At 35.3% G+C, this 60,948-nt stretch overlaps 7 protein-coding genes and 1 pseudogene across 8 annotated transcripts in view; 1 reads left to right on the top strand and 7 right to left on the bottom strand.

Annotated features, from left to right (window-relative positions):
• Positions 1–4,549: 4,549 nt before the first annotated feature.
• LOC114714095 (protein HAIKU1-like) lies at positions 4,550–6,771 on the top strand. The gene has a single exon (XM_028898784.1). It carries the CDS (start codon positions 5,303–5,305, stop codon positions 6,281–6,283), a length of 981 nt encoding a protein of 326 aa, XP_028754617.1. The 5' UTR covers positions 4,550–5,302; the 3' UTR covers positions 6,284–6,771.
• Positions 6,772–10,038: 3,267 nt separating this feature from the next.
• LOC114714096 (abscisic acid receptor PYR1-like) lies at positions 10,039–10,863 on the bottom strand. The gene has a single exon (XM_028898785.1). The coding sequence runs from the start codon at positions 10,861–10,863 to the stop codon at positions 10,231–10,233; it is 633 nt and encodes a 210-aa protein (XP_028754618.1). The 3' UTR covers positions 10,039–10,230.
• A 1,288-nt stretch (positions 10,864–12,151) lies between these two features.
• On the bottom strand, positions 12,152–13,024 carry LOC114714065 (uncharacterized). The gene is made up of 4 exons (XM_028898753.1): positions 12,953–13,024; positions 12,685–12,834; positions 12,410–12,595; positions 12,152–12,331 (listed from the first exon to the last, which is right to left on the bottom strand). Exons 1-4 carry the CDS (start codon positions 13,022–13,024, stop codon positions 12,152–12,154), a joined length of 588 nt encoding a protein of 195 aa, XP_028754586.1.
• A 1,366-nt stretch (positions 13,025–14,390) lies between these two features.
• Positions 14,391–33,161, bottom strand: LOC114714043 (mitochondrial carnitine/acylcarnitine carrier-like protein). 2 transcript variants are annotated; one of them, XM_028898736.1, is made up of 4 exons: positions 33,156–33,161; positions 17,790–17,852; positions 15,500–15,891; positions 14,391–15,073 (listed from the first exon to the last, which is right to left on the bottom strand). In XM_028898736.1, the coding sequence occupies exons 3-4, from the start codon at positions 15,889–15,891 to the stop codon at positions 14,572–14,574; spliced, it is 894 nt and encodes a 297-aa protein (XP_028754569.1). In that variant the 5' UTR covers positions 17,790–17,852; positions 33,156–33,161; the 3' UTR covers positions 14,391–14,571. The 2 variants fall into 2 exon arrangements, with proteins under 2 accessions (XP_028754569.1, XP_028754570.1); XM_028898737.1 differs by lacking the exon at positions 33,156–33,161 and adding an exon at positions 17,568–17,574 and having other exon boundaries at positions 17,790–18,018.
• Positions 20,869–26,008, bottom strand: LOC114714040 (phosphoenolpyruvate carboxykinase (ATP)). The gene is made up of 13 exons (XM_028898734.1): positions 25,995–26,008; positions 25,627–25,902; positions 24,957–25,135; positions 24,421–24,574; positions 24,243–24,327; positions 23,517–23,617; positions 23,017–23,315; positions 22,648–22,821; positions 22,487–22,552; positions 21,870–22,048; positions 21,604–21,773; positions 21,344–21,512; positions 20,869–21,232 (listed from the first exon to the last, which is right to left on the bottom strand). The coding sequence occupies exons 2-13, from the start codon at positions 25,890–25,892 to the stop codon at positions 21,089–21,091; spliced, it is 1,986 nt and encodes a 661-aa protein (XP_028754567.1). The 5' UTR covers positions 25,893–25,902; positions 25,995–26,008; the 3' UTR covers positions 20,869–21,088.
• An 8,084-nt stretch (positions 33,162–41,245) lies between the features above and the next one.
• Positions 41,246–46,152, bottom strand: LOC114714042 (tRNA-dihydrouridine(20) synthase [NAD(P)+]-like). Its single transcript, XM_028898735.1, has 9 exons — positions 46,051–46,152; positions 45,832–45,937; positions 44,484–44,622; positions 44,214–44,322; positions 43,996–44,132; positions 43,338–43,474; positions 42,132–42,238; positions 41,677–41,804; positions 41,246–41,452 (listed from the first exon to the last, which is right to left on the bottom strand). The coding sequence occupies exons 1-9, from the start codon at positions 46,093–46,095 to the stop codon at positions 41,380–41,382; spliced, it is 981 nt and encodes a 326-aa protein (XP_028754568.1). The 5' UTR covers positions 46,096–46,152; the 3' UTR covers positions 41,246–41,379.
• Positions 46,153–50,014: 3,862 nt separating this feature from the next.
• LOC114714039 (E3 ubiquitin-protein ligase WAVH1-like) lies at positions 50,015–52,602 on the bottom strand (annotated as a pseudogene).
• Positions 52,603–58,005: 5,403 nt separating this feature from the next.
• LOC114714090 (auxin-responsive protein IAA9) overlaps positions 58,006–60,948 on the bottom strand; it is a 3,870-nt gene continuing 927 nt past the window's right edge. Inside the window, exons 2-7 of the mRNA XM_028898780.1 lie at positions 60,528–60,930; positions 60,267–60,445; positions 59,908–60,134; positions 59,631–59,772; positions 58,903–58,964; positions 58,006–58,357 (exon numbers count right to left, since the gene is read on the bottom strand). Coding sequence (XP_028754613.1) covers positions 58,320–58,357; positions 58,903–58,964; positions 59,631–59,772; positions 59,908–60,134; positions 60,267–60,445; positions 60,528–60,911 — 1,032 coding nt within the window. The 5' untranslated portion in view covers positions 60,912–60,930 and the 3' untranslated portion in view covers positions 58,006–58,319. The remainder of the gene's footprint in view (positions 58,358–58,902; positions 58,965–59,630; positions 59,773–59,907; positions 60,135–60,266; positions 60,446–60,527; positions 60,931–60,948) is intronic.

The raw sequence follows: 60,948 nt of genomic DNA, 5'->3' as shown, positions 1-60,948 counted from the left end.
TATGACTAAACTTCTTACACTATAGACTCTTTGAAAGAGTTTTAATGCTATCCTTAAGGCTCTTCTCATGCCCATATAACTTTTTAATGTCTAAAGGAGGAGTAGTTTGTGGTTATTGCATACACACGCAAATAATAGTTCATCATAAGCTAACGTCATACATGAGCTTCTCATCTATCACTCATGCATCTTACAAATCGATTTCTGAAAGTAACAGTTCTCTCGCAATGAAAATGCATTAGATGGTCTTAACTTTTGAGGCAATTATATTTGCTTTGCGATTGATTTGATACCAAATGACCCAAAATAGACCTTAGCTGTATAGGCCATGACAAAAGTTACTACCTCTGATCCTTAATATAAGACCTTATTTGATTTTTATTTTGGTCTTAAATATAAGACCCCAATCTGCTTTGTCTCTCATATTTATGTATTTTTTTTAAGATAGTCATTCTAATCATGATAGTTTTAGCAAATACACTTGATTAGTAAGCATATTTTAGGAAAGACAACACTTATTCATTACAAATAACTAATTTAACTTATTTTCTTAATCTCCTCAAATTAGTCAACTAGCTCTGATAATTAGGACCAGAGGTATTATTATGTAGAAACTATTTACGGCTAGCTCTATTCATGACTTAAGTGAACTGTGTGTCTCTTAAAGTAGGTTTTATGTATTTATAGATGTCTAACCAATCTTTCTATTGTATTTTATATGGGTACGTAATTAAAAATTCTTGCTTTATTGATGCTGCATCTTTGCACTGCTTCCTATTATAGAGGCAGCTCGAAGACTCTATCCGAGCGAGACAATTATTTGTCTTCGATGCCATAAGCCTACTCATCATCACCACATGAGCACCTTTTATAAGCCAACATAGCATCTAAATATCAGTTAATTTGTGCAAAGCACTAGTTGACAGCGAGAAAATCCCAATTGATTGTTGAAAGCGAGAGATATTTAACGTACTTAATTAGTTGGCAATCTTTTGAAAAAAGAAAAGAAATCAAGAGTCACAGATCACAAATTCGGATGATGGACAATAATTTAGGAACCAGACGAGACAAACCGTAAAGGACACGACCATTCACCCAAATTTAGAAACCGATAGCTAAAATTTGATCATGGGTCAGAAATTCATGCCAAAAGACAGCGATATTTGTTATTCTTAATTACCTACCCGAAACTAAATTTAGAAACATCTCTTCTTGCCTCGTGTATTGCAAATCTAAAATTTAATGATGTATATAAGTCATTCAAACCGAAACCTGAATCCTAAGCATCCTATCAAGCTTCTTCCACCAACCTTCTCATCATAGCCATCTTCCATGCTCTAATATAGGAGCTGGGATTTGGATTTGGTGATTGCTTGGGATTCACGTAACTCCATATCATCTTCTTCATCACCATCACCATGAGTCTCAATTGTCTGGCATGCACCCTAATCCCAAGGACAGACTCCCACAGGGAGCATAATCTCAATGAACGCGCCACCAAACTGCGAGCCCTGATCGCGAGAAGCTGGTCGGGGGCAATGATTCCGGAGGACGACAACCCCCAGAAATGTCATGATCAGCAAAAGAAGGTTAAAGGTCCTTTGGCCAAGATCAAGGCCGATCATCGCCGGATTCATAGCGCCAGCGACGTGGGCTTTCCTGGCAGCCTCGAGCCGAGGTTAGTCCGGAGCTGTGGAGTTAGAAGAAATTGGAGTTTTGAGGATTTGACGACTCAAGATATGGACAATAGGATGGAAATCCATTGAAGTACGAAATTTACCATTCATTGCTAGCTCCACATCGTTCAGACAATATAATGGCAAAGAAAACAGACATGAAAGTCTTATATTTGACGACATTATTGAGTTTTTCCAGCTGCGTATATGCGCGATCTGTGTTGGTCTGATTGTCGGGGTTGGTGATGAAGCAGAGATAGATGGGTACGTGGTGGAATATTATTGGATGGGGAAATAAAGTGTAAATTGAATTAAGTTGATAGGGATTTATTTTTATAAGAACAAAAGAGATTGGGGTTTACACTGTAACCTGGTATTATTTCAAGAGAGCCTGATACATATTATATCAAGGCGCTCGCTTTTTTTTTTTTCCTCCCATCATTTAATTTATATCTATTAGATTCTTTCATTTTGTTTCTTAAAGTGTTCTTCAATGAACTGTTTTTGATTTCGTAATGCGAATCAAAATGCTGCGCATCTTTTGTTTGTTTGGCAGAGGAAGCTAATGAACGGATAATATTAATTACGAAGGCATGGATGTAACCGGACTCCTTGTCACGGGTTAATCATATTTCAAAAAAAAAATTATGCCCTCACGACCTGACGTTAATGCATAAGTCAATCCCCAGCCGATTTTATCTAATTATTCCGATGTCACATGAGATCACCCTCGGGGTGGTGGCGCAGTTGGCTAGCGCGTAGGTCTCATAGCTTCTGAGTGATCCTGAGGTCGAGAGTTCGAGCCTCTCTCACCCCAAGACCTTTTGGTTACTTGATTCATGAGAACAGTGCAATGCCGACCTGTTTGTTCTTTGACACGTCATCTAATTTTGTCATCTCTCTGTTAAAGTAGCAGTCTACGGCTAATGGCATTGTGTTGCTGGCAAAAAAAAAACAAAAAAGTCTATGGCATTGTGTTGAGATGAGATGACCAATTTACCCTGCCAACTCCAAATGTCTCTTCATTTCCACCGCCAAATTTTGAAGCAACAACTTAGATAGGCCCACAATTTAGGCACGCATTCCCGCATGAAGTATGACAATGTCTAAAGCTTCAAGTGAATTCCACGTTATTCTCTGGTTAGCGAGAAATTAGTTTTTAAGTAAATTAAAAATATTAGTTAAATTAGTTAATATTATCTTCAGTTTTTAATATAAGAATTTGTTTGACTTTTATTTTGATAATGAATATAAGACTCTGATCTATTTTATATTTTATATTTATGATTTTTAAGGTAGTCTTTTTAATAATAATAATTTTAACCAATACATTTGATTTGTAAGGATGTTTTATGAAAGACAATACCTCTTTATTACAAATAACTAATTTAATTTATTTTTTTAATCTATTCAAATTGGTCAACTGGTTTTTATATTTAGGATCGGAGGTAGTAATATTTTTTTTAAAACACACTCTAATTATTTTCTTTAACTCCCTCCTTCCCTCTCTCTCCTACTTGATTATCGTTAAGGGAATATCAATAATATTAATTTGAAAAAAATCGATAAACATGTGAATTAAGTCTTATATATAAGACCTACAATAACTCTCTAATTAGGTTCTATATATTAGGTCCTATACTAAGCACAGGAAAATTATAAAATATGAAAAATTTCAATTATGAGCCATGAAATTCATAAATTGTAAAGTATGTCTTATAATCATCAGTGACATTATATTGCGTTCAGAGGGACTAGTCACTATGTATCATGTTTATAAAGAGAAAAACTGTCTTGCAGACAGACTAGCAAAAATGTCTCATAAGTTAAGTTAGATACCAACTGGTGCTTTCCTCGATCAACCTCCATCTCTCAATTTCTTTGAGTTGGAGAGTGATGAAGGAAGTTGATTGCTTTCTTGTGTGGTACGAGGTTGTTTCAGTGGACAATTGGACATTCAGTTTTAATAAAAAGGAAAAGTATGTACAATAAATTTCTTTGGCCCAACTGTATTATTTCCTTAAATGGTAAGAATGCTTATGGCGCTGACACAGGTCCGCGTTGTGTTAGGCCCAAAGTGTAATTAGGGTCCAAAGTTGGACTTCGTCATCTTCCAGAAACAAAAGACTAGTGAAGTAGCGACCGCGGACTCAACTCAGATCCACTTCTAGCTTCAAGAAGTCAAAAATATCATTCAAGAATTTCGAGCAGTACTATTTGATAATATTTATATTTATGATATTAAATAAAGAAATAATCTTGTGGGAGAAATGCAGCGACGAATAATGATTCTGTTATGTTTGACTTTGGAAAAATTACACTCAGGTCTCACAGAGCACAATTAATATAAAAAGGTCCCTCGAAATCGCGAAATGATTCTGAAGTCCTCAGGGACCTGTGTGTAATTAATTCTAATTGTGAAATTACGTAGTTATCCCTGTTAATTTGAATCTATTTATAACCTCAACAGTGACTGTTAACAACCCGAGAAGAGGTGGTTAACAACCTCAACAACGCTCCTGGCATTCCACAGAGTGAGTTGTCATGAACACTGCCAATGTTGTCAATCACATCTTCTCGGGTTGTTAACAGCGACTGTTGAGATTGTAAACGAATTGCTGCAATAAAATTAACAGGGGTAAGTAGGTAATTTCACAATTAGAATTAATTACACACAGGTCCCTGGAGACTTCAGAATCATTTCGCGATTTTGAAGACTTTTTTGATATTAATTATGCTCTGTGGAACCTGAGTGTAATTTTTCCTTGACTTTGGGCGTGACAGGCTCGCAATTTTAATTCGAATCAGCGTTTGCTTCCACACCAAAGCTTCGCAGTTCGTCGAGCTGTTTGTATTGGACGCACTACCTCTAGTTTCTTTCCAAAGTCCCACCCCATGGACCCCTCATAGCCACCTCCTAAAAGCCTAAAATCCTTTTCCATTTCCATTCATTTCTACTTTGACCAATTCTCTACTTGATGTCTTTACCACTTTAGGGTTTTCTTTTCTTCTCCTACTCTCTGTTCTGCCATATACGAGATCCAATTGGGCTTCCCATAAAATCCTCTCTCTTCTTAACTCATTGGTTCGGCGCTCAGATTCATTCGTTTCACGTTTTATCTTTCTCCCCTTTTTGAGCTTTTCTCACTGCAGGGAATTCCGGGTTTTGCTTCGCTTGGAGCCGTGCTGGGTATACGGCAGAACTTTGAAGGGGTTTCCTTGTGGCTTCCGAGTTCTTTTGGATTGGGTTAAGCTCGAATACGGGTATGTTTTCTGCTTCTAGCCTCGGATCTTGGGTTAATTTTGGGGCTGTTGGTGGGATGGATCTGTATGTTGCGTGTAGCTGTGGTAAAGGACAAAAGCGGAATTGAAATCGAAATCAGAAATCCTTTAGATTGAATTCAGGAATGATTAGCTTAGGGCTTTAGTTTGTTGAAGTGAGTGTGCATCAGAGTTCGAAGTTCTGCGGTTCTTTTGGTTGCTTCGAAAGATATCGATTTTTGAGGGTTAGAGCTCGGATTTCATAACTCTGGGGCATCTTCCGAAGTTTATGCATTGGTTTAACGTAGTGGAACAAGAAAACAAGTAGTAGTTTATTGTTGGTGCAGGTTTGGTTTTGTGTACAAATGGATAATTCCAAAAACAGGCAAAGTGATAATTTGGGCGTGAACAAAATGGGAAAAAATATAAGGAAGAGCCCACTACACCAGCCTAATTTTGGTAATAATGCTTCTAGACAACAGCCTCAGCCTCAGGTATACAATATAAGTAAGAACGATTTCCGAGACATTGTCCAGCAGCTTACTGGATCACCTTCACACTCACAGGAACCTCCTCCGAGGCCTCCTCACCATCCACCAAAACCACAGAGCAATCGGTTGCAGAAAATAAGGCCTCCCCCGTTAACACCCATCAACAGGCACCCCATGCCTCCGCCAATGCCAGTCCCTGCAGCCTCTCCCCCTGTTCCTTATAATAATAGCTTGCATAGGCCTGCTCAATTAGGGCAACCATCTCCAACTCCTATGCATCCATTAAATCCAGGGGACATGATTTGGTCTCACCCCACTGAGTCACCCATCTCTGCTTACATGCGCTACCTTCAAAGTTCAATGTTGGATCCAAGTCCAAAGGGTGGCCAAGCTCAACCTCAGCCACAGCCAAACCTTCAGTTCCAAGGGCCAGGCAATTTTCAGCCCCGACCACCATCATCTGCTTTGCTTCCTAATCCTTCTGTGCCTCTGCTCCCTTCTCCTAGGCTAAATGGTCCTATTCCACCCATGAATGCCGCTAATCCATCTATGCCGCCAAACATTCCCTCCCCGCAACCAAATGGTCCTCCACCTTTGCTTTCTCCAACCTCCCAGTTCCTCTTGCCATCTCCTCATGGTTTCTTCAATATGCTATCCCCACGGTCACCTTATCCGCTTTTATCACCTGGAATGCCGTTTCCATCTCCTCTTACACCCAACTTTCCATTCTCACCAATGGCACAGTCAGGGATTTTAGGCCCAGGGCCCCAACATCCACCTTCTCCAGGCCTTTCATTTCCATTGTCTCCTTCAGGTTTTTTCCCTGTCTCAAGTCCTCGGTGGAGAGATCATTAGTCTTTTCATATTGATGCTTCGTTGGGAAGTGCTCTTTTCCAACTGGACTAATCTTGATTCTCGCAAGAGCTTTTGTTCATTGCATGTAATGTACAATAAGTTTTATAAGGTCTTTCTGGCTTTTTCTCGTGTTCCCTTTTCATTTCTCTTTTTTTGATAACTAGAATGGATGCAACCCTTGTACTTTGACAAGTTTTACATTAGCTTATATATTGAAGAACAGACAACTCGATTGGACAATTGGACAAGGGCGACATGGGAGATCTGAACTGTAAAATGAAAGGAAGTAGGATTACGGACAATATTTTTCATGTAGAGTAGATAAAGTTCTTTTATGATATAATGGGGTTTCATATTTTGTCTTTTCTATGGAAGGCGTCTTTAGATGATATTGTGCGCATTAGTCATTACCATGTCATCTGTTCAAAACGATATTTGCTTTCGCAGCTGTACAAGTTTTTGTCGCAAGGATTTCCTTATTTGATTGAGAGGCTGGCTGGCTCGATTGATTTGTTTTTCTGCTTCAATTCGATTTTGCATATGCGCTTGTTTAATAAAAATGATTAATTCCTTTGGATGCGTCTCATAAGTCATAAGGCACTGGAACAATGCTGTGTTAGAACTTAGATTCGATAAATCATCATCAATAAGGATTTGAAAAAATTGCCAAGGGCTTGAATTCAACATTAGTGGCAATGAAGTCCCTTGAAAACAAAAGTCATTTACAAGAGCCGGTGGTCAAAAATTTGAAATGAAAAATAACCAAATGTCATAGTAACGTCTTTAAAACTGATGGTAATGTCAATAAAGAAATGTTACCATGATCTCTAAGTAAGTAATTCTGTCTTATAAAGGACGTTTTGATATAGGTATAGGCTTGGCACCGTTATTGTCAATAATACTTTGTTACAAAGAGAATATATTCAAGCTACAACGTGAATTGCAAATATTTTGACTTAGTGATTCAATTTATGATCACTCTGAATTCGTCATTCGCACTCTCACCTTGGTGTTTCTCCTTCGTATGTTTGGTTTCCTTTTTGAAAAGTGTACTCCTCCTTCAAAATGTCAAAAGTTTAATGATGTCTTGCTACGACCAACATATTAATGTTACATTACGTGTGCTCTCTTCATCACCCCGCCTACGTGTCATGCCCTTCACCATCCCTCTTCCCCTTAAAGCGCCAAGCTATTGATTTCCAATCAATCAGGCACATCAGGCAGCGTGCAACAAAGAGTGATCGCCATTCAAAGCAATCAGCAGGCATGTGGGTCAGCAAACACATGCATCATGAATACTCAGCAGAGCTTTTATCCTTATCGAAAGAGCTATCAACCCTTATAGAAGGTATTGGGTTTGAGTTTGTGTAAATTATTTTTGGAAGAGTTACCCTTTCATTTAGGATATAATTCCGATCAATGTTCAAATCAATCCAAGTTACAATTCGATGCAAAGCGAGGAATCTTACTAGGACTTGACATGCCGCGAATCCTGTTGAAAGAGAGGGGTGCCTTCGGGAACACAGACGCAGGTGGTGCATGGCTGTCGTGAGCTCGTGCCGTAAGTTGTTGGGTTAAGTCCCGCAACGAGCACAACCCTCGTGTTTAGTTGCCAATGTTGAGTTTGGAACCTTGAGCAGACTGCCGATGATAAGTCAAAGGAAGGTGAGGATGACGTAGAGTCATCATACTTTTTGTGTCCTGAGAGTTGAATATATTTTTGTTATGCCAAAAAAAAAGAAAGAAAAATACAGTTTTGAATATCACATGATTTGTTGAAAACCCCAAAAAAAGAAGAAGCAGCCAACATGGAAGGAGACAAGCAGACGTGGTGATGTTGATATACAGCATACGAACTTCCATTGCTAATCAAGAGATGCCCAACACTTGTTCGCATCATTTTATACGGACAAAAGTGCACATTTATTTATTTTCAGTTTTATATAAAGTTTCACTTTAATTTTTTAATTTTATTAAATATCTTGTCACTCCTTCAATCCTAATAATACCTACAAAAAAATTGATATCAGAATTTTAAATATTAACTGATTAGAGAACTGAAAATACATTTTTACCTTTTATACCTGAGGCCCTGCCCCACAACAGCAACACTCTCCCACCATACCTATAAGCAATTTGCTCACTAATGAATTGCTTCATCCCTCTCCAATGCCTTCCTAAAGCCACACATCCCTTATCTTATCCTTCCAACTCAGCCCCATTTAGATCATTCAACTCAACCTGCTATTACATACACCTCTCAACCCTCCTCATTCTTTTTGTGTGTGTGTTATAGCTTTATGCCTTACAGTTACAACATCTATGCTTTGCTTGACTCTTATATGCCCTTAGCTACGTTTAATTTCTACCTCAAATATAATCCACACATATAGTGGTACTAAGATCTATATTCAAACTTTTATGTAAATCTGATCTGACAAACTTCCGACCGGAGCACATTCTCTATGCTCTTCAATTAATGCATAGCAAGATTCTTGCTCTGTATGATATCTCCCACATGCGAAGCTGACATGCCTATAATCCCCAGGATTTCATCCCCATTCAATATTCTTTCACTGTGTTCTTTTTTTCAAATGCGACATTACATTATGTTTCAGTTAAAAAGGTCTGATCTGAAAAATGATTCATCATGTTTCATTGACAGAAGTATTCGACTTTTTTGTTTTCTTTAACAGTTTAATCTTTTTTTTTGGGGGGGGGGTGCGTAAGGATATATAGAGAGAGGGAATTAAAGTGAGAAAAAAGGGTCCAAAATGAAAGGAAGAGGCATGAAGCATTGATTCCAGATCTCCTGATTGCTACTCTGCATTACGCTTCATCGGTGGACGATGTGGTTCTTTTCAATCTCACTAATTGACAAAGCTAATTACCCGTTTGTTTAAGCAAAAAATACCTTTTTCTTTAAAATAATCAGTTGTAACAAATTTCAAGGTGTTTGCTTAAGATTTTAAAAATAATCGGAATCTAAACGTAGTCAGATATCTGATTATTTTGAGAAGCGAGTCTGATTGGCTTCTAAAACTAAGTCATATGTTAGAGAGAGAAGATAACTGAAAACTCGGAGATTTCTACGAAGATACTTCCTCTGTAGTTAATATAAGAGCTAGTTTGATATTCAATTTAGTTCTAAATATAAGATCACAGTCCACTTTGTCTCTAATATTTATCTATTTTTTCTAAGATAGTCCTTATAGTAGTTATATAAATGGTAATTCTAGCTAATATATATGATTAACAAGGATAATTTTAAAGAAGATAACACCTAATTATTTCTTTCAAATAACTAACTTAATAAATTTCTTTAATCTATTCAAATTAGCTAACTATTTCTTATATTAAGTACATGAGGTAGTGTTGCACAAGACCACATTTAACTCTGTGTTTGCTCTGCACCTTATAAAAAGGATTACACTATAGAGGGAGTAATAGTGAATTTATTTTTTATCTCAAACAAATATTATAAGATGAACAATACTTCTATGGGTTATATTTCTATAATTAGCAGACAAAAAGTATTGATTATTTTTCATCTTAAAATATAAGGAACGTTTTCATCTTATATCCGTATCATTTTCTTCACGAAACTACGTCTTTCAGCAGATAAAAAATGACACATACAGATTTAAGAAATTAGTTTAAAAATCGTGTTTGCATTAACTTTTTTGCCGGCGGGGCGTCTTCCATCCACAAGTCAAAATTTCTTGTACACATGCATTGACTGAATTACCCTCAACCTCACCTTTAATTGTTCCATCCAAATATACCCCAGTGAGATTACTCGTAAAACAAGAGGATGATCTTATGCACAGTTCGCGGTTAAAACGCGACTCCGCCAAAAACAGAAACAATACAAACAAAAATCTAAATAATATAGTAGTCTCGGGAATCCTGTTGCTCGTATTTTATTTGATTTGTGGGCTTTGACTCTACTTACCGCCGTCACCGCGACAGTTCATCCCTTCCGTGACGGACGCCAGCTTCTGCAAATTGAGCTTCACGACGGTATCGGCAAACAGACGCGTGTCCTCCCTCGTGTTACCTTCTGGTACATCTACTATGTAAGATTCCAGAATAACGGTCCAGATCTTCCCCTCACCCTCGAATCCGTGCACCGTCGTCACCGACCTGTAATTCCTCAGCCGGTGCTCCCCTCCGATAATTCTGAAACCCGTGACGTATCGGTCATCGTCCAGTATATCAAGCCTCTCCGTGCTGGTTTCTGCCGGTAAACCTGATATCACATTCACGTCTCTAGTGCAACCAACGGTCATTCTAAATCCTTCTTTGAGCGCGCAGCTCTTGATGAAGTGCTTATAAACCTGAGGCTTGTCGAAACGCCGCACCACTGACCACACCGTATCGGGCTGCGCGTGGATTCGCTGCGCCAGTAAGGATGAGCATTGGTCAGAACCCACCATATAGGTGTGGTGCTCCGTCACCGACCGCTTCAGCCCTTCGAACTCGTCGTTGGTCAAGCCGGATGGAGCAGTAAGGTGGTGTTGGGTCGGGTTATTGACTTCGGAGTCCGCTTTAGAGGTGAAGCTTTCGCCTTTCTCCATTGTTGACAGAGAGAGAGCGGGGAAGAAGCGATCGATGCGAGTCACACGGGAAGGAGATATTGAGGGATGAACAGGGGCAATTTTGGAAGAGGGGTACGTAAAAACCAGCGATCGATGCGTGCGATTTTTTTTCTTCTTTTGCCTTGGAGCGTCAAATGGTCCTGGGCTCCTGGCTAAGCTCATGCAAGCCACGAGCCAACTCCAGCTGATTTTGGAAATCACATCTAAAGAGATATTTAGATAAAAACTAAATCATAATTTTAAAAATGATTTTATGAAATTTAAAATAAATATGTGAGAGGAGTTTTATCCTGACTCATATGAAAATACATTTTCAAAGTGTTTCCAGCACTTTCCAAACAATCCTATCCGCAAAATTTACAGTTAAATATTTAAAAGTTTCAAATCATGAGCAACAGATAGGTAGTATAATATAATAACTCATTATTTAAAGGGAAAATGACAAAAAAAGCTGAAAATTACTATATCTTAAAATCAGGTTTGGTAATAACATTTTATTTGGTAATGATAACACTAAATTTGTAAATGACAACAAATTTTTGTTGATATTTTTTATTTGACATTTACAAATTTTCAGCCTTTTTTTTAGTCATTTTCCCTTATTCAAACGTATGGGGCACATTTAGTTATTTTTTTAAGGAAAAAACTTTAAAATCCTGAGTTTTGATGAGTAAGCAAAAATATTCAGAGATTCAGAATTTAACAATAACTATAGTTTCTTAAGGGATTTCGAAAGATGGTTCATGCCAGATGCAATTTATGGATTATACAGGCTACAAGATAATTAGGTAAAAGAGAATTCGTGTCTAGCTATTTTTTGAAAATATATTGTCGAAGTACAGAAATTTATTATTCAACTTTGATATATATATATTAAAAAAAAAAAACAGATTGGCTTGACATTTAATCGTCAAGATATTTGCGATTTATCTTTTAGTTAAATAAGATTGAGTTAGATTAATGGAATCCCTGTCCGGACACAAAGAAAGCAGGCAAACACCAAATATTAACAAAGAGTAATTGAGCTGCCAATTAGCCTAAGCCTCTTGTGTCTTTAAAAACGAAAGGAACGTCCCATTCAAAAGCACATAAATAACTCAAGAGTAAAGGCTGGGTGATGAGAAATCACGATAAAATAGAGCTTGGTGGTCTCAAAAGACCAGTAGGTGCATCATATGTAATGTCCAAAGAAATAAATGCAGAAAATATTTAAAGATGTTGAAGGGAAGGGAAGGGAAGGGAATGTGTCAACGGGGAAAGGATTAAGTTAGCAGCCTAAGAGCCTGAAATGTGGCCAAGTGGAAGGAGGCACTGATCTTTTCTTTCCTGCTTTGCTTTTCCTCTCACTCCTCTTTCCTCTGTTCTTTTCCTCTTTCTCCTTCACAGCACTCCCATTTTTCATCTCTTGCTGCTCCTCTCTCCTTGCCTTTTCCTGCATCCTTACACTCTTCGTTTCCCAACACATCAATTAGCAATCTGGGTTCTCTCAAAAAGAAGAACTAATCAAAGTTGACAGATAAATTACCTGTAAAGGATCAAGTGTGTTAAGATGGGTGTGGGGAATTTCTCTGTCTTGCGGGATGGTGAAGGTAGGGAAAGAGTAGAAAATCTCTGTCTTGGTGCTCTGGCTGGACGAAGATTCGCCTGATGTTTGTGTTGAAGCAAGCGACATCAGGTATGAACTGCTACTTGAATCTATCTCCAGGCATAGCTATAATCATCACATTCCAATCACAATCTTCAATTTTCTATATTACTTGACCTCAACGATTGATATGTGAGTTTTCAATTTAGTCTCACCTGGAAAAGTCTCTGTTCAAGAGAAGCCACTCGATCCAGCAATAATGTGTCCTTATAGTAACTCTGTTTTGCAGTAAAATCCGGAGGCATGCTTCGTTTCTCAGCGTATGCATTGGTCCCCGCTGTTTGTTTCCTTTCTAAGTATTTGATCTGCCATTGCACCACAATAATCAATGGAAAACCCAAAAAAAAAAAAAATGGTATTGATTGATGAAAGTAGAGGGAAATTCAGTAATATGTAGAGAAAAGGATCAAGGGAGAAGCTCACAATGAACTCCAGATGATCTACCCTAGAAATGAGAGGGAGGGAAGAGTTAGATGGTAGTGTGGCTTCTTCCATTACAATACAGGTTTGTTTGTGTTCAGATGAGAATGAGGTCATTATAACAATAATAATTCAGAAATTAGGTTTGGGATTAAAGCGTTATTATTTGATGAGAATGAGATGATTCAGAAAAAGGTAAGTATATGTTTCAGCTGCTGCAGTTACACTTTCCCTCGTGTTTTTTGGATCCATATGAGAGGACCTTACTGGTCAATCGCTAGTTTGTTAATTACGTGTCACACAGCTAGACTTCTGCAAATTACCATTGTAATGAAAAATGGCATATGGGTGGTGTCAATGATCGGCTTGGCTTTGATATTGAATCTGTTTTATAGGCTTGGTATTTGGTCTTGACTCTCTGATTGAGATCGATTTAGTTGGGTCAGCTTGAGTTTTATTTATAAAAATATATATTTTTTTGGAAAAAATTGAATATTTTTTATAAACCCATACGAAATTACATATTGCCTTGTGTTTAGAAAATATATTAATCTTTGTCAAACTATATTTTAATCATTAAAAAGTATTTTTTTTATATAGTTGTATAAAAAATTCTAAAAAAGATATGCACGATCAAGCCAGAGAATCCTAATCAAAATGTTACCCGAATCCATATCCGCGCATAGTTAAAATCATCTTTGTTAAAAGGAAAAACGGCATCACTACAAAGGTCACATTCATTAACAATGTTCTATTCAATAGCTTCAATGATGGACACAGAGTCAGAAGTCATGCAATCCCATCGCAAGCACAGCGTCGGAATCCAGCGTCATATCTATGCCTTTTTACTGTGTTCATGCAGAATTTAATGATTCGGAAAATGAATGATTCAGTATTTCTGATTCATGAAAGATAACAATCCCTCGCTCGGAGCACTTTGAGGGCATATCTACGTGGCAAGCATCCTTGTCAGTTTTATAATTTTACTTATGATCATTTATTATAGCTGTCTATCTATTAAGCAATTATGCCCATTCATTATCAGACCTTTTCACCTTTCTTTTTCTATTTTTTTGATCAATTTTGAACTATTCGTGGGGACGGGCGACTCAAAGCATCGTTTTTATGCGTGATATATTTCAAATAATGGTTTTTGTTTTACGTCACTGTTCGTGCCAAAGCAGCATGGTTAGATCCCAAATCTTCTGTGTTTTTTTTTAGAAAATCATGTTTGATCCAGATACTCGCAACACTTCAAATTTTTCTCTGCCACATATTTCCAACGCATGACCATTTATCCGTCTCTGAATGAAAATATGCCAATCCACTTCTAAATCAGCATCAGCATCTTGCACGCTTTCTGGCACTGACAGATCAACCAATCCAAGCCCCTTTATAAAATTTCAAGCATGAACATAGAACGAAGGTGTGGAGCCAGAAGTAAATATCACTGCTGATAAAAGAATGATTATTCCTCGAAGACTAAAGATTGAAGAACTGACAGAAGATGAACGGGTGGGGCTGTATTGCAATGAACATAAATATTATGGCTTTTGCCTTTTTGGGACCAGACTAAGAAAATGGGAGACCTGGGCACTAAATGGTATCCTCATAAGAACTGATCAGCCCAGAGCTGATCTTGTCATCTCAAAAGCCAAGAAGCAAGCGGCATTTGCAGGAACACTTCGCGCCATTGCAGGACCAAAACCCTTGTAGAGGCCTTTGAATCCCTCTGAAGCTTTAATCTTTCTAAAGGCATCCCATGAACCAGAATACCTGGGATTTTTGTGATCATCTACCTGAATCACACTCTTCACAACATCAGTTGGGTACACTAAGAACCAGAAGGAAGCTCCTCCCAAGCCTCCAGCAACTAGCAAAGAACCTCTACCAAGTCCAGAAGTATCCTTGCCTCCAGCAATAAATTGCTTTATTGCTTCATATACACCAAACATAACAGCATTTCCAGGTACTTCACGAGCTAATGTCGGAACCAAGCCCTTAAAAAGACCTCTCGCACCCCCTTCTGACCTGAGAACTTGCCGGGCCACATCCATGGGTCCCCCATACTTCACAGCCACAGTAGCTGCTCCAGAACCTGCCAGCGCACTTTGTGCTTGCAGCCTGATAGCATCAGGAAACGAACAGTTAACTGAAAGATCAATATATAAGTCCAATACTAATGTATCAACAGTAACAATGGCAGAGAAAATTAATCGAGACTACAAATTTTAGGCTAAAATTTAGCTTATTCTCATTACTCATTCTTCTGTTTCAGCCAACAATTAGAGACAAAATCAAGTCTGGTAAGGCCCTTTATAGTTCATATGTTATAACAAATGAAACAATAAGATGCATACATACATATGAACTTGGGACAGTGAATAAGTAATTATTGCGAAGCTCTCATAGAAATTACAGAGAAGTAGAGGGGGAAAACAAGCAGTCATTCAAAATAATAAGCTATATCAACACAGAAATTAATTAAAAAACACCTCAGGCAGAAAACGAAATAAAAAAGGCCGTGAACAGAATAACAGAATCAGTGACCTGCATTTGATTAGCTCAGTTGGGCACGCTAGAAAGGAAACAGCAACTCCAGCACCAGCACCACAAACAAACTGCTGATTTACTGTAAGAGGGGCACCGGGATGCGATCTCAACAATGCCTCCATTTGTCCCCTTACTGTGAACAGGACAGCATTGAAAGCTGCCACTGTTGCAAGTGGAGCGCCCATACCTTTGTACAAGCCCCTTGGGCCTTCAGCTGCTAATGTTTGCTTGACTGCATCCATGGCGCCAGCATACTTGGGAGGCTGGCCAAGGGCTGGTGCGGGCTGGCTTTGAAGCTTGACCTTTATGGTGTCAAATGGGTGTCCACATATCAATTGTGCTGCCCCTCCAACAGTTCCTGCAGTAAGGTCCTTAGCGACGTCTCCCATCTGCAAAATAAGGAGGAATAAAAAGGATTGAAATAACGTAATATGAAGCATGAATTTAAATTACCATATGATAAATTTAGGGTCCTTGAGAAAACCAAATTGAGCAAAGTAAGAAAGTCGGGTCTGAAATCAATAATGTTACAAACCATTCAACCAAATACAAATCCAGCAATGGAAAGGCCGACAAATAAAAAATTTCACTCAGTCAGCTGAAGAATGATTAACTAAAAAGCATCTAATATAAAGAACTATAACATTCTAAGTTATAGTTGATGCATCTACATTCCTTACAGAAGCAATGTTGGATTAATTAGTTATGTTTTAGCGGCTCAAATCCACCCTGTATCCTTTTGTTCTTCAACGGCCAAGAAACTGAACCGAGGAGCAATACAACAAAACAACTTAGAAGTAACACAATGGCAACAGCTGAAAGGAACTGTTCGATCCAGCCATATGTTTGAGATAAAACCAATTCACATAAGTCCTCCTTTCCGCATTCAGACGTTACAAACTTCTGAAGGGTAAGATAAGAAAACATCAACTGTCTCAACTCTCAAGTAGACAGCCCAGGCCATATTCTTTTTCATCCAAAAGGGATTGTAGCTACTGAAAAATGTTAAACAAAATTAAGCGGTCTATTGACATTTATACCTTATGCACTAATGCTACGTGATATGTTTATTGCAACATCACCACCCGATGATTACAATGACACTCACAGGCTTAGAACGTCTGAAGAGACAAAATTTCGAATATGCAATAGTTCCGGTTTACCATTTCTTTCAAATGAAATAGATGGAAAGCTATTACGGCACTTTACAAGTTCTGCTTGACAGAAGCATTGCAACATCGAACAGATGTTTTGTGAAAATCACCGGGACACTGTGACTCAATAATAAGGAAAAGGTGCAAGTCCAAGGAGAGATTTCAATCAAATTTAATAATTATTCTTAATAAGAAATTTAATCACTAAACGACTAGAATCAGGTGTATCAATGTTCTACTATCCGACTAGATGTATGCCATGGAAAATTCCCTCAAAATACCCTCCACGTATGCGCATGCCCATGGTCCACCTACTCTTTCAGAGTATAGCACAAGCATTGAAGAAAAGTATAATAGAACTTGAAAGTGAATATGAATAAATTTTAGTTCAACCTATGACAGGCGAAAGAAAATGACTCTATATCTTCGCTTCTTGCGTTAAAGATTAGGAAAGAAAACAGTGACAGAGAGCCTAACATTCAATTCCTCAGTATGTGTATTGAAACCGATACTACTATACATTTTAAAAATATTTTATTTAAAAAAAAAAAAAGTCGCACAGCTAGATACAAGCACCCGTTAATCACAGACACACAAAACAAGACAAATTAAAAAAAAAAAATTTATGTGCAATACAAGAGTGGCACTAAGCAATGGAACAAGCAAGTTCACTGATGGTCACCAGAAAAAAAGATCAATTCGGATATGGAGACCTGACACCAAAACTTCGTAATCTCAGATTCAAGATCCAAACACAACTTGCATAGGCTGTTTCCAATGCAGCAACTCAAGCCAAAACTCATATGGAGTATCAGGAATCAAATTATCGATGGCATTCGCAAATCAATAGTAATTAATTCTTTGAACTTTCAGCGTAGAAAAGAGACTTCGGACAGAAGCTGGAATCTTACCGTGCCCCTAGTTGTGTCCCAAAGAATCAGATGTAAAGCAGAATGAAAATGAATCAGATAGACGAATCTGAGATTAAACAAACAAGACACAGTAGAAAAACTATCTATCCACAATGTAAAGCCGTAACGAAGACTGTAGCTTTACTAAGCTCGAAATGTAAAGCTGGGAAATGGGTTCGTGAATCAAGATATAAAGAAACGGAAAAAAGGGGAAAACGAAACCTTTGCTAGGGATACAGAGCCACAAGCGATAAGTGTGGGGGGTAAGGAAGAGCGTGAGTGTGGCTGAGACGCAGCCCAGAGAGAGGGGGAGAGAGAGGCACACCCGTGAGAAACAGATACGACAGAGATTGTCAGAGAGGGGAGAAAGGGGGCAAGAAAATGGGAGCAAAAGCCAATCTCAGCCACTCTCTCGCCCTCCAGTCCTCACCAAACAAGCCAGACTTGAAAATTACATATATTTTGGCAGTGGTGGGTGGAGAATGGGATAGAGGGGCTCCTTCACTGCCACTCGCCAAGCGGCAGGCGCATGACATTTGAGTACGCACACAAGAATGAATTTGTTAGGATATACATTATTTACAAAATACAAACCATGATAAAGCTAATCAACAAAATACACACAAGATGATTTATTAAATTTTAGGAAAAATTCATATCTTCTGTTATTTTCTTAATATATTAATGCAGGGATTTTTAGGATTTCAATTCCAATTTTCTATATGAAATAACCTTTCCAGGTTGTCAGCATAAAGATAAAATTTTTAATTTTATAATCAATCTAATATTCAATTAAAAAAACAATATATATATATATATATATATATATATATATGGAGCAAGCGGCCTAATTTAAAAATCATAGGCAAACAAAGATGGATCTGAGTAGTATGAGTTCATATTCTTCAAACAAATATTTAGGGATTTGATTTTCTAACTTTTTAATATATGAAGCTTAATTAAATTCAATATTTGTCCTCTTTACCTCAAAGGATACTCCTAGTGTCTGAAAGGGGGGAAACAGTCACGCTACTTAAATAATGAATTACATTATAATCACATATATAACTTATGAAATGGCATATTATAGACTTCATATATCATTGTAATTATTTTTTACATTATTAAATTGAGATGAGAATTAATCTTTTGGGACAAAAATTAATTTGTTTTCTTAGTATGAGAAAGGGAGTAAAATGGACTAAAATATCGCACGGATTGCGTTAATCGTTTCCTTTCTAGTTTAAACCATAAATATGCGAATAATGGATCGTTATTGCGGTCAAATTTTAACAAATCGCTAAAAACTACAAGGGTAAGGACCGGAGTTATTGGGCCAGAAATCTAGATTTTAATGGCCATGATCAACGATTTTTTTGTTTAAAGATTAATCTGGATTTATTTTGGAACCAAAGAAAATAGAGAATACAATATTAATATATTATAAATGTACAACCCTTGTTCCCTATTGGCGAGTATGAGTAGGCAGATACTTCTTATATCTGTCAATTGTCAATATGCTAATATTGAAAGTCAGCAAAAAGCATTAGCCCTTGAAGGCTGAACTGAGTCAGATAGTCAAAGCCAAATACCCGTCCAATCTGAAACATTATACCTACGCAGATAGGAAAACTTAGTTGAACATGGCTGTAACCAGATTAATGGCCTCTTCAAATTTTCTTCAGTAGAAAAGCTTTGTACGGATCGAGTTGGTTTCCGGCAATATTGTGAAGATGGACAAGTTGGACTCGGTTTAAATGGCTTATTTAGCTGTCAAAACAGGAGGTATATTTTAATAAGGACAATAAATACAAGCAAAGATGGTTAAGTTTACTGGTTGCTTTGGTGTTAATTTAGGCTTATTCAAGTCTCTTTAAGGAAGTGGCTTCTGCACGCTACTTACAGTCCCCTATTACATTACCAAGCTGTTCCAAGATTGAAAGTAGAACTGTGCAAGGTGGTTAGATGTCGGGTGAAAGAAATCGAAGACAAAACAAGCAACAAAGAATTGACATTTTCCATCCAAAAGTAGGGAATGCTCACAGCTCCATCTTTGGGGTGTTTGAATCACCCTAAAAACACTTTTAAAAAGTGCTTTCATGTTAAGATAAAACTCTTCTTTTATATTTACTGTAATATTATTTTTAAAATCATGATTTAATTTTCACCCAAACACTTTTCCTGCATTGCTATTTGAAGTAGAAACAGAGGGTCACCAATTTACAGTAGGGAACTGCAAGTATGAGGAATTTGATCCAAGATCTGCTCTGTTGGGCATCAAGACACACCCAAATCATGATATAAAAGAAGCTGATTTTCCGTCTGTATAATTGACGAGGTACCTCCCTGAAATTCTTTTGTCCGAATTGTCTATTCATAGGACCAGAAATATGATGATTACCACATAGGGGTATTGTATAATCGCGTTGGAGTCTATGAATCTTCTTCTTCATTCATGTGACAAATCGTATTAACCAAAGCAGTGTTTTAAGTTCGGTTTGCTGGCGTTTACATTTTTTGCTTGTAAACTTTTTCCCTCTCATTTAACTCAATAACTCACACTCATTTAAACGCCCCTAACTTGTTAGCTTACATTGAACTGTCTCCTGTTGACAACTTTTTCTGTGGAGTTCATAAACTTCGGCTTCCTTCGTACAGCGTTACAAAATATTGTTTGATCAGGGAAGAAAGAGAGCTCTATTTGATTGATCAGTGGTTCCCACTATATCCGTGGAGTGGGGCAAATAGAACAAGATATTAATGCTCCGTGGTTCTTTTCTTTTGCACTGTGTTGTAAGTGCTATTGCCTCTTAGCGAATAAAGTAACTCCATCATCCTCTTTAATTTCAATCTGCCAGAAGTTTCAAGTTTGTTATTCTTGGGAGAGCTTCCCCCCCCCCCCCACTTAATTCGACAATTGACTTGTCAAGCGTGTCTGGTTGGAACTTGAAGGCCTTTTGGATGAAGGGATAGTCGTACAATTTATGATGGAGAATTTAAATGGCTGTGTGGGAAAAAATCGAGTATCGTATATATTACTATGGCTAGTTTATGCCATACAAATGTTGAGTGATCAATATTTAATTTTGTCATTAGGATTTAGGAAGCATGCGTGGTCATAGCTATTAACTACTTCATTTTGTATAATTTTTTTTTATGTTATACGCGGCCATAAGCTTCATCTTCAACAGTTAAGGCGAAGTTAAAATACTGCTAAGCATTAGATGCCCATAAAATAAAGCACCCAAAACTGCTGTCAGGTTCTGAATTTAGCTCAGTTCTTCCCCTGCTTTTCTCTTTCTACCAATTAATTAAATTTATGTCAGTGATAATGAAGAGTTGAACCATTTTTGCTAGAGTGAAAAGAAAAGGATTTAACTAAAACTTAATCTCAAGAATATAATAGTGATAAATACATATCAATCGAACGGGGCAATACCAAAGAAAATCTAACGACTCTTTTATTCTGACATATAAGCAAGCAAGCCCCATTCAACATAGCAGCACTCAAGTCCCAAGCATTAGAAGATCGGACCCGCAGCAAGAATCTCTTCGGTCAAACTGTTGTCATTCCCCTTCGCGTAGTTTGTGAAGGTTTCAAAATTTTTCTTGAACAAACCAGCTAGCTTCAACAGAGTTTCGTTGTATGCCCGTTTGTCTGACCACTGCAATCCAACAAAAATTCCATGTAAAGAGATATTCTGGAAGAGATATTCTGGAAAGGATATTCTGGAAAAGACCACAACAAGAGGTAATGAAAACATTGTTCAACTTACTGTGTTCTCTGGTTCCAGAATTTCAGAAGGAACTCCTTCTACTTCAGTAGGAATCTCGAGCCCAAAAATCTCAGTCTTTTTGTAGTTTGCCTCCAAGAGGCTTCCCGAGTGAATGGCATCAATAATCTTCCTTGTGTATGACAGTTTGATACGACTTCCAGAACCATAGCTGTAATTGGCCAAGGCAACAAGTTCAGATTTTGCAAGACACTGTTTTACTCAAGTCATCAGAACTTATTGAGCTAAAACTTTAACCGTACCTCCCACCAGACCAACCAGTGTTGACGAGCCATCCAGTAGCGCCATGCTTCTGCATCTTCTCAGAAAGCATTGCAGCATATTTAGTTGGGTGTAGCATTATAAATGCTGCACCAAAACAAGCTGAGAATGTGGCCTGAGGCTCCTTTATACCATCTTCAGTACCAGCCACCTTTGGTCATTAATTGGCAGGAGCAAAAAAAATTAAGGAGGGTTTGAGGTGTAATACGAAAAAAACAAGTGTAATAAGTTAGTTGCGATAAATTACCAGGGCAGTATATCCACTGATGAAATGATACATGGTCTGAGACAAGCTTAGCTTACTCACTGGTGGGAGCACGCCAAATGCATCACAAGCCAAAAGTATAACATTCTTTGGATGAGGTCCCACGCATGGTAACTTTGCATTTGGTATATACTCAATGGGATAAGCAGCTCGAGTGTTTTCTGCAATAAGGAGGGGGAAAAAAAGTTGGAGGTGTTTTACTCTGTTAGACTTTTTAGTTTGATTCTTAATATTTTAGAAATTCGTAAGTGGTCCTTATAGTTTTAGATTACTAGTTAGGTGCTGTGAAGACCGTAAACAATTTAACCACAAAGTCATTTTATCAGCAGTATATTTTGTATTGATAGTAAACATGCTTACGGAATCTTGTGTTATATTGTAATGAGTTGACTTTACCCAACAGATGAGGTGTGATTACGATCCCCACCACCGTACAAGCAAAGTCAACTCATTTGTCATCATAATCACATTCACACGTCAATTCCTCAAAATTATTTAATTGAAACAAATCAAGTCATCACTCAACGTTATCAAAATCGTTTCAAACATGTTAAGCAACGGCAGCTAAGATAATTTTGATTTAAGAAATTGGTACTTGCCTGTAACTGACTTGTCAGAATAATCTACTTCGCGTGTATGCTCATCAAATACGACGTTTTCCAAAACTGACAGTAGAAAAACATTATCATTAAGAATTAAGAAAACATATATAAATGGGAAAGGATAGTTTACATCGAAGTGATCCTGAGATATATATTACCTGTACCGAATTTGATTGCATTAAAAATATCGGGCTCTTTCTCTCTGGATAGATCAATACACTTGGCATAGCACCCACCTTCGATGTTTGAGACACCATTCTCACTCCAACAATGTTCATCATCTCCAATCAGATACCTATTATGATCCGTAGAAAGAGTTGTCTTTCCCGTACCTGATATGGATGAAGAGAAGTAACCATGAGAACAGAGCAAGGGAGGCTGGAAGAAGCCATACCCCATACGGAGTAGTAAGCATTATTCATACAAATGATTCAAGTATGGCTACAAGGAGGATTAAGAAGAGGAAGATAAGGTAGGGCAGCGTCCGGAGGCACCGTATTCCGACGTGGATGGTTATGATACTCTACCTGACAAACCAAAGAAGAGAGCAACATCGCCATCTTTGCCCATATTGCAGCCAGAATGAAGAGAGAGGATTTGACGCTTAGGCATGAGATAATGCATAACACTGAAAAGACCCTTCTTCATTTCCCCGGCGTACTGTGTGCCGAGGATGACCATTTCCCTCCTAGCAAGATTAATGTCTATGCTAGTAGAGGATGTCATGTAGTGAGTATAACGATTACACGGGAACTGCCCAGCATTGTATATAGTGAAGTCCGGAGTACCGAATTCCTCCAGCTCTTCAGGAGTGGGTCGGATACACCTGCCACCCACCCAGTTATCCATTTTGCACACTCAACTAATACACATTCATTTCTCACCCTTTTCCTCCACTCAAGCATGGATCATAATATAAATTAAAGCTTAATTTCAACGATGAGGAGACTTATCTGGCGGCCTTATCTGAAAGAATAAGCAAATAACAGTTGATAATGGTGGTTTATCATTCTTATGATTTACTTACATGTTGTGCATAAACAATGAATGGTAAGCTCTGGCAGAGACTATCCTGACTTTGATTCTGTTCTCAGGGTCCCAGTTCAAGAATTGATCATTGACAAAGACCTGCAAATTGAGAATTATCATCCATGGAATTAGATTGATTAAAAAAAGGCATCTTTCCAAGGAAAATATATTCCTATCATGACAACACAACTTGGTGTTACAACTATTTCTCATACTGTAGATGCCATCCAAGCTCAGCTGGGTTTTTATTCTAATGCTGCTAATCTGTTCTATTTACAATCAGGCTGCTCTGAGGGCTCAATCTTGCAAAAGCATATATCCTTAATAATTTTGCCCTGGCAGGGAAGCTAAGGTCCCAACAGGATGAATACGACTTGTGCATAATAAATACAAGGCTCCGCCTAGGAAAACGATACCTCTCAATAATAGACACAACGACTGTGTGTGTGACACGTCATGTCACTACACCCAAGAGATAAGTTGTAAGGGGATGTTTCGCCAACTTGGACAAATGAACGATACCAGCACCATCCCCACGTTACCATCATATAAAAGCAAAATAATATCTTATAATGGTGGATCAAAAAATATATATATTTGGTTGGCAATATATATATATATGTTTCATAATGTATATTATTATTAACTAATAGCTCTTTCCTTTCAGGGAGGCCTTTTTTCAAACAAGTACCATGCCAAAAGAGAAAAAAGATAGAGAAATGACCTTGTCCAAAGAGTTCAAGTAATCAACAGCTCTTTCTCTGTTTACCAAGAAAGTATGCTCGTCCATCTCAATATTCGGCGAACCCCTATGAAGCACCAAACACGCAGAAGCTCAATATCAAAACGTATAAAAATAAAAGAAAAAATGGAAGACGAAGTGGGGAGAGAGAATTACGTACTTTCCCCACCAAAGTTCAGCCTCAGTATCGTCATCCTTTACAACACGTTTATCCCTGGGAGATCGTCCGGTCTTTGCACCAGAAAGGGTTCCCAAGGCTCCCGTAGAAGTGATGTAAGACCCTTTCTCATACTTAATCGCCTGCTCATACAGTTCTGCATCAAGCCCATAAAAACACTCAACGGTCGTATATTTTATTTTTATTCCAGATTATGACGTGTCGTTATGTATCTGGAATTGTACGGTTACGAAATTGGAAGATTATACGTAGACTTCCATAAATCAAGGCGAATATTTTATTCATTAGTTGTTATTATGCTATTGCTGACTAAGTCCGTTCAAAGCTCCAAACACAAAATATGCAATTACATAAGGGGGAGGCTTAACTCATTTTCGTACGCTACATGTACTTATTGACGTAACAGGTGAAAGAACAGACAAGGAGGGAAAAACAGACCAAGTGAACCGCAAGATACAAGTAACGCCGAAAGATACGATTTTTCAGGAAACATAAAAGCGCAAAGGATTAGAAAATACCAGCTGGAGAGAGATTGTAGAGAACATGCGTAAATTTCAAGGAACTGTCGCTGACGCTGATGGTGGGTGTGACATGGTGGTGCGATACATGAGAGACCGCAGAGCCTTCCGATTTCCTAGCCGGGTCTCCTTTCACCACCTTGGGTCCGGTTTCCCTCGTCAGCGAAGCCAAAGAAGCACTGTTCCAACACCCAAAAAAGGATTAGTTACACACAAAGATAGTCCAATATTTTGTTTCGTCTTCAGTAATACATTTTCTAAGTTGTTTTGTTAAACCGCGTTAACTGGATCCAGTTTTACAGAGAGATCATATAAGCGAATCGTCTCGGATAGTGAGAAATAACAGAGCTTGGTAAATGATCCGACTTAGTTTAATGGGAAAGATCCGTGTTAGCGCCATGATGGAAGAGGATCCGAATTGGCCGCAATGGGGCATCTGCAAAGGTGTCGTTTTTATTACAGGCCCGTCATCTTGGGTCCCCCATCAATATCTTTCGAGTCCTTCAAGATCATCTCCGCGTGACGGTTTTCTATTTTCCATTTTTCTCGGTTTACATCTCGGATCGGGCCCCACATACACATTGTAGCGTTCCCTTTCCGATTAAAATATTTTAATTAATAACTTTGAATATTATTATTTACCGGTGACGGTGATTATGACGTTGTGTACCTGATGGATTGAAGCTGCAGTTTCTGGCGCTCTTCTTCGGACAGAGAGGCGAAGGTGGTCTGATTGTTTTTTATGGGAGTGTTGGGAGCAGACTTCTTCCTCTGGAGCGAGTGAAGCTCATCGATGGTTTGAGCCTTCACCGGAGGAGCACTGTCGTCGTGGCAAACCTCTCTCTGCTTCTTGTGCGTCTGAATCTTCGTCAGTCCGTTGCGTGCCGTCCCGTTACCATTTTCGAAGCTGAAATCTCCGTTACCATTCGCAGCCATCTTCGTCTCCCTGCAAACAGAAATCCATCGTCACATATAAAAACAGAGCACAAAAAAACTGCCTTTAAAAACCCCGAAGGAAGAGAGAGAGAGAGAGATGACCTGTTGATTTGGAGGAGGATGAGAGAATGAGGAAGGGGAAGCTAATGATGAGGGAGAGGGGAAGTAGGTCGTGAAATTAAATGATGGATCATATGAGGAGAATGCGAGTGAGAGAGATAATGAGCAAAAACGAGAGGGTGATGCAGATATGGGAGGCGGAGTTGCCCTTATAAAGGGTTCAGTTGGGAGCAGCTCTTAACCAGGGTCAACATCTAACCATACTTGGTTAAATTTTATCCCCAGTCAGAGTCAAGCTCCGTGTAATGAAAATCAGAGACTCTCCATATCCGATACATGAGAATCGGGGTCAGACAAAATCGTCCTCAATTCCGATCCTCTGCTCCTCATCCCTACCGGATCTAATCCTGGTCTCTAACTCTAATGAATCATTCGGAGTGGAGTATCCATATGGTATTATTTTGGTTGTTACCTGTTTGTTTATTGTATTCTTTGCTTTTTACTTTATTTTTCAAAAAGTTTCCCTGAAACTGACATATTTTCAACCAATATATCAATGAAATTTAAAAGATATTGATATTAAATTTTTAAGAAATCATGGAGGTACGGGAAAAAGGGAAATTAATTTCGAGAAAGTGGAAGAAATGTGATGAATAAAAGATAGGGAAAATTCGGGATGGAATTATTAGGAATAGAGATGGAGGAAGAGAAGGGATGACGGCGTCCGGTCGCCGCGAGAATGGAAGATGAAGTTAAAAGAAGGTGGGGCCCATTTCTAACCAGATCAGCCAACAGCCATTGCTTCGGTTTCATGCTCCGAGTAGTGTGCGCTTTTATTTGCCTGTCTGATTCTTCTTTTGTATGGTCCGAGAGGGAAATATTATCATGTCAAACCCAACACCGGCCCCCCGGCGGGAAAATAAATGATTTATTTAAATAAAATAATACTCCATGCCTTTCGTGTCTGAATTTTGTTTTATTTTTGGTCAAATTTTCAATTTCATTTTAATCTCTTATAAGCCTGGATTCCTACCATTTTAAAGTTACAATAAACTCTCTTAAACTTTATTCATCTCCCCGAAAACCACTTACCATTAATGTTTCAACTTGTTTGTCTCAGGTTGATTAAGAAAACATGACATCATTAATATTTCTGTTATCTCATAAACAAAACTGTCTATCTCAGATTAATTAAGAAAACATGACATCTAATGTAGAATACGTGATAATTATGTACTTCTCTGGTTTTTAATAAATGACCTAATTGTTGAGTTGGTTTTGATCATAAATATAAGACCCATTTTTTATATTTATCAATTTTTTCTAAATTACTCCTATGGATACTCCTTCAACCATAATCAAATAGAAGATAGGATATTAAGAAAGATAATTATAATATTTTAAGAAAAACGTGTCACATTTCTTATAATTAACTAACTTACCTAACTTCCTTAATCTAATCAAACGAGTTAAATGGGTCTTATATTAAGGACAGGATGAGTATTTATATACAACCTCTAGTTTTTAATATAAAAACTTGTTTAGCTTTCAAATTGATCTTAAACATAAGATTCCAATTCACTTTTTTATATTTATTTATTTATTTTCAAAATAGTTTTGTTGTAGTTGTACATGTTAAGGGTTCATTAAATAATAATTTTAGTTAATATACATGATTAATAAGGATATTCTAAGAAAGACAATAACTATTTATAATAAATAACTAACTTAACTAATTTTTTTTAATTTTTTAAATTGATAAACTAGATTTTATATTATGACAGGGGTATTAGGTTTTTTGTATATAGCCTGGGCAAAGGGCTAAAGTGTCGTTCTCACCTGCCACCCATTTATCATCATAGAGAAATTGTCTGCAGAAATTGCGCATGACTGGGACGAAATAAGGGGAGAGGAAGACTAGAAAGTGCAAATACATAATTACACTTTTGTCCTTCACTCAATTCTTATCATCTAATATGCCACGGGTTCTTCATTAATGTGATTTGGCAAATTCCATTTGTGTTCGGGGATCACGGCGATGATAATAGTAGGGTGTTTTTTGTTTTAAAAAAAATTAGAATTCACCAAGTTGGTCGTTAACTTTAAAACGTTTGGGAGATTATTTGCCATTGACTCTAAATTAAGGATAATTATTTACATTTTAATTTATTTTTTGTATTTTTTAATTTTTTTCCTCATAAGTGATCTAAACTTACAGGTCAAGCCTCGCCTTCCTTTTATCATCCAAGCCAGCTCCAGGTCACTTCTCAAATTTTAATTTGATCCTTTACATTTAATTGGCCATTTTGTTTTCGCTGCTTTATAGTACTCCTCCGGTCCTTATTATAAGACCCCATTTGACTTTTTATTTAGTCTTAATTATAAGATCCCAATCCATTTTGTCTCTTATATTTATGCATTTTTTTTCAAGATAATCCTTCTAATAATGATAGTTTTAGCCAATATACTTAATTAGCAAAGATATTTTAGGAATGACAAAACTTATTTATTATAAATAACCAACTTAACTTACTTCCTTAATCTCCTCAAATAAGTCAATTGGATCTTATAATTAGGACCGGAGGAGTAGTATTTAACTTTTTAATCTAGATTAATTTGATTTGATTCTTTTACTATATTTAAAATTTCAACTTGGTCACTTGACTTGATTTTTTCCTCTAATTTACTCGGATCTGATTAATAAATTCATTTTATTATACTGATGAGCTGCATGAGACTTTTTTGTTCAACCTTCCACACTTTAATTTGAAAACGTCAAAATAAAAAAAAACTTTTGAGAATAATGACTGGATTATGAAATAAAATTGAAATCAATAGGGAAATATAACACAAAGTAAATGAATCAAATTAAAGTCCAATAAAATTAAAAGACACAAGTAAACTTCAAAACAAAATCAAAAGGATCAAATCGAGGCAAGATAAAAATCAAGGTAAGAAAATGAAATATATGATCAGAAGAGACAACTATAGGATAAACCAAAAATAAATAAAAATAAACCAATGAAAAAATATATTAGAGATAAATAAAAGCAAAGAACAAAAATAAATTTTATAACATTTGTTAAAAATTAATTTAACAGCAGACACCGAGCAGTGACTCCATGTTAAATCAGGTCGAGGCATTGAGCTAATTTAATCAGATTATACATTATAGTAGCATTTATATATTTTAAAAAATTATAAAAAAGTAAGCTATAATGACTATAAAATTATGTACAAAAACTCGATACGTTTAACCTATTATCTTTACCCAAAAAAATAAGTGATATCTATCACCTGTTAATTGAAGTCCTCATAATAAAAATATAAGAGGATAGGATAACTCAATTTTAATATGAACACGGGAACTGTACAGCTGGTAAGGGAAATATCAAAAAGCTTCCAGGTTTTTCGTTTTTAAAATGGTATTAATCCATAAATCCAACAACCTTAAATTTGTAACTTTTTATATTTTTCTTTTTTGCGTAATCTTTTAAAAATGTCAAGGGAAAAGGGAAAAGGTCTGCACTTGGGTTGGGAGGGGCGACGAATCGGTCTTTGGTCAATGAGTGAGCAGCATCCACGTCAGCCGCCTAGTGCGCTGGGATATGGCAAGATGAGAAGTGGCCGAGCCGGCCTCCGACTAAGTGCTACGTCATGAGCAAAAATTAAAATAAAACAAAGCAACATCGAATTTAATTACAGCTAATTTAAAAAAAGAAAAGAAAATAAGCTGTAAATATTAATTTTGGATAGTTATGAACACAAAAAATTTTGGTTGAAAACTCGCTTGATTTATCATTGAGACTCTCGTATTTGTAATTTTATTTTGAATAAAATTTTTTTGATACTTAGTTATAATTAAATTAATAATTTGATTCAGTGTCGGTTCCCCAGACTACGACGGCACAAAAAAAAAGAACCAACCACGTTATTGAAAAATTACCACCGCTGTATTTTATTGACTCCATATTTTAATTTTAATCCTTTAAATTTTAAATTATAGATTTATTTTTTAAAATTTTTTAATTAAAATATTAATTATAATAATTTAATAAAAATTTATACCTTATTATTCTTGAAAAACCAAATCTAAAATAAGAACAAATTTAAAATACTGAAAATTATATTAATCCTATTTTATTCATCAGGCTGGGTACGATATATCCAGGTTCCAGGTAAAAAGGCGGCTCCACCAAGTGGCTAGATTTTTTTTTTTTTTTTTGGGGTCAAAAGTGGTTAGAATTATATGGGAGAGGAAAAAATGAGAATGAGGTGGAACCCAACGGAGAATATAAAATAAATGGCGAAGAAAAGAGAGACAGTGGGTACATTCTAAAAATAAAATGATGGCATCGGATTCGGAGAAAACTGAAAAGAATGGACGCAAATCTCAAAGTAAAATAAATACGTTACATAATACTACCTCATCTCTTTAATATAACAGTGAGTCTTATATTTAATTTAATTCTACATATAAGATTTTAAAATAATTATGATAATTATATTAGTTATACGTGTTAAAAGTTCTACCAGATAGTAGTTAGCTAATACATGTAGTTAGTAAACGTGTTCTAAAAAAAATTAACACATACTATCTCCAATCCTTAATATAAGAGCTAGTTGACTAATTTAAGTAAATTAAAAAAATTAGAAAAATTAGTTCTTTATAATAAATACATATTATCTTTTTAAAATATCATTGCTAATCAAATGTATTAATTATAACTATCATTATTATAAAGACTACTTTTAAAAAAATAGATAAATATGAAAGATAAAGTGAATTACGGTATTATATTTAGGATCAAAATAAAATTCAAGTAAGCTCTTATATTAAAGACTGAAGGTAATCTTTGTTACAAATAACTAATTGAACAAATTTTTTAATCTATTTAAATTAGTTAACTAGTTCTTATATTATGAACAAAAAATGATATAAGACATTGGTTAAAAGAAAATTGTGATTACATGACGCTGTTTGGATGATTAATGTGCTTTTTTTTTTCAATTTTGTTCTATTAAATATATGGGAGATATGAGAAAATGAGAAATAATTCAAGTATAACAAACTAGACGTATCAACAGGGGTTAGGTCTAGCAGAAGGGACTAGTCCTTCACAATGTAACGAACTAAGGTTTGAATCCTTATCGGGAGAGGTGTCTACATTTAATGCCTGATAGTATCTCGAATAAAATCTATTACTTCCTCCGTTCCTTATTATAAGAGACATTTGATGCTTATAGCATGTTCCAAAATATAAGAGACACTTAAAAGTTGTCTTTACTTTTTTGTGTTGATTTCCTATTTTACTCATATTTATTGTCTCCAGCTCACACTCTCTCTCCTTCCCACTTCTCTTTCTTTTAAGAATTTACTATTGTTCTTTCTCATGCTCTCTCTCCTTATTAATGAGGGCATTTTTGGGAAAAAAAATTATACTTTTTACACATTAATTGTTCTTAACTAATTTTAACTGTTTTTTTGATCAACGTAATTCGGTTATTCGTCTCTTATAATAAGAAACGGAGGGAGTACTATATAAAAGCATAGTACAAAGCATGGCTTACTAACAGACTGCCACTTGGCTTCTATTACTATATAAAAATAGAATACAAAACATGATTTATTAACAGACTGCCACTTGGCTTCACCAGAATATAGATAAATAGGTTTTTTTTTCTAAAGCCAAAATTTTATGTCGAACTCTTTATTTTTGCGTTATTCACCACCATAATGCATGTTCCTCCTTATTTCCACTACCCATCTCTTTTCGTGATAGAATCAGTTAGTTATCTCTCATAATGTAATATTTTTTATTTAAATGGTTTTAGTTGAATTCTTATGATGTATTGTTTATTTATATTTTAGTTGAATTGTTTGCAGATAAATTTTTTATTTTTATTTTTGTTAAAGCCACATCTCTACCATGATGTCTCTATTTATGCGTTTTTCTTGAGAATTAGTTCGATCATATTTATTTGAGTGCACATTTTATGTCTTTCTATTTATTTTTGCAAAATAGTGATTTTTGTTAATGGTAGATAAATCTACTTTTTTAATAATTTTTTGATTAATTCAATTAATTTTGATTTATTACAGAATTCATTGCAATTATCTCCAATAATGAGTATTATTTTTTCTATTTTTTGTAAAAACCAAAATACCCTTTATATGCAAATGTTTTAAATTAAAACAATAAATAAAATTACATAACTTCCCTCATCCCGAAAATTGTGGTTTATATGCGAAGTATGATGTATGTTCAAATTTTGAAATTTGATGGTATTATTTAAAATTAATTATGCTTGAAATTTAATTTTAGCTGGTTTATTAGTATATTGAAAATAATATCCTACGCCCTAAATCTAAACTATTATTTATACCTAAAACATTTATTATTTTTTATTTATGAATTATTTTGAAATCTAATTCAAATGAAAGATTATTTTACTTCTGCTATTTAGAATTAAAATTTATTTTAAAATAAAATAAAATATTAATTTTTAAGGAAAACAATCGATGTCTTTTATGGATTAGCTTAATAAAAAATGAAATACAAACTTAAACGTATTAGTCGAGATATTTTCTTTAATGCTAATATGTAATTTTAACAATACGAACTACTCAATTATTAAATAGTGATTTTATTTTATAATTTATTTGACGTTTGTCTATTATTAATGATCTCAAATAGTAAATTTCCTAATTATCATTACGATAACCAACACATTTTATGTTTTCTATTAAATACCTAATTCAATCTTAACTCCACAAGGTATGCGGATTATCTTACCAACCATTTTGTCTTCATTAATTTTTCTTGTATTAAATAGCCTGCTTTTACAATACAGAATCAGATTTCATATTTGTCCAATATAATATTATTGATCATGACATTATCTGTGTAATTATTGAATATAATCAAATATTTGAGTTTCAATCCATTAACCCTTTTGTCTCCATTAATTCAATCTTTTTAAAGGAACATCCATTTATATGCCTACATATATAGTATATTTTTAAAAATGTTGATAATGGATCTACCTGTATTGCAGATTTCAAAAGCTTAATACTCCTCCAGTCCTTAATATAAGGCCCATTTAACTAATTTGATTAGATTAAGGAAGTTAGGTAAATTAGTTAATTATAAGAAAAGTGACACATTTTTCCTAAAATACCATAATCATCTTTTTTAATACCCCTCTCTCTCTTCTACTTGGTTATAGTTGAGAGAATATCCATAAGGGTAATTTAGAGAAAATTGATAAATATGAGAAATGGGTCTTATATTTAGGACCAAAACCAACTCAAGAATTGGGTCCTATATTAAGGACCGGAGGAGTAATATTTTATTTTAAATTAAATTGAAATCATGACTTGAAACAGTAATGTAATATTCAACTAATTATTTTGTGGTAATTCAAATTTTTATCTTATATAAAAGAAACCACTAATTCATACCTGTGCATTGCACAGACGCTATACTAGGATATGAACGATTATTCAAATAATAGTTTATTATCTAAAGACACTTTGAAAGTTTGTATTTGGAACGTAAAACATGGTTATGCCACTTAAAATTTAAATTGGCCACTTAATAATTAAATTGATTTATAAATGAATAAATTATATGAATAAGTATATTCCCAAAATATGGAAACGTGTGGCAATTTTTAATTATATTTATCAAATAGTTAGTTTATTTTAAATTTTTTCTAGGATATGAAGAGTATTCAAATTATCTTATATTATCTAAAGACACTTTCAAAGTTTGTATTTGAAATGTAAAGCCACTTAAAATTTAAATTGGTCACTTAATTATTAAATTGATTTATAAATAGATAAATTATAGGAAGAAGTATATTCACAAAACCTGGAAACATGGGCAATTTTTTCATATAATTGTATCTTTTATTATTTATTAATAGACCAAAAATATCAGTAACGCACAATCGTAGAGCGTGGGCATCTTCACCCATGGTTGTGTATCATTTGAAGGCATGTTTCTGTCGTATCACCAAAGATCAGATAAATGTTTTTTTCTTTTCTTTTCTTGTAAAAAAAAAAAGCCACATGTTTTACCCATGTTTTCACCAACTATTTATTATTAATCTATCTATTATTCTATTAATGTATAAAAATAGAATACAAAGCAAGATCGGGTTGTTGGCAACTCGACACGTGGCGTCACCAATGTGTAGATAAATGGTTCTCACTTTTAAATTTTTATTTCTACCCATGTTCTCCTATTCATGCACTTTTCTTGCCTTTTTTTTGGTGAATTATTTGCAGAAAAAATGGTACTTATAAAATTTAAAATTTAAAACATGATCTATCTCACGATTATTTGGTGGTTGGTTACAACGTAAAAGTTGGTTATAGGCTGACATGTGAATTTTAATCACTAGAACATGTTGTTCTGGATTTTATGAATTTGCTGTGGGTAATTTTTTTTATTCTAATTAAGAAATATTTCTGGTTTGAAATTAAATTCAATAATCTTAAAAAGGGCTCTTAATATTTTAAAATTAAAATTAATACTTCATAAAAAGTAGTTGTTCGTCCCCCCAATTAAATCATTTTATAATTACAAAAAATCTATCTTTTATCAATCAGTTACCTCTGTCCAAGATTCATTTACTGATGCTTGTCATTTTCCATAGGTGAAAGATTTAATGACTTAGTCCGAAGTCCTTGTTACATGGCTTCTGAGGTACTAAAACAAAAGTAGCCATATTGAGTAGGTTAGATTTATCTTGTGAATAGTGTATTTCAACTCATGACAAATAGATTTTTAATGGCTGAGAATTAAATTTTAAATCGCTATGGATATACTGCTAGAAGAAAATAAATGCTTGTCTTTGAATGGCTTCAATACGGTCAAAAAAGAGTAGTCTGTATTTTTCCCAAGTAATAAATATATTTGGTTTATGCCAGCTGCTTGTATTGTGAGAATGAAGTCTAAAGCAAAAACACTTATTGAATTTGATCATAATCTGGTCACTGTGCTTGCTTTTGATCTCAAGTTGCGGCTAAATGGGTGCTCTTTAGCTTAGAAAATGACTTCATACTTATGTCGTTGCCAATATGGTCTGCTGCTTGATCATAGTTTCACGTCTTTCTCAACATCTTAGAGCTAAAGACTGAGTTACAACTAACCATTTAGTCTTGTGTGGATCCAACTGAAAATATGATTAATTATTATCAAACCAAGGTCTTAAATTGATTTTCTATTTGAGTTATCATCATTCCATCTATTAGGTTTTTTTTTTGTCCCAATAATTATTGCATGTAAAAAAAGAAGAAGATAAAAAGAGTCAGTTATAAACTTATTATTTGTCTTGAATATACCTTGTGCATTGCACGAGCACTAAACTAGTTACTTCTAATAAAAAAAAACCTATGTTTTACTTAAAAAAAAAAAACTAGATGTGGTATCATGGGTAACATGACGAACAACCTCCGTGGCGCCATGATCTGATGATGGATTTTCGTAAGCCTTTTAAGATTCCCACGCGTTCCACTGTTTTGCCCCAACCAGCCCGGCTGCACCCTTTGCTTCTTCCTCTTCTTCCTTTTTAATTTTATTGGTGAAAACTTTTGACATTACTTTCTTTTCGCCTTCATGTTTCCGTGTAATATAATATTTCATATTGAATTACAGTTGATTAGAGGTTTTGTTATTCACCAAAATTTTCTGTTCGATTAAGTTGACTTAATCACAATCAATATATTTATTGTAATTGATTGTATATTTATTTGGCAATTATTATTAAAGCTTATTCTCATTGTATAAATTCCTCATATTTTCAATTAATCATGATTAGGTCAACTTAAATAGAACAATAAACTAGCCTACGTAAAAAATCACAAATCAATCGAATCAAATCATTTTTAATTCCATTAATACAATTGATAAGTGTATGAGTCGCACCCTTCTGGGATCAATTACACAATTTTTTTTTAAAAAGCGTAAACAATTGTCTGTTTTTGAGTCAACGAGTTGGGTTCTTGTTTTCATTTTCGGCGCTGAAATTTTTTTCCTTATTATTTTGCATCTATAAAAGTTTCCGAACAAATTCTCCGATTTTTTTTTGGGATCTGCTGAGATAACACTCATTCAAACAAGTGAAACAAAATAGCAGTAAAAGCAATCTAATATTAATGAAAGCAGAAGTTTATCTATGAATTTTTATTAGGATAAAGGTTTAACTTTAACCCTAATCTTATTTTTCAGGTGTAATTTTATTCACAATTTTTTTAGTAGTATAATTTTAACTATAATCTAATTTCTCCGGTATAATATTACGTCTAATTTTTTGATACAATTTTATCCCTGATCCAGGGGAAAAAAGATCACGTAATTTTATATAAAAAAACAAGTATCTTCTTGTTTGATTTTTTTCTTTAAATCATCAATTAGTTTTTATTTTAAAAATGGAAAAAAAGAAAAATACCTATTTGACAATTTTCTGGTTTTACCATGAAAATTCACTGTAGTTAAGATAAATCTCACATATTAAAGAAATTTATATAAATACTTACGAATTATTTATCAATAAAATGTATACTAATTACATTAGTCTTGGTTTGACAAGTCAGTCGGGCCAAATGAAAAAAAATTAGATGATATGACAAATTAATTAGCCAAGAAATTAATGTCAAAATCAGACGTAACATAATCAGCAGGGAATGGTTGAGATGACTATAATAAATGCAAACGTTCACACATAGAAATAGATGATTAAGAAATGCCACACAACTGCAAATGAAATTTTCCAGCTGAAGATCAAAAGTTTCAATTACCTAACCCACCCTTCACGTGAATATGTTCACATAAAAGATATTTAAAAAAAAAAACTTTGACTAAAAATGTTTAGTTCGAGGCACACAAATTGATGCAATAAAGTTTCCGGGAAGATCAGAGTCGTATAAGTAATACTCTTCCGGTCCTAATTATAAGACCCAATTGACTTATTTGAGGAGATTAAGGAAGTAAGTTAAGTTGGTTATTTATAATAAATAAGTGTTGTCATTCCTAAAATATCCTTGCTAATTAAGTATATTGGCTAAAACTATCATTATTAGAAGGATTATCTTGGCAAAAAATGCATAAATATAAGAGACAAAATAGATTGGGGTCTTATAATTAGGATCAAATAAAAAGTCAAATGGGGTCTTATAATAAAGACCGGAGGAGTAATTAAATATTCATCATCACGTACGCATATTCATATATTCTGCAACAACACTTTTTTCCACAAAATCCTTGAAGCACTAGCAAGGGGGCGCGCGGGCACATATATATACATATTTATATATAAGTTTTAAATTTGAATAGATTTGGATGCATTTTTTTTTTTCAATTTTGCTATTAATTATATATTCTCTTTTCTTTACTATATTTTTTCTTATCACATTTATTGGCACATTTTTCTTTATCATTTTTATCATTTACTATAAGGATATATTTGAAAACAAGATTATATTTCTAATTCTAACATATTTATTACTTTTAACGAATTTTAACTAATATTTTTAACTGATTTTAAATGATTATTTATTATTCTTAATTAGTTATATACAAATAAGAGGAGTATACTCTTTTAAGGCAAATAAAAAGGACATATTAACAACTAAAGGCAAAGAGAGGCAAACTAGGGGAGGCATTATATGGTAGAGGCCCAGCCTGGTGACGTTAATTAGCACATCAGCTCCTGCACATTTTTAGACTTGTCTAAAGTCCAAACTATCCATTTAACTTGCACTGTTAAGTTCAACTTTTTATTCGTTATTTTTTTCTAAAGTTTAAATAGTACAAATTAATTCAGGTCAAAAAAAGCAGGGCAAAGTAATTCCATTTAGATGTGGTAGAACTCAAATTAACACACACATGCCATTTAAAATGAGCTAGAAATACAAGATTCTTAAACCGTACATTAGTAATCCTCTAAAATACTTCTTCTATAATTTGATAACTAATTTACAGAGATTTAAAAAATTAGTTAATTTAATTATTTATAACAAGTATTTGCTAGTTTCTCTTAAAGATATTTAATTATGACTTTTTTTATGAAAATCTCTTTAATATATATAATAAATAGGGATGATTAAAGGGAGAAAAAAATTATGACGAAGTATATTGAGAATTTGAGGTCTTTGCTTCTTGATGATCGAGATACATAGTGTAATATAAATTCTCTGAACCATTTCAGGGAGATGAAGTTTAAAAGAGGGAAACAAAATAATGGATTCTACCTTTATACATGTCAGGCTCACATTTGTGGGACTCACTTTTAGCTCCCTAAGCTACTAAGTCACGACGTACTCTTTTACTTTTTTTGGTGATAAATTGACGACGTACCGTTTCTGTATCAAAGCTGCATGATCTGCTTTTGAAATTAGTATGGCCAGAATGGGGTGTTATTTGGGGGAGGTTATAACCTTTCTTGGAGACATAAATGTACATATAAATTATTCGCAGGAATGAAAAGGATATGGTGTGAGTGAGGTAGTTCCAAACTCGGAGGAATTTTTGGCATTTTCCATTAAGTTCACGTCGTTTTGTGTAGCCCATTCATTCCCCACGTCCCATCCTTATAAGTCAAATAATTCAATACTCTCTCTTGCTCTAAATATAAAAACTAGTTGACTAATTTGAGAAGATTAAGGAAATAAGTTAAGTTAGTTATTTATAATTAATAAATATTGTATTTTCTAAAATATCTGTACTAATCAAATGTATTAGCTAGAACTACTATTATTAGAAGGACTACCTTGGAAAAAAATACATAAATATGAGAGACAAAATAGATTGGGGTCTTATATTTAAAATCAAAATAAAATTCAAATGAAGTTTTAGATTAAGGGTGTGTTTGGGTGACACCCCAAACCACCCAAACCATGGTTTGGGGAATAAATCACCCAAACACCCCCTCCAAAAACCAAAACCATGGTTTTGGAAAAAGCAAAATTTTTTTGCTTTTGGAGAAAAAAGGGAGAGTGTGAGGGCCTATATGATATGTATCTTGTTATTTTTTTTATAAACATATTTTTATAAATATATTTAATCTTATATTTTATAAATATATATACACATTAATTATTTATTAATTATATTATCTTATGTATTATTAATTATGTTGGTAAAAAACATATTATTAACAATTTTATTTCTTCAAATTAAAATATATCATAAAATCTATTTTTTCTGTAATTATCATATTAACTTATGTCTTTTTTTTAGTAATTTGTATATATAAAAAGTGCTTCTGATAACAACTATCCAAACACTCTCACTTCTCAGAATCACTTTTTTACAGAATCTATTTTTCCCAGAATCTATTCTCCAAAATCACTTTTTCAAACCACGATTTGATTTCATCCAAACACACCCTAAATACAGGAGCTAGTCTTGTTTTATTACCACGGCTCTGCTTCTGACGCCATTGCAACGTCCAATCACCTTGATATAGAAAGGGAAATTAAAGTATCTTATTCGTATATTTAAAAAAAAAAAACTCACTTGACATGAAACTTCAACCCAATACGTAACTCATAATTGAACAAATAATACGGGGATTGGTTTAATTTGGTGCTATGTGTATATATATGACATGCTATGAAAAGGCCAGGAAATTTCTTGCTTAATTATAGAGCAATATTATTGAACACCGTCATCTCTTTTTAAGTAAGAGCTGGCCCAACCTCATTTTTTTCATTACCTAATTTTAAAGAGTGAGTTTTGACCAATTCCTTTCTTAGTTTTCATATTGAAAACGAAGTTCAAATTACTTCATTAAATTCTCCTGGAATTAAGGCACCGTAAGAAGCTTAAAATGAATCTTTAATTGGGGGAGCCTTATCTTGTCTTAGGTGGCCCGTGGTTGGCAGTGGGAACGATAATATTAACAAATGTTTTTTTTTTTAAATTGCGTTAAATCTCTTTTCAAAGCTGTGTCGAGAATTGAAATATAAAATAGTAGTACAACATTTCTCTTAATTCGCCAAGTGGCCAGCAATAGTTTTTGGTGAACAAAAAATGAGAATAGGTTCCATGAAGGTGGTTTTTTTTTGGAGCAAAGTTTAATGGGTATTATTTAAATTACAAGTCAATAGCAACAAAATTACTACTTCCGGTCCTAATTATAAGAGCCAGTTGACTAATTTGAGGAGATTAAGGAAGTAAGTTGAGTTAGTTATTTATCCTAAATAGGTGTTGTCTTTCCTAAAATATTCTTACTAATTAAGTGTATTGACTAGAACTATCATTATTAAAAGGGTTACTTTGGAAAAAATGTATAAATATAAGAGACAAAGTGGATTTGGGTCTTATATTTAGGACCAAAATAAAAGTCAAACAGGGTCTTATATTAAAGACCGGAGGTAGTATTTGGTTAAGGAAGCAAGCATGCTTCACAAAGCAACCTCATTGGGCATATTACAAGTTGACATCTCAATTTGCAAATATAGAGAAAATCATATCACATTTGTATACTATATGACTCATTTGCCATGACCTATAAACATCTTTTTAATTACGATTTATAAAATACTAGATAAGCATGTGAAATGAATTTATCTCGGTTTACATAAAACGTGTTTATAAATGATTTTAAACATGATTCTAAATAGTAACATAGTGTGTTTTGAGCCATACTTGCAGCGAAATATTGTCAACATTTTCGGTTCCTTTCAACAAAAGCAATCCAAGCAACTATATCCCTAACAACAGTTAAGCTCTTTTTTTCGTTTCTCTGCAATAATTATGGTTTTCTTTCATTACATGAAATTTTTAAAAAATTATACTGCTTATAACTCGTGAAAAATACACATCGCCAGAGATTCCATATCTTGCATTAATATTAATATTCAGAACCACCAACTTGCAAGCTAAGGACCGCGTAAGAACAAGTTGTGTCTGAATAACATATGAGGCGGTTCGCCATTTTTAATTAGATATATTAATATCTGATCAAGATTTGATATTGACTTGCCAAAAAGGGTTAGCTTTACCATCTAAGGCTAAACTGAGACACAATAAGTGAAACTTGTATCATGCCCTAGGTTCTAACATAAATCATGGAGTTTTATGTAAACCTCAAATACAAAATTAAAAAAGATTGCTTTCAAATTAAATTATATGTCCAATTCGTTCGGCGCCTTCAAAGGCTGAGTGAATGATAAGATATTAAATTAATTTTTTTAATAAAAAAGATAACATGTTACCACTTCTATATGGCTCTGAGTCATTCAGGCAGCTAAAACAACATCAGCTTACACGGGGGGAAAAAAAAATAATAACGGCATTTTAAATGCCTAATCGGTTGGTTGGTTGCATTTCTGTTCATGTTTTCTAGTAAGAGATTTTCCTTCTTTCCAACCAAAGAATAATAATACAACTTATAAAACATGAGGCCAACGTTATCTATACCCATCAGCACTGATTCTGGTCTTGTTGACAAATTGATAGTAGTCTTCCTCTCCGTAGAGTCGCCTGAAACATCAGAAACTCACATTTTAAATATATGAAGACCTCCACACTCGGATCAATGCAAGATTCAACACTTCTATAAATAACGATTACGACACAGCAAACATTACCTAATGAAACACATCTTCCTAGTAATAGCTATAGGATTCTCAATAACAGGAAAGTTCATTTCCCAGAATACTAAATATATGTAACATTCGAGCAAAGTGACTGGAAAGCTGACTTACGCTAGATCTGCCAGGGACTCTGATTTGATCACAGCCTTCCCCTCCGGAAGTTCAAGGCAAGAATAATGCATTATTATTTCCTTTAATGTATGCTTTGTGCTTTTGACATCACTATCCCATAAGATGCACTGAAATTAAAAGCAGAAGGCAGTAGTACACAGTGCCAAAATAGACAGAATCTAATTCTAATGCCCTTCCCTATAAAACGAGAATAAGTAGGGCCGGAAAAAGAGGATCATTTAATGAAATGGAAACAACACAAAAGAGCAGGAAAATTAATCTTTCATGATGGTGAGCACTGCTCTGTCATCTCAAGCCACAAAGTTCCAAAGTGAATTTAGCATTTAATTAATAATGTACTCCTCCGGTCTTAAATATAAGACCATTATACACACTAGTATACGGGTTTTATATTTAGGACTGGAGGAGTACAAAAATTATACAATAAAGAATACCTTCCTAATATATTCTCTTTTCACTTCTTCACAAGAAACTTTGCCTTCAGGTGAAAATACCGAAGCATTCCAGAGTGCCCCTCTGGCAACCATCACAGACGATGCACCTTCAACCAGACCAGAATTACATTAAAAGAAAAGTAAAGTAAAAACTTAGCCAACGTAATATGATCAAAGAGATACAAATGTGATGAGAATTTATACGACGAGATGCAATTATTATTATTATTATTTTAAAAAGGGTTGTAAAACACTATAGAAATATACATCCACCGTCATGTTACTGCAAAATAGTGCCTGCAGCTGATCAAATCTGTTCACCTTAAGATTCTATGGTAACTGAATGCTTATCAAGCCTACCTTTCCTTAAAGGCTGACTAAGTCAGAACCAAAGGTTGAAAACCTAGTAGAAGCCATAACCCCATAACAGCCATAGTAACAGCCTAATAATAAGAGCATAGCAGCAGTGATTTTGGGTATCTATGCACTACACACACACACACACACACACATCGTGTTAATAAATAAGGAACAGAATGACTAAGGTCTCCACATATCCCTAGCGAAGCATCCCTTAAGATAGGAATCTACGAAAAGCTAAGAAACACCAAGCCATAACAGCCATAGTAACAACTTGATAATAAGAGTATAGCTGCAGAAGTTTTGGGTATCTATCACAAGTCACATGGCACTGTATATTTATTGTTTTTAATAGATAAGGAAACAGAATGACTAAGGTCTCCACATATCCCGTAGCAAAGTATCCCTTAAGATGGAAATCCACGAAAAGCTAAGAAAAACCAAACCCTTAGCAGAAATTACTTATCACCAATGATCAATAACCCTAAGGTAAATCCTTAAAAAAGATTGTAATGATAGGCGTAAGTTCTGAGGTATAATTACAATAACATGTTAACTACGATAGCATGCTTAATACAAAATGTATTGCATGCGTCATTGAGTTGCTTGTATAAAAAATCCAACAAGTAATCATTCAGTTCTCCCTTCTTGCTGCATCATATGTTAGCCAAGGCATAATTTTATATCAAATATAACATTAAGATACAATCCAACTCCCTGAGACCCTGACACATTTTATAGAATAAATTTCTATTAAAATTTAAGTTTGTCTTACTGTGCAGCATCCTACAACTCAAGCAAAACATAACTGAAAAATTCTTGAAAGGGAATTTTCATTTCAGCTACCTGTAGCAGATTTGATGCGTTGAAAATCATTGTACTCGAAGACATCTCCATTTGCTATAACTGGAATAGATAGTGCTGATACAACATCAGCAATTTCATTCCACTTAGCAGGATCTCTAGGTCTATCTGGAACTTTTCTGCAAAATAAATTAAGAGAAACAAAAGGTATGATTTGATGTAATAAGGATACAGGAATTACTCTATTTTTAAAAATTCAATTATGCCATGCTATGGCGTCAACGGTGCTTGTGGTGAATGAATCAAGTTTTTTTTTTTTTCCGTTAAAAAAATTACTCATCAAACAAGAGCTGCTGGTCCAGAGTCATCGAAGAATTGTTAGACTTCCAACTGAAACAGTCAGCAAGTTACTTCTAGTCAGTCAATCTCGACTTTCCTAATAAACAGGACCAATATCTGTCTCCCAGTACAGAAGGGTAAGAAACAGTACACATAGCCATGACACAGTGAGCATTTTCCAAAGGGACACATATCTGTAAATAAAAAATGTATATCTTTTGGTGGGGACTCCGTTGAATTTGTTTTGTTTTGAATATCCATTTTCCTTTGAAAACATCACAGTAAACAATGCACAGATTGTGGTTTCCACAAAACTTGAAAACAAAAAAATCACAAGAAGATCAGAGGAACTAGAAATCACCTCCCATGGACGGCAACAGCTGAAACACCAGTCTTCTCAATTCGCCTTGCCAATTCCACCGTGTCATTAGGTGACTTTAGAAGTCGAATCTTACATGTCACAGGAATGCTCAAGTTCCTCCTTAATGTTGTTAAGATCTGGATTTTTTAAGAGGCAATGATTAATCTCAAATTATCAAAGTACATTCGCAAAAAGAAAATCACCATTTTAAGGATTACATCATGGATAGCTTCTGGCTTGGTCAACAAAGCAGCACCCATTCCCCCACTGACAGAAAATGACTTCGGGCAACCCATGTTGATATCTACTGCAGCAACATCATCACACCTGAAACCCCATATCCATCCCCAAATGAATTTAATGTAAAATGTCAACAGCGTTTGAAGGTTATAGATAAAAAAGAAATGAAATGAATGTAAAATTCTACAAATAATAGCAATTAGTACTTCAAAAGTTAAGAAAAATATTAACTTCAAGATGAAGCTTACACTAGTTCAGCAGCTTTCAGGGCCCTCACAGCATCAGACGTTCCTAATTGACAGACAACCCTGTCCTTTTCTTCATTGCAGGTGCTGAAAACAACACTCTGTGTTCCCTTCTCCACAAAATCAGTGGATCCAATGATTTCTGAACAAGAAGATCACGCCTTTGTTAGATTACCAAGACAGGATCATAATGGATGTTTCCACAGCCTCTAGTCAGTAGTTACCAGTCACTTTTGAGCCGGAATAAGAAATAAAAATGAGAACCTTTCTCTTTGCGTTTTTTTTTTCCCCTTAACAAAAGACAATTTAATGAAAGGGAGGAAGGGAAGAAGCAAAATAAGAAAGGCAAGAAATCCTCAAATACCCATGACGCATCTTCTATGTGGAACATTATACATGGCTCAATCAAAAGAATGACAAAACAAATGAAATCACTTTTTCTCCATATCTTCAAGACATAGAGTAGAAATCACCAAAATGAACAGCATTTCAGATACATTGACTAGAATGAGGCAGGATAAGTCCTTGTTGTGTGAAATATTTGCATCATCATGACATTTCCTAGCTGGAATAATAATTTAGAAAACTTACTAAAGCTATAAGCTTATTTTAGAAGCTAAGCAAATATAAGAAGTTCGTTTTTATATTCATCCAAGTTCAAAACCTTACCATAAACTATGCCTAACAGTATCTCCCCCCCCCCGGGAGCTCTTTCATACCAATTCAATTTTGACATTCTCTCACATATCACCCTCTTTCACTACGTTTCAATTTTATTCTGTGATGGAGTTCTCATATCCAAATTTAGTTTTGGGTCGCCGATGTATCGACTCATAATCAAGACCGTCCATCAATACCAACAAGCCATCCCAGTAGATGACCACCAAGATTAGCCTTACAATAACAGAGAACACTGATCCCATGTTCCCATGGTAGAATTTGAACAGCTAATCAACTCTTTTTCGTATTGTCAAGAAGAAAGGCAGTTCATTTGTGTTTTTACCTATGAAGCACTGACACTTTAAAAAAAAAAGAGCCTAGCCTTGTCCGGATGATCGACAAGATGCAACACTCTGACACAACTTAGAGTCAAACTACAAATAACTATGAATACTTCATATAATGTCGTGTTTCCAAGACTGCATCAGTGTTTATTCTTCGTGGGTATCTACAATACTCGGAAGAAGCAAAACATGGCGCGAAAAGCCAATGACTAGCAAGAACAAATAGCGACTCAAACTTACAGTAACTGCAACTGAGTTGTTGCACAACTACTGCGTCAAAAACTAAAACCAAGAACTTAACGTGATGAAGAAAATCACAAATTTAATTATTATAACAATAACTGTACCATTGAATCGGCGCTCACACTTGACAAGCTTGTGATCAATGATTTCCTCACCGTAAGTAATATCTGCACCATATTGAGCAGCTAGTAATCTAAATGGCAGAGTGCCCTGCAAAAAGGTACGGATGGCGAACAAAATTTATATTTCTTTCTCATTCCATTCCTCAATTTTGTACTGGCAACTAAATGAAAAGGGGGGGGGGGGGGGGAAGGAAAACTTACAACTCGAACCATTGGAGCAAGTACGAGTTTGTTCTCGTACTCCATCTTCGTCGGGTGGCTTGACCAGCCCCGACTTCGGCCTCCGGCTTCAAAAAATCTGCACGCCGGGGGGGGGGGGAAGAGGGAGAAAGGAAGGAAAACCATAATAACTTCCTTTTTGTTTTCTTAAAAACGGTTTTTTTTCGACTTTATTTTCTGGGCCAACTCTTAGTGGTCCTAGGCTAAGATGAGCAGGTCGAAATTGGACCATGAGAAAGAAAGCCCAGTCCATTTTCCTCTGATGGAAAATGCGATGAAAAAGAAAAACCTCCTTTCGGTTTAGGCGTTAACAAAAAAAAGAAAAAAAAGAAACCGAAGAAAGACTCTGTAATTACTACTCAATACTTTTGTTAAATTTTTCAATATTTTTATAGGTAAGGGGACCAGGATAAATTTTCAAAGACAATCACATTCTTATTGAATTTGGGAGAGTTTGGATACTTCCTAATCCTACAATCAATTAAAAGAAATATTTTCATACAGGTCAAGATTATATTACTCTCACATACTTCTGTATTCTACTTTGTATATGAAACAGGGTCAAATGCATTAATTTTTACAGAGCAAAAATTTTGTAATCAAAACATGACAAGTGAATCCGACCTGCGTGAGGGGTGTGTAATACGTCAGATAGTGTTGATAAGGAAGTAAGGAAAGAAATTTGGAACTTAAAAGCGCCTATGAAGACCAGGTTCTTCATTTGGAAGGTTTTGAAAGGGGCTCTCTTCAGCTTTTTTATCAAAATACGATAAGCAGTGAAACTATATACCAACATGCTGCACTTTTAAAAGTATTTACTAATATACTGTACTACTGTATTTAAAATCATTCTTAGCAAGAACGACTTTCAAATTATACATAAGTCGTTCTTTGCAAGATCATTCTTGACATGAATGATTTAAATTTTAAATTTTTTTATTCAAAAAGTAAAATCGTTCACTTGAAAAACGATTTCACTTTTTTCTATTCACTCACTGTATAAGAGAATCTATGTCAATTATGCGTACAAGACCAATTATGGGGGTAAGAATAAGTATGCGTGCAAGACCAATTATGTGTGCAAGAATAAGAATCTCTGAAAATACATGCGAGAATCCCATTGCTTCCGTGAGGCTACAACATCTATAGCTTTATATATATTACATGTGAATTACTTCATGTCTTGCTCTCTTCTTCTTCTTCTTCTTTTCTTACTTCATCTCTAAAATCCGAGTTCTCTCTTCTTTTCCTCACTTGTTTTATTTTCATGATTCTCTTGCACTGTTATTTTTTTACTTTGCTTCCAAACAAGACAAGCTCTTTTACTGCTGCTGTGGGTATATATTGTTTCTCTTCTATTTTTTCTTTTAAAAAGTTTATAGTTGTGATATACAATTTGATTTTTCATCCATACTACCTTTGATAAGTTAATATTTCGTTATTCTATTTTTCAGGAGGTGAGTGGTGAGTTCAACAATCTGAAATATTTGTACTCTTTCTAAACTAGGTACCTCTTATTTAACAGTAAACTATCATCTGTTATATTGTTTTAAGATGTTAAGATTTTGATATAAGTTTCATTTTTTTAGTATATGATTATTATTCTTTCTTATGAAAGTATACTTCTTGAAAAATTTAAACTTGGTAAGATAAAACTGAAAAATGATTATATATACACCCTAAATATCAAATATGTGGTATACATTAAGTTGGTAAATTAAAAAAAAAGTGTTCTACCCACTTCTAATGAACTATTGCTTTCATATATTTTGTAGGTAAAAATAAGGTGTAAGTAATGAAAAATTGAAATGAATGAAAGGCACTCATAATTTCTTTTTTCCAGTTTGCTTTTTCCATGCTATTTGTTATGCTGTATTTTTTAATTGATGATGACATGTCATGATATGAGTGTTTTGAATCAAGAATAAAATACTCTAACTATCTTTCTAGTTTACATCAATTACATAGATCTTTTCTCTATTTTAAAAGCATACAGTTTAGTCTAATTAGTTAACACTGTTAATAGAAGTATTCTAAAAAGATTCTAAAAATATAATTTTTAACTGAAATTTATATTAAAATAAAATCTATTCACTATTTTACTTATGATTCTAATAAATTTTTAAATTATATTTTTATAGTTATATTAATTTCATTCAGTCAAGACAAACATAAAAAATTTGATTAAAATTTTAACTAATTTTTTTAATAAATACATATATTTAACTAATTATGTTTATAAATCTTTGTAATAAAGAAGTTTTTAAAATTTTTGAATTATAAATTGAAATAACTTATAAAATCTTTTAAACTTATATCATTTAAATTCTATGATAAATAAAAACTATAAATTTGAAATATACTTTTACAATTTAAAAGAAATCAAAGTAAATAATTTTTAATAAATGTGATAAACTAGAGAAAAAATCTTTATTTTTGAACCCTTCATTTCAACTCAATGGCCTAAAAGATTTTAGCCCAATTAAAATTTTAATTTCATGCAATAAATTGATATTTATTAAATTAAATTTTACAAAAATAATGAACTATTGCTTTGAATAATTGGTCTTACACGCATAATTAAATTTTAGAGCGTTTTTACTCTCACATGTATTGTTAGAGATTCTTATTCTTGCACGCATAATTGGTCTTGCATGCAAACTTGGCGGAAATTCTCTTGTATGGAGAGTGAAAAGGAAAAAGTAAAATCGTTTTTGGCATGAATAATTTCAGAAATCATTCTTCGCGTGAATAATTTCACTTTTTGATTTAAAAAAATTTAAAAAGTAAAATCATTCACGCCAAGAACGATTTCTGAAATCGTTCATGTCCAGAATGATTTCTAAATCATTCATGCCAAGAACGATTTGTGTATAATTTAAAAATCGTTCATGCTAAAAATGATTTTAACTACAGTATATTAGTAAATATTTTTAAAAGTGCAGCATATCGAAACTTAAAAGCCCCTATGAAGACCAGGTTCTTCATTTGGAAGGTTTTGAAAGGGGCTCTCTTCCAACCCAAGAAAACGTGCCCCACGGCCTCTTTGTTTGTCATGTCGTGCGAAAGTAGAATCACTGCTTTCTCCGATGCTGCCGGCTTTTCCAGGGTTATCCTCTTCTCTCATAGTAAATCACAATGGCATGTGCCCGGATTGGCCTAAAAACGTTCAAAAAAGTAGTAACTCAACCTCGGGGATTGGCAGTGAATGAATCTCTAGTAGATGTGCCTCCTCAAAATATGTCACAGAATGCACTCTATCTTATGCAGTGATTTAATACATATATAATCCATCCCACTGGATTTACTTTGTCTGGGACAGATTTGTGAAATAGATTCCCCTCTTTTGAAACTCCTCGTTGAATCCAAGAAAATTCTGGTCCCTTTCTGCACCAGTTGGTTCCTGCAGCACCAAATTGCACATGAGAGTAAATTCAGAGCCGTTTTCAGCATCCGCATAAGCTGGGGCAGTTTTTTAAGCTATGATTCATCTTTGAAACCACTGCCAGGCTGACACAAACTACAAAGTGAATGGCTTTCATGACACTTAACAAGGCTCCATTTTTATGCCTTTGTCCGCTTTCTCTTCTTCATAATTAGAAACCATTTAGAATGATTTATAAACAAATTTACATTTATAAAATATGAGATAAATATAAAAAAAATATCTTAATTTGTGTAAAATGTATTTATGAATTCCAAAGGAGCTAGCAATCCTTGGGCAACGAAGCTGAAGTTCCTAGCCACACAACATTCTGGTTATTTCAAAATTGTGCACCACCACCGATATCACCATCAAAATAGACAAACATGCCGGCTAATTATATCCCAATAATTTCGCATTCGGGCCTCTCGTACGCGTATACATGTCATTTACCCACACACCCAGCCCTTGTCTTCATCCCAAGCAGTAGGACCTCACAACTGACACCTCACACACTCACTTATCACAACACCTCCAATAATACTCATTATCACTTTTCTCAACGTAAACCCCCAAATTTGGACCACCCAACTTCATTGGCATTTTCGAACATTAGAATTACATTCAGATCGTACCTGCCTCCGACACACAGACGGCGCTCCGATACCCAATCTACTACTATATTCGTGGGTCACTTTTGGATTACAATAATATTTTCTATTCAGAGTTTTTTTTTTTTTTCTTTTTTTACAAAGTTACCAAGTACGACAGGCAGGGAGGAGGATTATCGCTAAAATCTGGCGTTCTCAAAGCCATGCAAGTCGCTGACTCTGTTCATGGACTTCCTCATGATTGCCACTTTAGCCAACCTCTCGGCGGCTCGCCAGGCTGACGTCGGCGTAAGTAGCTCCATCTTCTCCGCGCGATTATTTCGTTGGCTCCCGCTCTGAAGCTTCTGTCTCCGCCGCTGTAGCTCGAACAGCTCGGCTTCCAGCCACCGCAAGTACTCCTCAGCCGATTTTGAAGCCGACTGCGTCAACAGAGCTCGAGCGGAGGAGAGTAGGTAGCCAGCTCCGCATAGATCGCGGTGCTCGGCTAGCCGTCTTGACTCGGCTATTGCTCTTGCGGTGACGTGGAGATTCCGCAATCGTTCGATCTTCGGATCCGACGAGCGGACGGCGTGGGGTCGGGGAATGGGAAGTGCCTGCTCTCTGGGATATATTAACCCTCGAGTAGGTGGGTCCCGGTAAGATGATCGTACGGATAGAACATGGTGGGACCCAGCAGAAGCGGCGGGCACTTTCAACTCCACCAATAATTCTCTCTCTTCATCCGCGTAAAGATCGCCTAAACGGACCAGACCCGCCCCAATGGCAGTAGGCCCACCCGAGACGCAGTACACTGCGGCGATCTCCGCCGGAAGGGGGCGGGAGACTACGCTTAGTTGAAGCCTCAGGTCTTGCGCCACCATATTTAACAAACCATTCAAGTACTTGCCAAGAGAGTAATGTGGCTGTGCGTGGTCAAACGTGGTTCCTCCGTCCGGTAGTCTCACGGAATGGACAGGGATATCAAGGTGAGGGTGGCGCGTAGATGACACACACGGACGTTCTTCCACGAATAAAGGATTAGTTATGCATTCATTTTCACCATCCGATAGAAGAACGATGCTTGCTACGGGGTTCTGCTCTCGTCGATCTTCTAGCACCTTCGCGGCTTTCCTAAGCGCGTCGTCTTTAAAACACGATCCTGCTCGGCTTTCGGCAATCGCGGTCAGTTTGTCCACAATCCGACGCGCCGATCTCTGCGCACTGCTGGTCATTCTTCGCACGGAAGAAGCCGTTTTGACCCCAACGAGAAAGCAACAATGGAGAGACGATCAGTGGACCCAAGGGACGAAATCACTAGTCGCATCGACCGTTTTATTACCTGAAGCTTTGAGCTGGCCATGGTCCCACCGACGTCGAGCACCATCACGAGGTCTATCGGTGCCCGGCATGCCAATGTCCGACAAGGCGGAGCCTTGACCTTTAAGACCATAACGTAAGTCTCATAATTTCGATTTGCCGCCATGATAGCAGCCTCGGGTAACAAGGACATTTCAATGTCTCTGGTCTCTGGCGAAAACAGAGGATTCCGAACTGGATTCACGTTAAAACCTTGGAACTCTATCGATTCTTCTTCTGAAACTTCGTCATTCTCATCTGATTCAGGTATTGGATTGAAGCGAGCGACAGAAGTGGGAGACATGAGGGGCTCGTCATCGCTGTATACTTTCAAAGCCTTAGTAGTCCTGACATTTCTGGTAACCTTGCGTGCTCTGTTTTCCTCTGATGATTTCTGGTAGTTGTTGTCATTGTGCATGGAGAATGACGGCAGTTCTTTCCAGCTCGTGCTGCAGACAGGACAGAGAAGGATTTGTTGCTTGGTGACATGAGTAGCTACGCAGTGGAAGTGAAAGGTGTGAGAGCATTCTGCTGTGAAAATCGCTGTCCCCGATCCAGCTTTTACATTCTGCATACAGATTCCACATTTACTCTGCAGAAAGGGGAAAAAAACAGGAGTCCAAATGGAATGTGAGACAATGAAAATGAATCAACTTCTCAAAAAGACATAAGCGTAACTCAGATTACCTTGGATAGTCGTAAGCTGGCTTTGAGAAGTGAGAAATTTGACGGCGACTTTGGTGAGGGCGGATCAGAGAGCTTCTTGGGAGTTTTGGCAGTTCTGCAACGGAGTCTAGGGCTATTGGGAACTGAAGAAGTAGGAGCTGCCTTAGGCACAGAAGTTCGACACCGAAGTCTAGGGGTTGAAGGATTAGAGAAGAAGGCAAAGTTGGAACTTGCTCTCGGAGTTTGGTTGGCATCATCATTGTCGCAATGTTGCTGATGCTTCTTTCTCAAAGCTTTAGAGTCCGTGTCCTTGGAGATGGAAGTGCAAAACGCCTTTCTCCAACCAGTGATCATATTCTTACCCCCTCGATCTCTTTTCCTGTAATTTTTTTTCTGCCAAGTTTGATGTTTGGCAAAAGCCTATGTGCTATGAGCGTAGATATGATTCAAAAGCCCTTTTCATCTCTCCTTGCCATCCCTATACCCACCTATTTATCGCTTCTCGGACTTGCTGTATTTTCAAAATATCAGTATCTCTGTTTCGAGAGCCCCAATGAAAAGGAAAGCCTTCGCTGAAGGTTTCCCACGGCCGTTTAATAATAACTATAATTATTATTATTATTATTATCATGGGAGGAGTCAATTGTAAGTCATCAGTGTCAATGTCCATAGACCACAAATAATATTATATGCCTTAGAAGCACGGTCTAGTTCTGCATCTGAAAGCAAAAACTTCAAAAAAGCGACCTTTATTTGAAATGTAATGGACTCGACTTTAATTAAGTTCCATTTAAAAATTAAGGTGATTGGATATTGAAACAAATGTCGATATATATCTATGAAGCTTAATTTTATACAAAATATATTCAAATAGAATGTGTTTAGATTATATTTTGAAAGTATTCTTAGCACAAGTTGTTTTTTTGGGGGCAAATCGCTACCTCCCCTAGTCCCATCTCATCTCAAGGATGAAAAGTTAATCCTGATGTGAAACTTCTTATATCCGTCTAATTGGCTTTCCCGTTTGAATTTTTTTTTTTAACTCCAAGTACACATTCGGGAGTTGACATGGTAACGGACAGGTGGAGGTTGTAATTCACAAGAAGGGTTCATCCCTGGTTGCTCTGGTTCATCCCTTGCGCCTCAATCTTGCTCATATTTCGTTCTTTTCACCCAAACAAATCTCTATCCACCGTTTTGTCTCGTTCTTCCTCCTTTTTTAAATATCAATTCTGATTCTGATTGATACCGACCTGCGTAAATTACTTACTCACGAGTCACGACGGTACCGACTAGCTGAGCTATGATATGATTCCTTGATAATGGAGTCCATTTCGTTGTGGGAAATTGTGATCATGACTAGTCCTTTCTCTAAAGGGAGGGTGAAATTGTCATTTCAAGCAAAGTTCATTTATTATCTTCACGATATCCTAAGTATATTTTAAAGTTTATATTTCTGTCCTTTAACTATTAAACAGTTAAATAAGAATAACGGCTGTTTTGCACAAGCAAACATCGATCCCGATGGAAATGACGAAACCACTCTGATCGTTGACTAATTCCAACTGCCAATGGCTTCTTTCAAGTTTTTTCAAAAAGAACACAGACATAGGGTTTTGGCTATTTTACAAGAATTGGTCGCAATATTATTCTCGGTACCCTATGAAACTTTTTTTAGCGAATGCGGAGTGAGTTTTTAAAAGACAAACAACCCTATGGTTATTTGTCAGTGCCCCTATTGTAGCAGAGAAGTTATTCCACCAAGTACCTCTGAAAAGTTGAAAATGGGACATGTCTTGAGGACACAGAGCCATATAGACTTTGTCCTATATTCTCACAAATCTCAAATCCCTCGGCTTTCATGCATCGGGAACAAAGTGCCTTGAAAGAGGACAAGACCCAGAGAGCCAAACACCCATTTCGAACTGATTTGATGGCAAACGAATTGAAGCTCAAGCCTTTGTGCCAGCTCTGGTCTGATGTGAAAGGGAATAGGAAAAACAAGGCTTGCATTTAGGCATTAGTAGCAGGAGAATCAAAATATATATGAAGAATTTTGCAGATACTGGTCGTCGGAACAAGTGAGAGGTGTGAACAGATATGAAGAGAAAGGGGCTGAGTTGCTTACAGCATAAAAAGCGAAGGCTATGAGTAATAGGGGTGGGGTAGGGGTTTGATGAGAGTGATTAATAAGGGGCATTATCGATTAGGGTAAAGCCATTCTTGGCTTTACTCAAATAATCTGTCTCCTTCCAAATATATCATGCCAGTAGTACAGCCTGACAACAATGAACGAGGTTGTGCTTAGCTTAATTACTTTCAGCTCATTCGTAATCATCGCATCACCTCCACCCTCCTTGCAGAAAGCTTTCCCTTTTTCAAACGAATAAATATGCTAAAATGTCCAAGAAAATCCCTTGGAGGAGGGAGTAAGGATATTCAAAATTCAAATTTCAACTTTGAAAGAAGAAGCCCTTGTCATCATAGAAGCAAGTCCGTCATAAAACGACATCTGTGAACACAAATATAATATTAAATCCACAGGCGTCCCGAAATAAGTATAGAACCAATAGAGTGATTGGTTCTATACAGTGTGTTGATTTTTTTTTTTTTGACCGGATATACAGTGTGTTGATTCAAACACTACAAACTTGACAAAAAAAAATCAAATATTTTTTATTGATTATATATTCGATCTTATCTGTAAATTGTAAGCTCCAAATTTAAAAAGGGATGGTCTATTTTGTAAATTTTAATTTGGATTTCTCTTAATATTTATTTATTTTTTAATATCATCCTTAATTATTATTTTTTTGTTACACTTTTCCGCACATTTTTTCATCTGTTTTCTCGTTTATATTATAAGGATATATTTAAAAATAAAAATATATTTTAAACCTATTTATTATTTTTAATTAATTTTAAATAATTATTTTTTTCTGTAAATTAATTACTTAAAACTTATAATAAAAAACGGAGAGAGTATTATATTATTTAATTCTAATGTTTTATTTGTTTTTATAAATACTATTTTTACTTTCTTATGCAGCATATGTTTTGGCGTGAGAATTCACATAGGGTGAGAGCAATTAATGATTATTGAGTCGAGTGTTTAAAGAGTCACGTGCAACTTGCCTCCCGAGACTTGACGGCGTTTGTCACAGTTCCTTGCTAAGTGCGCTCATGTGGGACGGTGTTAGTCAACTCTGGTTATCTTTTTCTCTCTCATCTTTTTCAAGCCCCACTTTCTTGATTCACGAACTCTTGTTAGACTCCGTGATTTGTGAAATTGCGGCGACGTGTCCAATTTGATCCCCATACAAAAGAGAAAATTCAATGAATCCATTGAGAAATTATTTTAATAAGACTTATTCTGCAGATAAACTGATAAAGATTAAGGATTCGTAACCATTTAATTAAAGAATAAAATGGTATTTTCTGAGTAATTATTCTATTCGGACTCAAAAATACTGGTATAATTCATCATTGTCTAATTCGCCAAAATAACAAAAAAAAAGTTTAAAACTAATTAACTTTGACACAGGTCTAAAATTTTAAAAAGAAAATGAGAAATTTTAGTCTTGTTCGCACTGCTTCTTTAGGTGTTTGTAAACATTTTCACATCAATCAAAATAAAATTCTTCTCACCTACTTACTTCTTACTTCTTATTACCTCCTATCCTTAATATAAGATCCTACTTGATTTTTATTTTGGTTCTAAATATAAGACCCTAATCCATTTTGTCTCTCATATTTATATTTTTTTTCAAAGTAACCCTTCTAACAATTATAGTTCTAGTTAATACACTTGATTAGCAAGGATATTTTAAGAAAAACAGCACCTATTTAGGACAAATAACTAACTCAACTTATTTCTTTAATCTCCTCAAATTAGTCAACTGACTCTTATAATTAAGGTCGGAAGTAGTATTTCGTAAGTCATAATTAGAAAATTGTGTTTGAAGGCTCCTACGTCATTTCAAACAAGTCATTCTACTCTTTTTGACATAAATCTACGGGGACAATAACTGCCCCAAGACACAATGAACACTAACAATTTGAGGCTGCAGACGAGTTTGTCTCACTCACCGACAAAAAAAAAAAAACTAAATTACGAGAACATAGATGATAATAAGGTATTATTATTAGGTGGGGAAAGAGGATAATAATGAGGTGAGCATAGGAGCATCATGAGATCCGTGAAAATTGTTTCGTGTTCATTGCCGAACTTGAAACCGGAAGCATGCATACATTAACATCATCAAGTTTTTAAAACCCCCTTTTTACGCCTCTCTTCTCAATTTTTTTTTTGGGGTAATAAGCCTTTCTTCTCAAGTTGTTACATTACGTATAAGACCCTAGTAGACAGGATATGAATTAAAAAAAAAAAAATTACTCACATTGGTTGAATGAATTAAATCTGTAGTCAAATATTTTTTTCCAAATTTATTATCTGATAATAATGGTTGACATCTCTTCTCATCAATCCGAAATTTCTCATGCTTTATCTGGTCAAGGGCATTTCCAAAAAAAAAAAAAAAATCTAAACTGGGTCTTTAGTTTTGAATCACCAACCAAATATGTTAACAAATACTCTAAGCTTGAGGCCTCAATCCGGGGGGAAATTTGAAACCAACCCCTTAAAAAATACTACCTCCGATCCTTAATATAAGACTCTGTTTGACTTTTATTTTGATCTTAAATATAAGACCCCAATCCATTTTGCCTCTCATATTTATACATTTTTTTCCAAAGTAACCCTTGTAACAATGATAGTTCTAGTCAATACATTTGATTAGCAAGAATATTTTAGGAAAAACAACACCTATTTAGGACAGATAACTAACTCAACTTACTTCCTTAATCTCTTCAAATTAGTCAACTGGCTCTTATAATTAAAACCAGAGGTAGTATGAGTAAAATATGGTCGACATCTCTTCTTTAATGGCATCAGCACGCACAAATTTGACTCGTTTGAATTAGCATTGACAAAACCAGTTGTTATCTCAACTGAATGCTGCAAATTAAATGTTAAAATAAAAGTTTAGTGTAATGTAATGTTAAACTAAAATTGAATAATCAACATCGTATACAAATCATTTCCCAATCCATGAAATCTGAACCATTTAAAATAGTTTGGATAGTTCAAATTTAAAATTTTTCAGATGTGTCAGTTCTAATACAATTTTATTTTAAATTCCACATCAATTAAAATAAAAAAACTACTTAAATTGAATCCAAAACAGACAAGCACTTGGACGAGCACCATCCCCCTGGCTATTCTATCTTTTGGTAGTCACGAACGTAGTTTGTGGTAAGGAATGACCGAATGAGTTGCCTTCAGCACTCCCATCAGACACGCACCCACCATGTTAAACCCGTGAATCTAAGTATCTAACAGACATGACAAACCACGCTCACTTATGTGATGATTATTTTGATGATAATTATTCAAATCCATATATTGCATTACTACATGCTCATGATAATGGCCATTCTTCTGACACCAATATAAACCAACATTACCTAATCACAGGCTAACTATGACATTAACAACCACGTAGCTTGTAACCGAGCAGCTTCAGAACAACTACTCGCTGGAGGTATTTTTGTAAATATGTTCCTTCCAGGTACCCTTACTGCAATTCTCCCAAAACTATAGTATAATGCATTGTGCACCGTTAGGTGAAATGCAACTAGGAACTGAAAACTTGAATAACGTTAGCACCTTTGTAGTACGGAAGAAAATAAAAGCTAAGACTTCCAGGAAAGACCAGCGTAGTCTATATTGTAAATCTGGGGGAATCCAAGGGCGTGGACACTGGACAGTGGCCCCGAAACAGTGTTCAGTGTTCTGGTAAAGAAGTGTTAAAAAGAACAAAACAATACACAGGACAGGGGTGTCAAATCACACACGGATATAATATTGGTGGTCTTTGATTTGATGGTAACAAGTATTCAACCCATTTAAACAAAAAAGCTCCCATCACGACATAATATAGACTTCACAATTGCTGACTTTTAAGATAGAATAATATATTTCAAATAATAACAAATTAACATCCAACACAACCTTTTAGTGTATATGTTATAACCAGAGATAAGGTAAGGTTTGTATTGTTGACCCTCCGTCTAAGGTCGGAGATTCAGTAATTTACAGCGTACTTCACATTGAGTTTTTGCAGACAGAGGAGTCAATAGTCCCCGATGTCATTCTAGCTCCTGCTCCTGGATTTCTCCATAGCCCTGGGTGCTGCAGAGAAACGGATCCACTTAAGCAGACAAAAGATATTTCATTTGAAAAAATACAAAATTAACTAAAATCAGCTTAATTCGAATTAGCTTGTATTCCCCCAACAGAGGCAATCAACTGTAGGTCGATGTAGATACAAAAATCCTTTATAATAATAACTTGTCTACAAGACCAATCCCATGCAATAAATTCTACTCTTCCCAATTTTCATACTACGCTATGATTAATCTACCAAAACCAACGAACAATCCAGACAATCTAGTTATAAAAAAGTTGCATTCGAATAGCAGAAACAATTTAGGTTCCTAGTTGTGTGTCTGTCTAAAGTAACCATATATGGTATGGCATTTATTGACACTGTCAAGATTTAATGGCCTCGTTTAGACGCACCCAGGTCCCCATCTACTGCTGCATACCCAGCCTTTAGACATGACTGCTGTCTCATGTAAAGCAAATGGTCCCATTCCATTATTTTACATAACAACAATAATCATCATTAAACATGTATAAAAGACTACAACAAATTATCATTGTCGGGTACATACCTAAGCCAATCGCATCAGAACCTTTCATGATTTTCAGCCTCTTGCAAGTCTCAATAAACATCCTGCAACACAAGCAAATTGCATTAGGAAAGGGAGGCAGACTAGAGCCAGGTACAGAATTCATTCCATCAGAAATACAGTTGCCATCTACATGACCTTATACAGTTGCCTTCAATTCTACTCAGAAGCAAAATCTTCTAGCCATGATCAAGGCCTTGATCATAACTAATATACAAGCCCATTATATGATTGAAAATATGGGTACGATGTATCACAGTAGATCAATCGCACATAAATTTCACTTTTGTCAAATGCCCGGAAAATAAAGTTATATACAGAAATCCATGCATGACCTTATCCAGTATAATATTTGCACAGCAACACATTCTTGGTGACACAAGATCTTTAGGTTCTATTTGAAATGTTGCATTGTGTTTTATATAAGCATCTATACATGGTAGAGATGGAAAAAGGCTCGTTTCCTTTTCTTTGTTTTATTTTTTTCCTGAGTTTTGCATTCTTCATAGTCAATGGAAGAACATTCTTGCTAGTTCAATAGACTCAGAACAAACAGAATATAAAGCACTGCACCGCAGTCAAAAGTGTATTTCATCAACATATCAATAATTACGACAAAAGTTAATTTGCTATAGCATCTTGCACTAGTGTTTCATAAAACAAGATTTATGAAACAGCAGAAAAGGACATGGATTGTTCAGAAAACTTACTCCCATGGTACATCCCCAACAAGCATCCAATCACCATCTTTATCTTCATAAGTGAGCACATATTCTGAACCATGCAGGAGGTCCCTCAGCTTGCTCTCACTCAACATCTCTCTTCCTGGAGCTCCATGGGAACCACATTGACCTGCAAAATTATAGAACGTGTAGTAAATCCATTCCAAAGATACAGCTTGCAGTACGACATAGCATTATAATGAAATACTTAAAAAAATTCGAGTAGTTTTGTTTTCAAGATAATATTAAAATTGTCGCAGCTCACCTAGAGTGAAACAGCTGAACATCTTCTCAAGGGCAGAAGACAGATCCTGGTATGTATTGTAACTCCTAAGATCAACCTTCCTTAGATAGGGAGCTCCATCCATGCTCACCTTCACAAAGAGAGCAGCAGGACATGGTTTTCCATCTACTTCATCATTGTTCTTCGAAGTGACAGCCAATGAGTTCTTCCTAAATGATCTTATTGGAGGCCAACCAACAACCTGTGCCCTGAAATAGTTGAGATGTACATTGAGGTAACTAGTGATAAATGGAAATTCCTTCAATATTTCAAATAAGGTTATCCAAATTCCAGTTGCTATTAACAACTATTAACCCATGAATCCTTTATGTTTTACTTACTTAGAGGCAGGAGCACTGCCACCAACAGAAGCATCCGTTTTTTTATGGCCTGTTCCGTTAGTTGCACAGGGTCGTTCTTGCAACACCTTAGTCGGCATTTCTTTTGTTGTGGTTGGTTGAGCTCTAGCAGATCTAGGAGACAGCAGCACATTTACACCCGAATTCCCCAGAAACTTTCCCTGAACGACAGGTTGTGGGAAATCATACTCCAATTCAAATATAAAACATGTGCTCCCCTTAATTTTAAGAAGAAATCTTTACCTCAGGTAACCCATTCATGGTGTCAGAGAATCCCCTTTTGTTGCCTGTAATCACAGTTTTCTGGGACAACGAGCAGATTCCATCTTTAGCAGGAAGCAGAGGAAACAGCGGCTTCTCATTGAGTTTTGTTGAGCTGTCATCCCTTTCAGGCGATTGGGATCCTGGAAGACCCAACCTTAATTCTGTAGCCTTGAAATTCAGATTGTCCTTTTTCTCATCTGAGTCGCTTGGAACAGTAGAGCTGTCCACTGATGAACAATCTGATAACCCTAGGTAATTACGTTCCTTTAATCCAGTCACATTTTGGGAGATACGATCCGAGGAAGTTATTGTTGAGGTGTTGCTCTGCCCTTCCTCCGGAGCAATCAGAACTAGTGGAGACATTCGACTCCAACTATACACACTGCGTCACATGAAACCA

This window comes from Neltuma alba, unplaced genomic scaffold, assembly GCF_004799145.2.
Source record: "Neltuma alba isolate B1F8T4 unplaced genomic scaffold, ASM479914v2 tig00011485_pilon, whole genome shotgun sequence".
Lineage (NCBI taxonomy): Eukaryota > Viridiplantae > Streptophyta > Magnoliopsida > Fabales > Fabaceae > Neltuma > Neltuma alba.
This window is presented reverse-complemented; position numbering and strand designations above follow the sequence as displayed.

Excerpts from the sequence above, each read along its gene's own strand:
- LOC114714095 (XM_028898784.1), top strand. The coding sequence starts at position 5,303 with ATGGATAATTCCAAAAACAGGCAAAGTGATAATTTGGGCGTGAACAAA.
- LOC114714096 (XM_028898785.1), bottom strand. The coding sequence starts at position 10,863 with ATGGAGAAAGGCGAAAGCTTCACCTCTAAAGCGGACTCCGAAGTCAAT.
- LOC114714065 (XM_028898753.1), bottom strand. The coding sequence starts at position 13,024 with ATGGAAGAAGCCACACTACCATCTAACTCTTCCCTCCCTCTCATTTCT. Across the intron at positions 12,596-12,684 it reads TTGAACAGAGACTTTTCCAG|CTATGCCTGGAGATAGATTC; the intron begins GTGAGACTAAAT and ends TGATGATTATAG. Across the intron at positions 12,332-12,409 it reads ACACACTTGATCCTTTACAG|AGTGTAAGGATGCAGGAAAA; the intron begins GTAATTTATCTG and ends TGGGAAACGAAG.
- LOC114714043 (XM_028898736.1), bottom strand. The coding sequence starts at position 15,891 with ATGGGAGACGTCGCTAAGGACCTTACTGCAGGAACTGTTGGAGGGGCA. Across the intron at positions 15,074-15,499 it reads ACTGAGCTAATCAAATGCAG|GCTGCAAGCACAAAGTGCGC; the intron begins GTCACTGATTCT and ends TGATGCTATCAG.
- LOC114714040 (XM_028898734.1), bottom strand. The coding sequence starts at position 25,892 with ATGGCTGCGAATGGTAACGGAGATTTCAGCTTCGAAAATGGTAACGGG. Across the intron at positions 23,316-23,516 it reads TCATTGTTTATGCACAACAT|GTGTATCCGACCCACTCCTG; the intron begins GTAAGTAAATCA and ends GGTGGGTGGCAG. Across the intron at positions 21,774-21,869 it reads TCAGTGGATATACTGCCCTG|GTGGCTGGTACTGAAGATGG; the intron begins GTAATTTATCGC and ends TAATGACCAAAG.
- LOC114714042 (XM_028898735.1), bottom strand. The coding sequence starts at position 46,095 with ATGGAGTACGAGAACAAACTCGTACTTGCTCCAATGGTTCGAGTT. Across the intron at positions 45,938-46,050 it reads TTGCTCCAATGGTTCGAGTT|GGCACTCTGCCATTTAGATT; the intron begins GTAAGTTTTCCT and ends ACCTTTTTGCAG. Across the intron at positions 43,475-43,995 it reads GCTGTTGCCGTCCATGGGAG|AAAAGTTCCAGATAGACCTA; the intron begins GTGATTTCTAGT and ends TTTATTTTGCAG.